This window comes from Molossus molossus, unplaced genomic scaffold, assembly GCF_014108415.1.
Source record: "Molossus molossus isolate mMolMol1 unplaced genomic scaffold, mMolMol1.p scaffold_m16_p_15, whole genome shotgun sequence".
NCBI lineage: Eukaryota > Metazoa > Chordata > Mammalia > Chiroptera > Molossidae > Molossus > Molossus molossus.
In genome coordinates, this window is record NW_023425350.1 from 80,759,538 (window position 1) to 80,831,626 (window position 72,089).

The following is a 72,089-nucleotide window of genomic DNA, read 5'->3' on the forward strand; positions in this document are numbered from 1 at the left end:
AATTCACTGATCCGGTCCTCAGCTTCCCCTACTCTGCTTTTTAAACCTTCCAATGTGTTTTTCATTTCGGATATGTCATTTTTTATCTCTTCTTGTTGGTTTTTAATTTCCATTTGACTTATTTTCAGTGTCTCTATGTCCTTACTCATGCTGTTCAGCTTCCTCAAGATCATGGCTCTGAATTCTAGCTCTGTTAACATGCCTAATTGCTCCACATTGATCTCATCTTCGGTGGAGGTGTCTTGCTCTTTCATTTGGCTTCTGTTTCTGTGTTTCACCATTTTGGCTATCACTGTGGACTTTGGAGCCTGTCAAGTTCTCCCTGTGGGTGTTGGTGTTCTGCTGTTTGTGGCTCCCTCTCCTGTGTTTAGATGAGCGAGGGAGGACCCGCGTTGAACACCACTGTCAAGTCTTACTTTCCTGGTTAAAGTTGCCAGCCCAGGAAACGTACTGTTATCCTCTAGCTTTTTGCCTGGAGGCTAGCAGTCTAGGTTAATTGATGAGTTTTGGGTTGTCAGTTGATTGAAAAACTCCCTCTGGTGCTCAGCCAAGGGGCTTTCACGAGGGTGGGGCAGATGCTGGTTGTTGGTGAGCCTCAATTAGCACTTCAATGGCCCACAGGGTGGGGTTGGATCTCCGAGGGAGGGGCTGCTGCCTCTCCCCAGAGCCCTGGGAAGGAGCAATGTGGCCACCGTCCTGAGTGGCTGCATTCAGCCAAAGCTCTGAGCGCCCTCCAAACCCCGAGTGTCCCGACACCGTTCCAGTCTAGTCCGCCCTCCCTCTGCCGGAGCCCAAGGTGAGTGGCTGTGGCTGTTTCAGCCTCTGTCCCGGCTGCACTGTGGAGCCGCCTGGGAGTGTGACCCGAGGGCGCCGCTCCCAGCTGAGGCCGCTGCCGAGCTGCCGACCGTGGGCTCCCAGCCCCGTCTCGCGCCTTCGCAAGCCTACCGGGATGGAGTCAGTGTCCCTCATTGTATGGTCCTCGCAAGCTGCTTTTCTGTTGGTTTTTCCTGTCGATTTGTCTGTGTTATAGTTGTAATTCCAGTTTGGCTCTGGGAGACGGTCTGTGTAGCTCCGTTCACTCCGCTGCCATTTTTTTCTATCACAAGGTGATTTTTTAAATTTGGTAAATAGGCTATCACCAAACCTACATGTCGACCCATGTGCTGATTTGCTTAACTGAATTAGGGCATTCCAGTTGTCATTGCCTGGACAGGTAGCGGTGGGGACTCTTTTATATATGATCTCATCTCTCCACGAGATTGAAAAATATTATTTTCCCATTGTTGATTCAATGTATAAAATCCTTATGTAGTATTGGAACAATAATTTTTAAAACTACAAAAATAACATAGCTCCCCAGTGACTATATTGGGATCGTGCCCCCTGTCCACCATGTGTAGTCCTCTGTACGGCAGAAATTCCTCTCTCAGTCTTCCTTGTAACAGTGAAGAGGGTGATGCTACTCTCCTCTCTATGGTGTTGAATTAAACTAATTCTACATGGAGCAAATGGCAGAAACTTGAGAGTTGCATTTAAAAATCCAAAATAATTGATAGCATCACTCAGCTGATTGGTCTCCAAGCTGCCAGGCCAGGGTTGGGGGAGAGAGGGGCGTGGCTGGTGAGGCGTCCAGTGTCATCGCTGTGAATCGGAACTAGACCTGCTAGCTTCCTGATTCCTGTTTCCGTGTATCCAAAAGCAGGTCTCATGGAAGTTATTGTCATCATGGAAGGACTTTAACAGTGCTGTCCAGGTATGGTGTTGCGATCTGTGCCAACCACAGCACACTAATCAGTCACAGATGCGGCTGTCTTGAGCTCATCCAGCTGCCAGTTTACAGAGATGTAAACTGTTGACTTAACAATAGAATAGGACACTCCCCAACATATGTTGCCCACACCCTATATTTCGGCTGTCAAAGCCTTCACTCAATGTCTGTAAAATTATTTGTATAACATCTTTTCTTTTTTTAGGCTGTATAACCTCTGTGAGAACAGACCTTGTCTGCCACAGCTATATTTACTAGGGCCTAGCACAGTGCCTAACATAACATTTGATGAATAAATAAGAAATAGATGGATGGATGGAGTTGAATATATTCAACTATGGTCTTGCATTCATTTTCCAAAGAAAACACATTAGCAGTAGCATATTAACTCAGTTTGGAATGATAGAGAAATTGCCCTCCCTCTAATTTAGTTTTAAGACATCTCTTAAATGTTGACAAGTGCCCTTTATTCAGTGAACTTTTTAAAAAATATTTTTCTCCAATTTTTATTAATTTATTTTTGTTACAGGTGCTTCTTCTCCCCCCAAGACCCACCCCCCCACACACACACACCATTAGCATTGTTGTCTATGTCCATTGGTTATGCATACATACATATAAGTTCTTTGGTTCATCTCATCCATCTGCCCTGCCCCCCTACTCTGAGGTTTGTCAGTCTGAACAATACTCCTTTCTTTGTCTCTGGGTCTAATTCATTCATCAGCCCACCTTGTTCATTATATTCCACAAATAAGTGAAATCATATGGTATTTGTCTTTCTCTGATTGGCTTATTTCCCTCAGCATAATACTCTCGAGGTCCCTCCAAGTTGTCTCAAAGGATAAGAGATCTTTGTCTTTCACAGCTGCATAGTACTCCATTGTATATATGTACCACAGCTTTTTTATTCACTCATCTACTGATGGACACTTGGGCTGCTTCCAGATCTTAGCAATTGTAAATAGTACTGCTATGAACATAGGGGTACATATATTCTTTCTATTCAGTGAACTTTCATTTCTGACATTTTCTTCTGCCTTCCTTCATACTAGGTTTTATTCATTGTTTTATTGTTTGTTGTTTTTATCAATATAATATTTCAGAATCTGTGTGGCAATGGTCTGTTTATAAATTTTACCTGAAGAAACTCCACCATTGTCCGTACTTATTCAAAAGATACCATTGAGACACAACAAATAGAATTCTAAAACATTATAAACTCTTAAGCTTTGGCTCTCCTTGTATTATCATGTGTGGAGATATGCAGTTGACTTTCAAGCTATATGGGTTTCAACTGTGTGGATCTGCTTATATAAATTTTTTTTTTCAATTAACCTGCTCAGTTCAATTGACCTGTGCAATTCAAACCTAGTTATTCAAGGGTCAACTGGTGATTGGAAATCCATGTATTTGAAGGGCCAGCTTAAGTTACACATGGATTTTCAACTTCATGGGCAGTGGGTTTTGAAATAAAAGTTACACCCCATACAAATAACCTCGCTGCAAAAGAAACTTTATTCCTATGCTCAGAAATAAATGTCTTACTAAAATCATTGCTCTGTTATCTGTCCTGTCACAGTGGAGATGTCATTGCCTTTGAAAAATCTACTAATTATGACAGCTTTATCCAACAAGAGGAAACAGTGAATATTGAATTAAATAGATTTATTGTAATAAACCCAGAAATATTCAGTAATTGCTTAATTAGATGCATCTATTTTTCTGTGTGTAATGTTCTTATTATGTGTAGCTTTAACCACTCACACTTTCAACCAGGATTGTTGGGTGTCCACCATGTGCTGCAAATTATCTTGGGACAGATGAGGTTCCTGTTTTCAAGGAGTATACTCTGTGGCTGCCCATCAGCTGTTTAATGTGTTTCTTTCACTATAATTGAAAAGGATGTATATTTTGTGAACAATAAATTTGTGTTGAAGTGTCTCTACATTACAGTTACAGCTTTTTAAATTAGGGCACCAGAACTATTAATAGCTATAACATCATGAGCTGAGTTTTATTTTAGTTGGCCAAAACAGCATGATAGCTCTTTGATGCTATCTTGTTGACAAGTGTCATTGAATGGACTTCCTTTTAAAAAAACCTGTTTAGTGACTAGCAATCTTGAAGGCTGAATGAGATATGAAAGAAAACTAAAAACACACAAAAAACTATACTCCCTATTTTTTTAATATAACACAGTTTTGGATATTTCCAGTCAAGATGGCAGCATAGGTAAATGCAGAACTTAAATTCCGCCATATCAAAATTACAACTAAACCACAGAACAACCACCAGAACCACCTGAAATCTCGCTGAATGTAAGTCCCACAAATTTGAATTTAAAGAAGCCACACTGAGACTGCATCAGCTCTTGCACAGGAAAGCTCCTCCACAGCAGTTGCAGCTGGTCCTCACAGATGATTGGCCTAGGAGTCCATTTCTTTGAGTGATACCAACAGCAATCAAGGCTCAACTACAACAGGACAGCGCACATAGCCCACACAGGGGCACATCTGGAGTGCCCAGCTCAGGTCACTGTGGAGGCTGAGCCATTAGGCCCTACAGGACACCTATTACACAAGCCAGTTTACCAAATCTGGGAGAGACATAGAAGCTTTACCTAATACATAGAAACAAATACAGGGAAGCAGCCAAAATTCAGACACAAAGAAACATGTGGCACATGAAAGAACAGGAGAAATATCCAGAAAAAGAACTAAATGAAATGAAAGCAAGCAAACTATCAGATACAGAGTTCAAAACAACAGTTATAAAGATGTTCAAGGAACTTAGTGAAAACTTCAACAGAATAATAATAATAATAATAATAATAAACCATAGAAATCATGAAAAAGAACCAGTAAGAAATGAAGGCTACACTAACTGAAATGAAGAATAATTTATAGAGAATCAACAGCAGAGTAGATGATGCCAAGGATCAAATCAATGATTTTGAATATAAGAAAAGCAAAAAACATCCAATCAGAACAATAAAAAGAAAAAAGAATTTTAAAAAAGGAATTTCGTATAAGGAGCCTCTTGGACAGCTTTAAATGTACCAGCATTCATATTGTGGGGTTGCCAGAAGGAAAAAAGAGAGAGCAAAAATTGAAAACCTATTTGAAAAAATAAGAAGAGAAAACTTCCTTTACCTGGTGAGATAAATAAACATACAAGTCCAGGAAGTGCAGAGTCCCAAACAAGGTGAATCCAAACAGGCCCACACCAAGACACATCATAATTAAAATGCAAAAGGTTAAAGACAAAGAGAGAATCTTAAAAGCAGAAAGAGAAAAGCAGTTACCTACAAGGGAGCTCCCATAAGACTGTCAGCTGATTTCTCAAGAGAAACTTTGCAGATCAGAAGGAAGTAGCCAGAAATATTCAAAGTGATTAAAAGCAGGCATTTACAAGCAAGATTGCTTTATATAGCAAAGCTATAATTTAGAATGAAAGACAGATAAAGAGTTTCCCACATACGAATAAACTAAAGGAGTTTATCACCACCAAACCAGTATTACAAAACATGTTAAAGGGTTTTCTTTAAGAAAAAGAAGAAAAAATATATAACAAAATATGAACAATAAAATGTCAATAAATACATATCTATCAACAACTGAATCTGAAAATCAAAATAAATGAACATATAGAACAGAAACAGACTCACAGATACAGAGAACATTTTGATGGTTGCCAGATGTAAGGGAGTTTGGGGGATGGATGAAAAAGGTGAAGGGATTAAGAAGCTCAAATTGGTTGTTACAGAATAGTCATGAGGATAAAGTACAGCATAGGGAGTATAGTTGATAATATTATAATAACTATGTATGGTGTAGGATGGGCGTGAGATCTATTGGGATGATCACTAAGTAAGTTATATAATGTCTAATCATTGGGGTATACATCTGAAACTAATATAATATTGTATGGAAACTGCAATTGAAAAATAAAAATTTTAATAAAAGTATACGGTATTATAGTTGAGGAGCTGAGATATATAGGAAACAACTGTGTTCTGTTTAGTGAGCAGTGCAGGCCATCAGTGGTGTGGGAGCTCCAAAGTAGGAGAGACAAATACAGATTGTGGTAGGCTCTCTCAGAAAAGGTAGCCTGTGTTCATTTCCTATTGCTGCTGTAATAAATTAGCACAAATTTGGTGGCTTAAAACAACATAACATGGGTTTGAGTCCTGGTCAAGGGCTTGTACCTGGGTTGCAGGTTCAATCTCCGGCCCTGGTCAGGGTCATGTGGGAGGCAACCAATCAATGTGTCTTCTCAAATTGACATTTTCCTTTCTCTCTCCCCTCTGCCTTCCACTTTATCTAAAAAGTTAATGGAAAATATCCTTAGATGAGGATTAACACACACACACACACACACACACACACACACACACACACACACAAACTTATTATCTTCAATTCTATAGGTCACAGGTCCAACACAGTTTTTCTTCTTTTTTAGGCTAAGATCAAAGGGTTGGCAGGGCTATGTTTTATTCTGGGGGGCTTGGGAGAGATTCCGCTCCTTGACTTTTCCAGCTTCTAAAGGCTGCCCTGTTCCTTGACTTGTGGCTCTTCCTCAGTCTTCAAAGCCAGCAAAGGCAGGCTAAGTATTTCTCCATGCTGCCATCTTTATGATTCTCTGCATCTGGGAAAGGTTCTTTGCTTTTAAGGACCCTTTTGATTATGTTGGGGGCCACCTGGGTGATCCAGGATAATCTCCTCATCTCAAGGTCCTTAGTTCTAATCACAACTGCAAAGTTCCTTTTCCCAGGGAGGGTTCCAGGGATTCGGATGTGGACATCTTTGGGGGGCTATTATTCTGCTTGCCACACTACTCTTGAGCTGGAAGGGTCACAAGGATCCTTCTTTAAGAGACATTCACCTTGAAGATGTAGCTGGCATTTGTGCTGGGAGGCGTATGGTCAGTGAGAAGCCGGAGGTGAGGATGTTGGGGAGCAGTAGACTCTGGGTGAGGTCCATATGGTGAATAGCTTGTCAGTGCTAGGCTGAGGAATTTAGATTTCACCAAAGAGACTGTAGGAAACCATTGAGGTAGGTTCCGAAGGAGAGTGACAGGATACATTTGCTTTGAGAATGATAATTCAGGGAATAGTATCTTCAAAGATGTGAGAAGAACAAAAGGCATTAAGGTATGGTACAGAACTCTACTCAACTTTGAATTCTTCAAGAGAAGACATTCAGTAAAGAATCAGAGGGATTCTTATTCTGGAGAAGACATTCATCAAAATAACAAGGAAAAATGTGACAAATTCTATTTAGATTTTACAGGTATAGCAAATGCAATTTGCGATTTTCAACAGATCTAAGAAATGTGATTAAAATTATTGTCATGCATTCATTCCACCAACCTTCAGTGCACACATACCATGTGACAACCCCTAGAGTGACAATGGGTGGGGGGCTTTCTATCATGACCCAGCCTCCGAGGCACCATCTGCTGCCCCTGAGTTACTCTATGAGTTTCATTGATCTTTTGAATTATTTTTTTAGTCTCTATGTCGTTTATTTCTGCTCTGACCTTTACTATTTATTTTCTTCTACTTGCTCTGGTTTTTTCTTTTTGTTTTCTTTCTAGTTCTTTAAGTTGTAGGGTTAGAAAGTCAATTAGACATTTTTCTTGTTTTTTGAGGTAGGCCTATAGTGTTATGAACTTCCCTTTCAGGACTGCTTTTGCGGCATCCCATAGATTTTTTGTTATTGTATGTTTGTTTTCATTAGTTTCCAGGGAGTTTTTCATTTCTTCCTTGATATCCCTGGTAACCCATTCATTGTTCAATAACATGCTATTTAGCCTCTAAGTGTTTGAATGTTTTTGTGGTCATTCATTTTTAGTTTCATGCCATTGTGATCTGAGAAGATGCTTGATATGACTTCAATCTTTTTGAATTTGTAGAGATGTACTTTGTGTCCTAACATGTGGTTTAATATTGAGAATGCCCCGTGTGCACTTGAGAAGAATGTGTATTCTGCAGCTTTGGGGTGAAATGTTCTGTAAATATCAATTAAGTCCAACTGATCTAGTTCATCCTATAAGGACTCTGTGTCCTTGTTAATTTTTTGTCTAGAAGATTTATCCAGTGGTTTCAGTGGGGTGTCAAATTCACCCACTATTATTGTATTGCTAGTGATCTCTCCATTAAAGTCCTCCAGAAGTTTTTAAATATATTTTGGTGCTTCTGTATTTGGTGCATATATGTTTACCAGCATTATGCCCTCTTGTCGGATTTATTCTTTTAGTATTATGTGGTGACCTTCTTGTCTCTTATTATGGCCCTCGTATTGAAGTGTATCTTATCAGATATGAGTATTCCTACACCAGCTTTTCTTTTTCACTTCCATTTGCTTGGAAAATTTTTTTCCATCCATTCACTTTCATCTGTGTGTGTCTTTTATTGTGAGGTGGGTCTCTTGTAGACAGCATATATATAGGTTTTGTTTTCTTGTTTAATCAGCTACCCTATGTCTTTTGATTGGAACATTTAAGCCATTTACATTTAAGATTATTATTGATACTTATTAGTTGCCATTTTATTTTATGCCTGTTGTTCTCTCTCTCTCTCTCTCTCTCTCTCTCTCTCTCTTTCTCTCTCTCTTTCTCTCTGTTTCTTCTTCTTCTTCCAATAGTCCCTTCAACATTTCTTGCAGTGCTGGTTTTGTGGTGGTAAATTCCTTTAGCTTGTTTGTTTGTTTGTTTGTTTTTTCCTCTGTTAAGCTCTTTATTTCTTCTTCAATTTTGAATGATAGCCTTGCTGGATAGAGTAGTCTTGGATTCAGACCCTTGCCTTTCATTACTTTCCCTTCCGGCCTGCAGTGTTTCTATTGAGAAATCACCTGACAATCTAATGGGAGCTCCCTTGTAGGTAACTTTCTCTCTCGCTCTTGATTCTTTTAAGATTTTTTCTTTGTCTTTTATGTTTGCCATTTTTATTATGATGCATCTAGCTGTGGGGCTTTGGGGGTTCATCTTGCTTGAGACTGTCTTTTTCTTGGACTTGTGTGACTTTTCCTTCACCAGTTTAGGGAAGTTTTCTGTTATTATTTTTTCAAACAGGTTCTCTATTCCTTTGCTTTTTCTCCTTCTGGTACCCCTATGTGAATGTTGTTAGGTTTTGTATTGTCCCAATGCTCCCTTAAACTTCTTCCTGCTTTTTAATTTTTTTTCCCTATTTGTTGCTCTATTTGGGTGGTTATTTCTACCTTGTCTTCTAAGTTGCTGATTTGGTCTTCAGCTTCTTCTAATCTACTATTGAATCCTTCTAAGGTATTTTTCATAACAGCTATGTCATTCTTTATTTCCTCTTGATTTTTATTCATAGCTTCTACCCCCACCTTTTTAAAAGCCAAAGTAGTTCCCACTGAGCTCTTCATAATTCTTATTAAGTTTCTTTTTTTGTGGTGACCTTCTTGTCTCTTATTGAACAATTAATGGGTTACCAAGGAGATCAAGGAAGAAATGAAAAACTCCCTGGAAACTAATGAAAACAAACATAAAATAACAAAAAATCTATGGGATGCCGCAAAAGCAGTCCTGAGAGGGAAGTTCATAACACTATAGGCCTACCTCAAAAAACAAGAAAAATGTCTAATTGACTTTCTAACCCTACAACTTAAAGAACTAGAAAGAAAACAAAAAGAAAAAACCAGAGCAAGTAGAAGAAGATAAATAGTAAAGGTCAGAGCAGAAATAAACGACATAGAGACTAAAAAAATAATTCAAAAGATCAATGAAACAAAGAGCTGGTTCTCTGAAAAGATAAACAAGATTGGTCCAAAATGGCAGTGGAATGAATGGAAGCTACACAGATGATCTCCCACTACCAAAATGGGATTACAACTAAAATAAAGACAAATCATCAGGAAAAAGCAACATAAAAGCAGCTTGAGAGGACCATATAACCAGGGACATTGAATCAAGCCTAGTAGATCTGTGGAGGTGTGAGAGGGGGGCTGGGAGCCCACAGACAACAGTGGTTTTAGTTGTGAGCAGCTCCCTCAGGGTTAAAATCCCAAGCTGACTCCACAGCACAGAGGGCCAAGACAGCACTAAATTAGCTACAGCCACTTGTCTTGGGCTCTGGCAGAGGAAGGGCAGACTGGACTGGAACAGTGTAGGGACACTCTGGATTTGAAGGGTGCTGAGAGTTGTTGCTGAGTTGCAGTCATTCAGGATGGGGGTCATCTTGCTCCATCCTGGAGCTCTGGGGAGAAGCAGCAGCCCCTCTCTCAGAGATTCAACTCCACCCAGCAGGGCCAAAGAAATGCAAATTGAGGCTCAATAACAATCAGCATCTGTCCCACCTTCTGGAAATCCTCTTACTGAACACCTGAGGGAGGTTTTTTTTTTTTTTTTTTTCAACTGAGAACCCAAGGCTCTTCAAGTAACTGAGACTAATAGCTTCTAGGCAAAAAGCTAGAGGATAATTGAACATTTCCTGGGCTTGCAAATCTACCCAGAAAAGTATGACTTGTCAGTGTTGTTTAACATGGATCCTCCCACACTCATCCAAACCCAGTAGAGGGAGCCATAAACACCAACACCCACAGGGAAAATTTGGGAGGCTCCAAAACCCACTGAGATAGCCAAAATAGTGAAACAAAGAAACATATCCCAAATGAAAGAACAAGAGACCTCTACCAAAGATGAGATAAATAAAATACAGCTAAGCAGGTTATTAGAGGTAGAGTTCAGAGCCATGATCTTGAGGAAGTTCAACAGCATGAGTAAGAACATCAACACCATGAGTAAAGATATAGAAACATTGAAAATCAACCAACTGGAAATAAAAAACCACCAAGAAGAAATGAAGAATGACATAGCAAAAATAAAGAACACATTGGAAGGACTAATCAGCAGAGTAGAGGAAGCTGAGGACTGGATCAGTGAATTAGAAAATAGGGTATAAAAATCAACCAATCAGAAGACCAAAAGGAAATAACAATTAAAAAACAGGAAGACAGCTGAAGAGAACTGTGGCACAACTGGAAATGTAATAATATTCTCATCATGGGAGTTCCCAAAGAAGAAAATGAGCAAGGGTTAGAAAATATACTTGAAGAAATAGTGACAGTAAACTTCCCTAATTTGGTGAAGGTAGAAAGCATTCAAGTTCAAGAAGCACAGAGAGCCCCAAGTAAGAAGAACCCAAACAGGCCCACAACAAGACACATAGTAAGTAAAATGCCAAAAATTAAAGACAAAGAGAGAATCCTAAAGGCAGCAAGAGATAGGCAACAGGTTACCTACAAAGGAACCCCATTAGGCTATCAACTGACTTCTTAACAGAAACACTACATGCCAGAAGAGAATGGCATGAAGTAATCAAGGTCATGAAAAACAAGGATCTGAATCCAAGACTACTCTCTATCCAGCAAGGCTATCATTCAAAATAGAAAGTGGGAAAAAGAGCTTCCCAGACAAATAAAAAAAAAGACTAAGGGAATATATTAGCACCAAACCACCACTGCAAGAAATGTTAAAAGGACTGATGTAATTAGTAGAAGAAATGGGAAGAAAAATGTAACCACACTAAACAAAAATGGCAATAAAAAAGTACATATCAATAATCACCTTAAATGTAAATGGATTGAATGCTCTAATAAAAAGACACAGAATAGCTGATTGGACAAGAAAGCATGGCTCACATACATGTTGTTTACAAGAGACCTACCTCACAACAAAAGACTCACATAGGTTGAAAGTAAAAGAATGGGAAAAAATCTTCCAAGCAAATGGAAAGGAAAAAATAGCTGGGGTAGCAATACTCATATCTGATAAAGTAGATTTCAAAATAAAGGCCATAACTAGAGACAAAGAAGGCCACTACATAATATTGAAAGGATTTATCCAACAGGAAGATATAACCTTGGTAAATATATGTGCACCCAATATAGGAGCACCAAAATATTTTTAAAGTCTTCTGGAGGACTTCAAAGGAGAAATTGACAGCAATGCAATCATAGCAGGGGATTTCAACATCCCACTGACATCACTGGATAAATTCTCTAGACAAAAAATTAACAAGGAAACAGAGACTCTAAATGAAGCACTAGATCAAATGGATTCAATAGATATTTACAGAGAATTATACCTCAAGACTTCAGAATTCACATTTTTCTCAAGTGCACTTGGGACATTCTTAAAGACAGACCATATGTTAGGGCAAAAATTAAGTCTCTACAAGTTCAAGAAGATTGAAATCATATCAAGCATCTTCTCAGATTACAATGGCATGAAACTAGAAATCAATTGCAACAAGAACATGCAAAGACATTTGAACACATAGAGGCTAAATGGCATGTTACTTAACAATGAATGGGTTACTGAGAAAATTAAGGAAGAAATTAAAACTTTCCTGGAAACCAATGAAAATGAACACGAAACAACACAAAATCTATAGGACACAGTGAAAGCAGTCCCAAGAGGGAGGTTCATAGCACTACAGGCCTACATCATATGCAGCAGAATTTTTACTGATACAATGTCCAAGGCAAGAGAAACAAAGGAAAAAATGAACACATGACATTACATCAAACTAAAAAACTTCTGCACAACAACAACAAAAAACCATCAAAATGGAAAAGGAACGTACTATATAGAAGAGCATAATTGCCAACAATACATTAGATAAGGGGTTAATTTCCAAAATACATCGAGTACTCATACCACTCAATAAAGGGAAGACAAAGAACCCAATTAAAAAATGGGTAGAGGACCTCAAGAGACACCTCTCTAAACAGGACATACAAATGGCCAAGAGACATATAAAAAAATGCTCAACATCACTAAGCATCAGAGAGATGCAAATTAAAACAACAATAAGGTATCACCTCACATCTGCCACAATGGCTGCCATCAACAAATCATCAAACAACAAGTGCTGGCAAGGGTGTGGAGAAAAGGAGACTCTTGAACACTGCTGGTGGGAATGCAGACTGTGCAGCCACTATGGAAAACACTATGGTGTTACCTCAAAAAGTTAAAAATTGGCCCTGGCCAGTTTGGCTCAGCGGTTAGAGCGTCGGCCTGTGGTCTGGAGAGACCCAGGTTCGGTTCCCGCTAAGGGCACGTACTTCGGTTGCAGTTTGTCCGTGGCCCTGGTTGGTCGTGCGGGTGGCAGCCACTCGATGTGTCCCTTCACATCGATGTTTCTCTCTCTCTCTCCCTTCCTCTCTCTCCCTCTCACTCTATCTGTACAAAAAAATGGAAAAATCCTCGGGTGAGGATTAAAAAAAAAAAAAAAAAGTTAAAAATTGAACTGCCATTTGACCCAGTGATTTCACTTCTAGGAATATACAGTACCCTAGGAAGCCTGAAACATCAATCAGAAAGAATATATGTATCCCTATGTTCATAGCAGCACTATTTACAATCACTAAGATCTGAAAACAGCCCAAGTGTCCATCAGTAGATGAGTGTATAAAAAAGCCATGGTACATATACACAATGGAATACCATGCAGCTGTAATAAAGAAAGATATCTTTTGGAGAGTATTATCCTAATCAAAACAAGCCAATCAGAAAAAGACAAATATCACATGATCTCACTTATTTGTGGAATATTGTGAACAAAACAAACTGATGAACAAAATAGACCCACAGACATAGAAATAAGGTACAGTCTGACAAACCTTAGAAGAGGGGTTGGGGGGGAGAGAGGAGATAAACCACAGAACTTATATGCATGTATGTGTAACCAATGGACATAGACAACAATGCTGGGGATGGGGTGGGGGGGTTTGGGAGGAGGGTATCAATGAGTGAATAAATAGAAACATCTGCAACAAAAATAAATTAATGAAATAAATTAAAATATTTTTAAAATGTATCTGTGACACAAAATTATTTATAGATATTATTTTGATTATACATTAGTATACAACACTTGTAATACCTGACCACACAAATGATATATTTGGGTAATATATTAAGTTCTAACTCTTTCCTCATGACCATAATTCATAGCACTGTAAAGGAAGGTTAGTATCTTTTTAAATGAAATGAGGGGAATAGTTGCTTGGATCAATAATGTATGTAGAGGTATGGATAAAATATTACATAGAACATTAATCTATACAACTGATGTGATTATTACATGATATACATGTGAGAAAATACATTTTATTTTAAAGAAATAATCTATTGTGTAAATGGTTTCCCAGTGTGAAAGTCATTCACTAATAACAGACCCAGTTGAATTGTCTTTGTCTGAATTCAGGAGATGTTCATTCTGGGAGGAAGAACTGGCAAAGAAGTATTCTTACAAAAGGGTAGGTTTGCATGCCAGGAGGAGACTAACTTTTTGTGCCTTTGATACCTTGGGCAGTTAAGTGTCTTCTTATTTGCCTATTAAGATTGTTGTCCCAGATGGAGTAATAGTTGCCTTCTCCAAGACCCATCAGGACCAACATTTAATCCTGGATTTGGTGGTGGTCAGGAAATTCAGTCTTCCCCTCTCATCCTATAAAAAGGTTGCACCTGGGACCATTCTGTCATTTTCTAGAGTGAGTACCTCCCATTATGAAGAAGGTAAGAGATATGTAAATTTTCTAGAAACTGGGAGTAGGGAATATGGAGGCAGTTAGAGAGAAAGATGTCAATGGTAGATGACCTTTATAAAAGTTGGTACAGGCCCTGGAGTTGTGACATCAAAATTGAAGCTACCGAAACTACCTCAATTTGAAGCTGATAAAGTATGCATTTTTCCTTCCCATTGACAACCTCCTTCCTGCTCCTACCCCCCCCCCCCCCACCAGCACTTGTTATTTGATGATTTGTTGATGGCAGCCATTCTGGCAGGTGTGAGGTGATACCTCATAGTCTCTTTTTTTTTTTAAGTCTTTTTTTCTTTATTGATTTTAGACAGAGAGGAAGAGAGAGGGAGCAAGAGATAGGAACATTGATGAGAGAGACCATCAATTGGCTGCCTCCTGCATGCCCTGCGCTGGGGATCGGACCCAAACCCTGGGCATGTGCCCTGACCAGAAATCAAACCGGCAACCTCTTGGTGCATGGGTTGATGCTGAACCAGTGAACCACACTGGCCGGGCTCATAGTCATTTTAATTTGCATCTGTCTGATGATCAGAGATGTTGAGCACTTTTTCATGTGTCTCTTGGTCATTCGTATGTCCTCTTTAGAGAGTGTCTATTCAGGGCCCCTACCCATTTTTAATTGGATTGTTTGCCTTCCTTTTGTTAAGTTGTCTGAGTATTTCATATATTTTAAAAATTAACCCTTTATCCGATGTATCATTGGCAAATATGTTCTCCCATACAGTGGGTTCCCTTTTCATTTTGATGCTGGTTTCTTTTGCTGTGCAGAAGCTTTTTAGTTTGAAGTATTCCCATTTATTAACTTTTTTCTCTGTTTCTCTTGCCTTAGGAAATGTATCAGTGAAAATTCTGCTGTGTGTGATGTCTGAGATTTTGCTGCCTACATATTTTTTTAAGAATTTTTAAAATTTCACAAGTTTCATGTAAGTCTTTTATCCATTTTGAGTATATTCTTGTGTATGGTATAAGTTGGTGGTCTAGTTTTATTTATTTATTTTTTTGCATGTACCTGCCCAATGTCCCAACACCATTTACTGAAGAGACTGTCTTTACTCCATTGTATGCTCTTGCATCCTTTGTAAAATATTAATTGATAATAAGGGAAAGGGTTGATTTTGGGGCTCTCTTTTCTGTTCTGTTCCATTGATATACATGCCTATTCTTGTGCCAGAACCAGGCTGATTTGATTACAGTGGGTTTGTAGTATAACCTGATATCCAGTGTGTGATCCCTTCCACTTTGTTCTTCTTTTTCAAGATTGCTGTGATGGCTATTCAGGGTCTTTTTTTTTTTTTTTTTTTTTTGGTTCCATATAAACTTTTGGAGTATTTGTTCTAGATCTGTGAGATACACCATTGCTATTTTTATAAGGATTGTATTGACTTTATATATTTCTTTAGGTAGTATGGACATTTTAATGATGGTGATTCTTCCAAACCATGAGCATGGTATATGCTTCCATTTTTTTATATCTTCCTTTATATCTCTTTTTAATGTCTTGTAGGTTTCTGCGAATAGGTCTTTTACCTCCTTTGTTAAGTATTCTTAGATATCTTAAATTTTTTTGTTGCAATGGTAAATGGGATTTTTTTTAGTTTCTCTTTCTGAGTATTCATTATTGGTGTATAAAAATGCCATCAATTTCTGGATGTTAATTTTATATCCTGCTAATTTGCTGAATTCATTTATTAAACCTAGAAGTTTTGTGGTGGAGTTTTTAGGGTTTTTTATGTCTAATATAATGTCATCTGTGAATAATGACAGTTTCACTTTCCCCTTTGCAATTTAGATGTCTTTTATTTTTTCTTCTTGTTTCATCACCGGGGCTAAGAATATTTTGACAAACTGTAGTGAGGGCAGACATTCCTGTCTTTTTCCTGTTCTTAAGGGAAATGCTTTTAGTTTTTGCCCATTGAGTATGATGTTGGCTATAGGTTTGTCCTATATGTCTTTATTATGTTGAGGAATGATTCCACTATTCTCACTTTGCTGACTTCTTATCAAAAAGTGGTTCTGGATTTGGCAAATACTTTTTCAGCATATCTATTGATATGATCATATAATTTTTTCTTAAATCCTCACCCGAGGGTATTTTCTTCCCTCTTATTTCAAAGAGAGTGTGCTTGAGGGAGAGAGAGAGAGAGAAAGAGAAACGTTGATGTGAAAGAGGTACATTGACTGGTTGCCTCATACACAGCCAGGGCCAGGGACCAGACTACAACCGAGGTATATGCTCTTGATTGGAATTGAACTCATGACTCTGGTCTGCAGGCCATTGCTCTAACCACTGAGTCAAACTGTCCAGGGTTGATTACATAATTTTTCTCTTTCATTTTGTGTATATGGTATATCACAGTTATTGATTTATGAGTATAGTACCAGCCTTGTGTCACTAAGGTAAGTCCCACTTGGTCATGATGAATAATTTTTATTTTATATTTCTGGATCTAATTTGCTAATATTTTGTTGAGGATTTTTGCATCTATGCCCATCAGAAATCATGGCCTGTAATTTTCTTTCTTTGCAGTGTTTTTATCTGGTTTTGAAATTAGGATAATGCCGACCCCATAAAAAGAGCCTGAAAGTTACCCTAGCGGGTGTGCTCAGCAGTTAGACCACTGGCCTGTAGACCAAAGGTCTTGGGTTTGATTCCCAGTCAGGGACATGTACTGGGTTGGAGGTTAGATCCCTGGCCCTGGTCAGAGTCATGCAGGAAGCAAACAATCAATGTGTGTCTCTCTCATTGATTGTCTCCCTCCCTCTCTTTCTTTCTCTCTCTCCCTCCCTCCCTTCCACTGTATCTAAAAATAAATAGAAAAATATCCTTGAGTGATGATTAACAACAACAAAAAAAAGAGCTTAGAAATCTCCTTCCTCTTGAATTTTTTGGAATAGTTTGAGGAGAACAGGTGTTTGTTCTTTTTTGAATATTTGGTAAAACTCCCTTGTGAAGCCAACTGGACCAGGGCTTTTGTTTGCTGGGAGTTTGTTGATTACTCTTTCTATTTTCTTAGTTGCTACTGGTTTGTTCAGGTTTTCTGACTTTTCTCAGTTGAGTTTTGGAAGACTGCATGATTCTAAGAAATTGTCTGTTTTGCCTAGGTTGTCCAATTTGTTGGCATATAACTGCTTATAGTATTTTCTTAAAATCCTTTGTATTTCTGTGGTGTCAGTTGTTACTTCGCATCTTCTGTTTCTGGTTTTATTAATTTGAGTCCTCTTTCTTTGTTTCTTGATGAGTCTGGCTAAAGGTTGGTCAGTGTTGTTTATTTTTTTCCAATGAACCATCTCTTGGTTTCATTGATCTTTTTATTGTTTTTCTGTGGTTTTTATTTTTTTTATTTTTTTAGTATCCATGCCGTTTATTTCCACTCTGATTTTTATTATTTTCTTTCTTCTACTTACTCTGGATTTTTCCATCTTTTTCTCTTTTTAATTCTTTAAGTTGTAGGATCAGATAGTTTATTAGAAATTTTTCTGGTTTCTTGAGGTAGGCTTGTAATGCCAAAAGCTTGCTTCTTAGGACTGCTTTTGCTGTGTCCCACAGAATTTGTTTTGCGTATTCATTTTTATTAGTTTCCAGAAAGTTTTTTATTTCTTTCTTGATCTCTAGGCAACCCATTCATTGTTTAATACCATGCTATTTAGCCTGCATGCATTTGAATAGACATATTAGTGGTCTATCTTTGGGAATATCCTGTGTGTACTTGAGAAGAATGTATATTCTGCAGCTTTGGGATGAAACATTCTGTAGATATCAATTAAATGCCTCTAATCTAGTGCATCATTTTGGGTCTCTGTTTTCTTGCTAATTTTTTGTCCAGATCTATCCATTGGTGTCAGAGGGGTGTTACAGTCCCTTGCTATAATTGTAGTGCTGTTTATCTCTCCCTTCAAGTCCTATAGAAGTTTTAAAATATATTTTGGTGCTCTTATATTGAGTGTATACATGTTTACCAGACGTATATCCTCTTGTTGGAATAATTCTTTTAATATTATATAATGACCTTTTTTTGTCTCTTACTATGACCTTCACTTTTAAGTATATTTTATCAGATATGAGTATTGTTACCTTTACTTTTTGTTTTGTTTTGTTTCCATTTGCCTGGAAAAATTTTTTCCATTCCTTCACTGTCATCCTGTGTGAGTCTTTTGTTCTGAGGTGGGTCTCTTGTAGACAGCATATATATGGGTTATGTTTTCTTATCCATTCAGCTACCCTATATCTTTTAATTGAAGCATTTAAGCCATTTACATTTAAGTTTATTATTAAGTTTATTATTATTATTATTATTATTATTTTAATCCTCACCCGAGGATATTTTTTCCATTTTTTTGTACAGATAGAGTGGGAGGGAGAGAGAGGAAGGGAGAGAGAGAGAGAAACATCGACGTGAAGGGACACATCGAGTGGCTGCCACCCGCACGACCAACCAGGGCCGGGGACAAACTGCAACCGAAGTACGTGCCCTTAGCGGGAACCGAACCCGGGTCTCTCCAGACCGCAGGCCGACGCTCTAACCGCTGAGCCAAACTGGCCAGGGCTAAGTTTATTATTGATAAATACTTATTTGTTGCCATTTTTATTCTTTATGCCTGTGTTCCCCTCTCTCTCTCTCTCCCTCTTTCTTCTTTTTCTCCTCATCCTCCCCCTTCTCTTCCTCCAACTCCTCCTCCTCCTCCTCCTTCTTTTTCTTGCAGCAGTCCCTTTAGCATTTCTTACAGTGCTAGTTTGGTGGTAATAAATTTCTTTAGCCTTTTTTTTTTTTTTTTTTGCATTTGCTGCTCTAATTGGGTGTTTCTTTCTACCTTGTCTTCTAACTCACTGATTTGGTCTTCAGTTTCTTCTGATCTACTACTAAATCCTTCCTGTGTATTTTTATTTCAGTCATGTCATTCTTCATTTCCACTTGATTTTTAATCATAGCTTCTACCTCTTTTGTTTCATGCTGATGTAATTTCCACTGAGTTCTTTACCATTCTCATTGAGTTCCTTGTAATTTTCACTAAGTTGTTTGAACACCCTTATAATCATTACTTTGAATTGTTTATCTGATAAAGTGCTTGCCTCCATTTCATGTAGTTCCTTTCTGGTGATTCCTTCTTTTCTTTCATTTGCAGGATGTTTCTTTTTCTCACCATTTTATTGGTCCACTGGTCTGGGGCCAGATGGGGCAGGCTGGATCATGGGAGTAGGTCAGTGCATCCAGGGGCATCAGGTTATGGCAATTCCTGTGCACTGGATCTTTGATCTGGTCCAGTCATCTGGGGGTGCTAGTGGCTCTCTGCAGCAACTGCAGGGCCAGTGGCTCTTTGCTCCAGTGGGGCTAGTAAGATGGTGGCTCTCTGCTGTGGGGGGGAACTGTGGTGCTGGCAGCTCTCTGCTGCTGGTGGGTCCCATGGGGGTGGGGGTGGAGCCCTCTGTCACTGGCAGTCCCAGGGAGTGGCAGGCTCTTCTGCAGCTTGCAGTTCCATGTAGAGCAGTTAATTATTCAGTAGCCTGAAGAAGGAAATCATTTTTCATCTCCTTTCTAGATGGTCTTTCTTGATAATGAATACTGCAACTATTGTCAAGGCATTTTACAGAGTGTGAGAAACCAAGAACTCAAGAGAGTAGGATTGTAACTATAAAATACAAGCATTTATGACTCATTATTAACCATATCACTTGAAAAGACCCCTCAAGGTATGTCTACTGGCAATTCACTGCACTAAAAAGCTTAGAATTCAGCTGTTTTATAATTAATGAGTTTTTGAGGGTGATATTTTTATTCAGTTTAAACATTTGGGAATTTTCCAAGTTACTAATATATCTAAATTTATGCTTTATTTATAATTTACACCCTGGTCAGGTAGCTCACTTGATTAGAATGTTGTCCTGATACACCAAGTTTGTGAGTTCAGTCCCTGGTCAGGGCACATACAAGAAGCAACCAATGAATGCAGAAATAAGTAGAACAACAAATCATCTCTCTCTCTCTCTCTCTCTCTCCCCCTCTCCCTCTCTCTCTTTCCCCCTTCTTCTCTAAAATCAATCAATCAATAAATGTAATTCAACTACATTTTAGATACTAATTTCAGCTGATTTAGAATAAAGTATTGGTAATATTATTTACCCTGAAATTTTAAATAATGCTAAAGAGTCTTTTTATTTATACATTCTAACTGAAAAAGAAGCAAGATTTTGAAGAAGGGTAATTTGACATGGATATTGTGATAATTGAATTGTGGAAAACGTGAAATATTTTAACCATTCTCAGTTTTATCTTTTGCATTGGAAAATGGAAATCTAGGCAAACAAGTATATATTTAAATAAAACCTTTTCCAGTACTTTAGTGTTCTAAGTACTTCCACTTTGAATGATAATTTTTATTCAGCATAAGTACACTTAGTTCTTACTCAATGTAAAGCATGATAGTGAGGTAGAGATTAAGATGTCTTCAGAATGGCCCCTGTTTTATTAATGCAGTGTTTAAAATATCCATCCATGTGGGTATCTATTTTTCCTTTTCTTTATTCACTCATTAATATTAAATTAATTACTACCCTGTGGCCAGTACCATTTCTGGAACTAAGATATTCTCCATAAGGCTTGATAAGCTGATATCCTGGTACTAACAGGATCAACATAAGTCAATAAACATCATAAAATGTTGCAATTCTAAATAGTGGTAAGATTAGACTTTTCTGGAAGAGTAACAGAGATGGCTAGAGAGTACTCCCAAGAGGAGGCCATGTGGCTGGACTCTAGTGGAAAAGCTGAGGTCCAACAGACTAGAATGGAGTAGGAAAGGGATTCCAGGCAGAAGAGGCAAAGGCAGGAAGGTCTACAGGAACATGACAAAAAGGGTCATTATCTCTAAAGCTAGAGGGGAGATGGGAAAGTAGGCTGGTGCTGGAGTAGGCCTTGTGTGCCCTGTGAAGAATTCTGGTGTATTGAGAAGACAGTGTGGGAGCAGCAACACAGATTGCCCTGTTGGAGCATAGGGGGGTTAAGAGGTTTTGTCATAGGTAGGGTAAGCAGTGAGGAGGGTCATCAGATCTGGAGCAGTGACAATGACATCAGAGAGAAATATTTCTGAAGCAGACGCAGCAAGATTTGATTACTTTGGACATGGGTGGTGATGGAATTAGGAGAGATGGGCCCATGGCTGCTGTCTTATTCAAACCCACCAACCCTGAAAGGTCATGCTTCCAACTTACCAACCTGAGAGGAAAAGGATTAATATATCCCACTTGTCCTACTATTGTAGTTTTTGTTGAATGTCTTTTAGTATCTTTGGAAATGTCTTCTCTAGAAGTCATGTACCTGATGACAGGTTCATCATCAGGGAACTCAGGAGTTGGCCCTAACTTTCTTGACAGGCCTCACAGGGGGATAGAGGACCTTGCCTGGAGTCACTGGCAGTTTCACGTCAGGGTTGCGATCCCCAATAATCCAGTGTCTTTATTAACTTGCAACTCAGATTGGCCACCTGGTTCAATCATGGGATCTGAAAAGTCAACATGGGAAGAAATAAAGAAAAATAAGTAAGCTTCCATTTTGTTCCTCAAAAAAATTTGTTCACATCAGTCTTTAAAGAAGGCTCCTGTGTAGAATGACTCCAGGCCCCTTTTGCTTACACAATCTTTAGGTAAGTTCTAACTAGATGTCAAGGATAAAGCCTCTCTAACTATATACGGTTACCCTTCTTTCAGAGCTGACAAGTAATTGAGGGTCAGTCAGTCAATGTACATTTATTCAAAACTCTGGTCTGTGCCCTCTGATCATTTCTTCATCCTATTATAATCAACAGGGGCCCTTGTGGTTAAAACATCTTTCCTTCCATTAAACTTCTTCATGAAAATATGTTCCTTGTTATTTTATCCAACTGGAAAGGCTAATAAGTTAAGCTTGACATGAATTGGAATGAGATTCATCCAGTTATCACTTAGGGCTAGTTAAGTATATATGGAGTATTAGTCTCCCCAGGCACAAAATGAGTTTTCAGAGATACGTTTCATTCCTCGCCTAAGGTAGGGGACTTGTTTGCTTCCTTCTGGAAATCTCTGCAACAAGATACAGCCTTGTTTATGTCATTGCCTGAAATGCGCCAGCTCTTGAAATGCTATGACATACAGATGTACAAGGTAGAAAGACATTTGCTTAGTTGCTGGTTTGTACCTTTCCAGAAGTTGACCCAAATGCTGGGATAGAACCAGAGCCCTTTTCTTCAGTGTCCTTGGACTTCAGGCCTCTGACGAGTAAACAGTGGGGTTAATGGATCACAAGCTGTGCTCTTTCCCTAAAACTTGGCTTTTCTTTTTTACTTCAGTGAGCATCTGAGTTACCTCATGTAGAGAAAAAGCCAATACATATAGTAACATATGGTTTCAGTGACCAGGGAACTAAAAAATGGGTCAAAATTCTTTCTCTGGTAATTTCAACAAAAGAAGTCATTTTTAAATGAGTAATTGGAATAATTGCTTTGAAATATATATAACTGCCAGGGGGGGTTGGTTTGTTTTTAAACTCTGTCTTGAGAGTGATTATTATTATGTGAGGGTCAGTTATATCTTCACTAAAGTTTCTGTGGTAAAAATGTGTTGTTGTTGTTGTTTATTCTTCACCTGAAGATATTTATTCTACTTATTATTAAATAGAGTGTAAGGGAGGGAGAGAGAGAGACAGAGAAAAACATTGATGTTATAGAGCCACCTAGACTGGTTGCCTCCTGCATGACCTGACCAGGGCCAGGGACGAACCGCAACTGAAGTACATGCCCTTGACTGAAATCAAACCTGTGACTCATTGGTCCACAGGTCGACACTCTAACTATTGAGCCAAAATGGCCAGGGTGGTTGTTGTTTTTTTAAGTTACTCATGAACCTTTACATTTTAAAAATTTTTCACTCAAGTTTATGTTTTGATTGATTTTTAGAGAGAGTGGGAGAGAGAGAGAGAGAGAGACAGAAAAACATTGATGTGAGAGAAAAACATCTATTGGTAGCCTCCCCATGTGCCCTGACTAGGGATCAAACCGATAACCTGAATATGTGCCCTGACTGGGAATCAAACCCATGACCTTTTGGTGCATGAGATGATGCTGCAATCAACTGAGCTACCTGGCCAGTGTTACTTTTTATGTTTTTATAAAACAATCTTATGTTTCTAAGTTTTAAACACAAAGGATGAAAACCAGGTCTTGAGTTCAACCATTAAAATATTTTGGACTTTGGACACAGCAAGAAGCAGCCATCTGCAAGCCAAGAAGAGAGATTTCAACAGACTCTTACTAACAGACTTCCAGCCTCCAGAACTCTTCTGAACTCAAGGTTGTTTGCTTCTTCAAAGCCTGCAACAGAAAAAAAAGCAGGTATCTATAGTTTCCAATCTCTGAGCTCAGCAAATGCAAAAAAAAATGTGCCAGGAATAAACTTCCTTAAAAAGTAAGATACACTGAAGCTTTTATAACTATCAAAAAGTTTTCACTACTCATAGTTAACAAGTCTAAGGACTGAACCCACACACACATGGACAACAGCAATCAAATCCCAAATTCAACAGGAGATCCCACATGACCCACACAAGGGTCTATCCTAGAGCACCCATCTCGGAAGATAAAGAAGACTACTCTATCGAGTCCCACAAGAAGGCCACCACACCAAGACCAGGAGCCATAGCAGTCTTATCTGATATACACCAACCTGCCCACATGGCCCAACACACCTTACCTGACCATGAGCTACCAGACTAATAAAATGGTAAGACAAAGAAACAACCCCTAAATGAGAGAAAAGGAGGAATCACCAGAAAAGGAACTACATGAAATGGAGGCAAGCAATATGTCAGATAAAGAATTCAAAGCAATGATTTTAAGAGTGCTCAAACAACTTAGAACTACAAGAAACTTAATGAGAATTATAAAGAGCTACACCAGCATAAAAAAGAGGTAAAACTAGAAAGAAAAATAAAGTGAAAATGAAGAATGACATAGCTGATAAAAAAATAAAAAAAAAAATACCTTTGAAGGATTCAGTAGTATATTAGAAGAAGCTGAAGACCAAATCAGTGAGTTAAAAAACAAGGTAGAAAGAAACACCCAATTAGAACAGCAAATGCAAAAAAAAAAAAAAAAAAAAATTTTATAAACAGGAGGAGAGTTTAAGGGAGCTTTGGGAAAACACAAAATGTAACCACACTTATATCACAGAGGTACCAGAAGGAGAAGAATCAAGAAAGGAATAGAGAACCAGTTTGAAGAACTATTAACAAAAAACTTTCCCAACCTGGTGAAAGAAAAAGTCACAGAAGTCCAGGAAACACACTAAGTCACAACCAAGATGTACCCCAAAAGACCCACACCGAGACAAATCATAATTAAAATGGCAAGTGTTAAAGCCAATAAAAGAATCTTAAAGGCAGCAAGAAAGAGACAGAAAGTTACCTACAAGGGAGTTCCCATTAGATAGTCAGCTGATTTTTCAATAGAAACACTACAGGCCAGAAGGGAGAGGAATGAAGTATAAAAAGTAATTAAAAGCAAAAATCTGAATCCATGACTATTATATCTAGCAAAGCTATAATTCAAAATTGAAGGTGAAATAAAGAGCTTCATGGACAAAAAAGCTGAAGGAATTTACTACAACCAAACCAGCACTTCAAGAAATGGTAAAGGGACTGTTGCAAGAAGAAAAATAAATAGCGAGAGAAGGACACAGGCATAAAGAATAAAAATGGCAACAAATAAGTACCTATCAATAATAACTTTAAATGTAAATGGCTTAAATGTTCCAGTTAAAACACATAGGGTAGCTGAGTGGATAAGAAAACATTACCCATATATATGCTATATACAAGAGACCCACCTCAGAACAAAAGACTCACACAGGATGACAGGGAAGGGATGGGAAAATTTTTTCCAGCAAATGGAAACAAACAAAAAAGCTCAGTGTTCTGTTGTAATACTCATGTCTAGCAAGTGAACAGCAAAACGAGGGTCATAATAAGAGGCAAAGAAGATCACTAAATAATATTAAAATGATCAATCCAACAAGAGGATCTAACTCTAGTAAACATATATGTAGCAAATATAGGAGCATATAAATATTAAAAAACTTCTGAGGACTTCAAGGGAGAGATCAACAGCAATACAATCATAGCAGGGTAATTTAACACCCATTTGACACTACTGGATAAATCTTCTAGATAAAAATTAATAAGGAAACAGAGACCCTAAACAATGCACTAGATAAGCTGGATTTAATTGACATTTACAGAACATTTTACCCCAAAGCTGCAGAATATGCACTCTTCTCAAGTGCACATGGGTCATTCTCAAAGATAGACCACATGTTAGAACACAAACTAAGTCTACAACTTTAAGAATATTGATGTCATATCAAACATCTCCTCGGATCACAATGGTGTGAAACTAGAAATCAATTACATTAAAAACACTCAAAAGCATTCAAACATAGGGAGGTTAAATAGCATGTTATTAAACAATGTATGGTCACCAATAAGATCAAGAAAGAAATAAAAACTTCCTGGAATTAATGAAAATGAACACACAACCACACAAAATCTATAGGACAAGGCAAAAGCAATCCTGAGAGGGAATTTTATAGCAATACAGGCCTACCTCAAGAGACAAAAAAAATTTTCTAATAAACTCTCTAACCCTACCACTTAAATATTTGGAAAGAGAACAAAAAGAAAAACCCAGAGTTAGTAGAAGGAAGGAAATATTAAAGATCAGAGCAGAAGTAAATGACATAAAGACTAAAAAACAACAACAACAAAAAAAAAAAAGATCAATAAAACCAAGAGTTTGTTCTTCAGAAAGATAAACAAGATTGACCAACGTTTAGCCAGACTCACCAAGAAACAAAGAGAGAGGACCAAAATTAATGAAATCAGAAACAAAAGAAGTGAAATAACAACCAACACCATAGAAATACAAAGGATTGTAAGAAAATACTGTGAACAATTATATGCCAACAAATTGGGATACCAAGGTGAAATGGACAACTTCCTAGAATCATGCAGTCTTCCAAAACTCAACTGGGAAGAGTAGAAAATCTCAACTGACCAATAACAACTAAGGAAATAAAAGCAGTAATTAATAAACTCCCACCAAACAAAAGCCCTGGTCCAGAGGGATTCACAGGGAAGTTTTACGAAACATTTGAAGAACTAACACTTGTTTTCCTCAATCTATTCCATAAAAATTATAGAAGAAGGATGATTTCCAAGCTCCTTTTATGACATGAGCATAATACTAATACCAAAACCAGATAAAGACACTCTAAAAAAAAAGAAAGAAAATTACAGACCAATATTTTTACTGAACATAGATGCAAAAATCCTCAACAAAATTTTAGCAAATAGAATCCAGCAATATATTTTTAAAAATTATACACCACAACCAAGTGGAATTTATCCCAGGGATACAAGGTTGATATAATATTCACAATCAATAAATGTGAACAGCACATAAACAAAATGAAAGATAAAAATCATATGATCATATCAATAGATGCCTAAAAAGCATATGACAAAATCCAGCACCATTTTTAATAAAAATTCTCAACAAAATGGGAACAGAAGGCTCATACTTCAGCCTAATTAAGGCCCTATATGACAAACATACATCCAACATCATATTCAATGGGCGAAAACTAAAAGAATTTCCCTTAAGAACAGGAACAAGACAGGCTCCTTCTTGCCACTCTTATTTAACATAATACTGGAAGTCTTAGCCACAGCAATCAGACAAGAGGAAAAAATAAAAGGTATCCAAATTTGAAAGGAGGAAGTGAAACTGTCATTATTTGCAGATAACATAATATTGTACATAGAAAACCCTAAAGATTCCATCAAAAATCTACTTGACTTAATAAATGAATTTGGCAAAGTAGCAGGATGCAAAATCAATATCCAGATTGTTGGCATTTTTATACACCAATAATGAACACACAGAAAAAAAAACTTAAAACAAAATCCCATTTATCATTGAAACCAAAAAAAATTAACATACCTGGGAATAAACTTAACCAAAGAAGTAAAGGACTTGTTCACATAAAACTACAGGACATTGAAAAAAATAATAGAGGAAAATATAAAAAAGTGGAAGCACATACCTAGTTCATGGATTGGAAGAATTAACATCATTAAAGTGTCCATACCACCCAAAACAATCTACAGATTTAATGCAATCCCCATTAAAATACCAATGACATATTTCACAGAACTAGAACAAATACTCCAAAAGCTTATATGGAACCAAAAAAGTCCCCGAATAGCCACAGCAATCTTGAAAAAGACGAACAAAGTAGGAGGGATCAAAATACTAAATATCAGGTTATACTACTAAGTCACTGTAATCAAAACAGCCTGATACTGGCATAAGAACAGGCATATAGATCAATGGAACAAAACCAAGAACCCAGAAACGAACCCAAGACGTTATGCTCTACTATTATTTGCAAAGGTGGAAGAGAATACAATGGAGTAAAAACAGTCTCTTTAATAAGTGGTGTTGGGAAAATCGGACAGCTACATGCAAAAAGAGAAAGAAAGAAACTAGACCACCAACTTATACCATACACAAGAATAAACTCAAAATGGATAAAAGACTTAAATGTCACTCATGAAACCATAAAAATCCTAGAAGAAAATGTAGGCAGCAAAATCTCAGATATCATATGCAGGATTTTTTTTAATCCTCACCCAAGGATATTATTCCATTTCTTGTTCAGATAGAGTGGGAGAGAGAGAGAGAGAGAGAGAGAGAGAGAGAGAGAGAGAGAGAGAGAGAGAGAGACATCGAAATGAAAGGGACATATTGAGTGGCCGCCACCCACAAAACCCAACCAGGGCTGGGAACAAACTGCAACCAAGGCACACGCCCTTAGCGGGAACTGAACCCGGGTCTCCCTGGACTGCAGGCTGATGCTCCAACCACTGAGCCGAACTGGCCAGGGCTCACATGCAGAATTTTTACTGATACATTACCTAGGGCAAGAGAAACAAAGGAAAATATAATAAACGGGACTATTTCAAACTAAAATCTTCTGCAAAGCAAACAAAACAAGCATCAAAATGGAAAGGAACCCACTGTATGGGAGACCATAATTGTCAGTGATATATCAGATAAGGGATTAATTTCCAAAATATATAGAGTACTTATACAACTCAACAAAAGAAAGACAAACAATCCAATTAAAAAATGGGCAGAGGACCTAAATAGGCCTCTCCAGAAAGGACATACAGATGGCCAAGAGACGTAAAAAAAAAAAGCTCAACTTCACTAATTATCAGAGAGATACAAATTAAAACAACTATGAGGTATCACCTCACACCTATCAGAATGGCCACCACCAACAAATCATCAAACAACAAGTATTGGCAAGGGTGTGGAGAAAAGGGGACTCTAGTACACTGCTGGTGGGAATGCAGACTGGTGCAGCCACTGTGGAAAACAATATGGAATTTTCTAAAAAATTAAAAATTGAACTTCCATTTGACCCAGTGATCCCACTTCTATGAATATATCCTAAGAAGCCTGAAACACCAATCAAAAAGAGTATATGGACCCCTATGTTCATAGCAGCACTATTTGCAATAGCTAAGATCTGGAAACAGCCCAAGTGTCCATCAGTAGATGAGCAGATATAAAAGCTGTGGTACATATACACAATGGAGTACTATGCAGCTGTAAGAAAGAAAGATCTCTTATCCTTTGAGATGACATGTAGAGTACTAAGTGAAATAAGCCAATCAGAGAAAGACAAACATCACATGATCTCACTTATTTGTGAAATATAATGAACAAAATAAGCTGATGAAGAAAATAGACCCAGAGACATGGAAGTAGGAATCACACTGACAAATCTCTAAAGAAGAGGGCAGGGGAGGGTGGGAAGAGATAAACCAAGGAACGTACATGCATATATGCATAACCAGTGGACATAGACAACAATACTGTGAAGTGGGGATTGGGAGGAAGGTGTCAATGGTGGAAAAGGAGAAACATTTGTAACAAAAATAAATTAATGAATTACCAAATATATGTTTTGGGCTTTGGTTTTTCTTAAAATATCTAAGTAACCAATATCTGGCCTCAGAGCCCCATACTTCTCTCTAAGTGGCCCCAGGCCTGGGACTAGCAGCACCTAGCCTTGGTTCACAGCTTGGCTCTACCTGGGCACCTTCAAGCTTAGCACAATAAGTAGCCATCTGAAGATAGCTTTGTAGCTTATGCCTGGTGGCTTTGGGGTAGGAAACAGGCAGAGGCTGACTTTTGCCTGCACCTCCCAGGAGGCCCTGGAACCAACACACCCTGTTGACAGTTTCAGACCACATCAAAGCACCATCACACCTCCACAAGCAACTCACTCATGGAGTGGATTCAGTGGGTACCAGAGCCCTGCCGAAGTGTTGCTCTGTGTGGTGGGTCCCTGCACAGGTGATCCTCCAGGGTGGTCAGAGTTTGGTGGTCTGTGGTCACAGCCAGTCCTTGCAGTTTATCAACCTGAGTAAATCCCTCCCACTGATGTGCCAACAGCAATCAAGATTCAATTACAACAGAAGGGTGTACAGTCCAAATGGGGGCTGCACCTTGAGTGCACAGCTGAAATGATCAGGGAGGCTGTGCCACTGGACCCTACAGGACACCTACTACAAAAGGTCACCCTACAAAGCCTAGGAGACATAGCAACTCTACCTAACACATAGAAATAAACACAGGGAGGCAGCCAAAATGAGGAGACAAAGAAACATGTCCCAAATGAAAGAACAGAGCAAAACTCCAGGGAAAGAACTAAGCAAAATGGAGATAAGCAATCTAACAAACGCAGAATTCAAAACACTGCTTATAAGCATTCTCAAGAAACTTACTGAGTATTTCAAGAGCATAAAAAAGACGAGTCATAAATGAAGGATGCATAGTCAGAAATGAAGGAGGCACTAACTGAAATAAAGACTGATTTGCAGGGCATCAATAGTAGAGTAGGTGAAGCCAAGAAGCAAACCATCGATTTGGAATATAGGGAAGAAAAAAACACCCAATCCAAACAGCAAAAAGAAAAAAGAATTCCAAAAAAATGAAGATAGTGTAAGGAGCCTCTGGGACAACTTCAAGTGTACCAACATTCTCATTATGAGAGTACTGAAAGGAGAAGAGAGAGAGCAAGAAATAGAAAACCTATTTGAAAAAATAATGACAGAAAACTTCCTTACCTTGGAAAGGGAGTCCAGGAAGCACTCAGAGTCCCAAACAAGATGAACCCAAAGAGGCCCACATCAAGACACATTATCATCAAAATGCAAAAGGTTAAAGGCAAAGAGAGACTCTTAAAAGCAGCAAGAGAAAAGCAGTTAGTTACCTACAAGGGAGTTCCCATAAGACTGTCAGCTGATTTCTCAACAGAAACTTTGCAGGCCAGAAGGAAGTGGCAAAATATTCAAAGTGATGAAAAGCAAGGACCTACAATCAAGATTACTGTACCCTGAAAAGCTATCATTTAGAATCAATGGATATATAAAGGGCTTCCCAGACAAGAAAAAGCTAAAGGAGTTAATTACCACCAAACTGGTATTATATGAAATGTTGAAGAGTCTTCTTAAAGAAGATCAAAAATATGAACAATAAAATGGCAATAAATACATATCTATCAACAACTGAATCTACAAGTAAAATGAACAAGCAGAACAGAAACACACTTACAGATACAAAGAACTTTTGTTGGTTGCCAGATGGGAAGCAGGTTGAGGGGATGAGTGAAATGCGACAGGGTTAAGAAGTACACACGGGTTGTTAGACTGACAAACCTCAGAGGGAAGGGGGGTGGGAGGGCTGGGAAGAGATAAACAAAAAATAGATATGCATATGTGCATAACCAATGGACATAGACAATAGTGTGAGGAAGGCAGGAGGGGGGCAGGAGTGGGGAGAATTGGGGGTCAGTGGGGGACAAAATGGGGACATCTATAATGCGTTCATTGGTAAAGATAAATTTAAAAAAGAAAAAATATTTTGGTTTGACACACCTAGTATTGGCCAAGATGTATGTTTGTTTGTTTGTTTTAATTTGAATCAGTTATCAATATTTTAAGCTCTGAAGAAAATCAAATTCTGTTCCTGAACAGTGAGCTTTGGGAAGGGCTGCATGGTGGCTGCCCCCTCAGACCAAGCAGGGCCTTCTCTCTGAGTTTATGGATATGTGACCTTGGCTGCTAGGAACTAGAGGACACCTGCACTGGCCATAATCACACTCTCTGCACTTCTGCTGTAGAGAATTGAGGATGTCCTCCTTAATGATTTTCTGGAAAATATTTCTCTTTAGTATCTCAAATCTGTCCGGTTATTTAGTAAGAAACTTAAGCTATAGCTACTTAATGCTTGGAGGGTTTTCCAGCCCTCGTACAGATCTTAAAGGTAGGTTTCAGTGGTAGAAATAAATAGATTCTGTGAGAGTAGATTCAGAATCTGACTTTCAGCTGGCCATCTATCTGCTCAAGGCTAACAGTACACACCTGCTGTGCGGACACTGTGCTTATGGTCCTACAGCCATTTTCTCCCTCCTGCTTTTGTGCAGTTTTTCCATCATTGCCTGAAGCTCTCAGGGACCCCTCCCCACTCGGTCCTTTTCCTCTTGGTCCAGCTCAGGGCCAGTCCAGTCACCAAGCCCTGTCCAGTTATCTCCCTGCCCTTCTGTGAGCCTCTGCTCACTGTCTGCTGTCTCCTCAGAGGCCCACAGAGCAGGACCATGTCGAATCCTCACCCACCACCTCTGTACCCTGATGTGCTCGATACTCACCCTGGGAACCTTGATCCCAGTTTGACCTGCTTGGAAATGTTCACATGGCCAGGTGGGGCCCAGGTGTCCGTGTGGTTGTCAGGCAAGAAGGCGGCAGGGTGGGGCAGTTCAGAGCGAGCGAGGTCTTGCTGTGAAAGGGGAACAGAGCCCACTTCAGTTTCCTGGGGCCACGGCCACCTGCCCGAACTCACCCTGTTTCTCTGTCCTCCCTCTAGCCCCCTTCCACAGGATCCTAGTTAGTTGATCATTCTGCTCCCAACCTCAGTCACACTCCACTCCAGTCCCAGTGATTATTTTAAAACAGCGATTTGATCAATTAAAAACCTTCCATGGACCCCGCTGCCTGGTGGCCCACTCTTCATTCACTGTGCAAAGTCCTCCACTGCTTGGTCTCCAGTCCCCAGTCCCCAAGGGACCCCTACTGGTGCTCCCCAGCATACCAGACTGCGCTCCCAAAAGGCCTTCCCTGCCACTCTCCACGTATGACAAAACTGCCCCCCCTCCCGAGTCCCCTGGCTGGCTCCAGCTCACACGTCCAAGCGCAAACTGGGTGCCCCCTCTAAGGAGATTCGCCTCTGACACCGTCTTCCAGACAGGCCTGTCTCTCCCCTGAGCCCCACTGTCTCCCTTCTCTGCCCTCCCGGCCCAGAGCACTCGCCTTGTGGTTGGGAAGTCACTGGCACGTCCGGTGACCCGTCCTCAGGGGACGGGAGCTGCCCTCCTTCCAGCCAGCAGCCAGCAGCCAGCACACGTCTGTGGGGCGGACGCTGTGAAAGCTACCAGAATAAATATGTGCAAGAGGACAGCACCCCCTCTCTGTGCTTTCTCTTTTCACCCTTTCCTGTGCTCGTTTTCTGTGCCGATCACTGTAGAAATGAGAAGGTTCGGGGACTCAGGGTTTCTAGGCAAACGTCCTCATTTCCATTAAGCATGCATGGCAGTTGCTGGGAATACATACTTTTTCTGGGGTGAATGGGAGTATTTTAGTCAAATTGCCCCTGCTGGAATCTGCTGGACCTTTGGGAAGAGCAGGCTGCGTGCAGGCGCCCGGGGAAGGCCGTCCAGCACGGCCGGCTGCCCCACTGCCCCAGGCCGTGCTGTGGTGTCAGCAATGGCTGTGTGTACTGTTCATCACAGAAGTTGCCCTGTTTGTCAAAAGACTGAGAAGAAAGACATACCTTTCCAACAGGGCCAAGGCAGGTTTCTGCCAACCAGACAGGAGGGGGCAGAGCAATTTTTTGAAGTGAAAGCTGATTGCTGCAAGCTGTCCTCAGAGCAGGGAGCCTGCTCTCTATGCCCAGAGGGCAGATGGGAGGACATTTCTGGCCACTGGCTGGGCAGGGGTGGCGGGCCCCAGACGTTCAGGCAGAAGCCCACCCTCCCTTCCCCTCCTCAGGAGAGCCCCAGTCACCAGCTTTCTCCCTTCTGGGGAGAAAGCAGAGTGAGCAGGTCACCACTCTAAAGTTTCAGAGGGAGACCGCACAGAGGGGTCAACCAGGGCAGCCAGTGTCAGAGGTGAAAGGGCACCATAGCAGAGCCTAGGACAGACAGACAGACAGAGCCCTTCCCTTGCATGTGACCCATGGTCATGCTGTGTCCCTGCTGCCAGGCACCTGGGCTCGGCCTTCTTCCTGGGTGGGCCATGTCCCTTCAGCATTGGAGGAAGGCTGTGAGGCTGGGTGTGGGCCACTTGGGAATCTGCTCTGAGGTCCTGTGGGCACCAGATCGGGACAGGGTCAAGGACTGTCACCCTGTTCCCAACCAGTCCCAGCTCAGGGGGAGCTCAGCTGGGCCTTCCGTTGAACTGTGTCCACTCTTGACTGGGTCAGCTGATGTGGTCCTGCAGCAATGCCTTCATCCCAGCCAAACCCAGGTGGCCAGCTCATCCATGTTATACTCAGCATTGCAAGTGCCCTTGCGTTTCTCCTCTGCACAATGCAGGTGGCTCTGGGGTGTGAGGACAACCTGCAGGCCCCAACGATGTGGGCCTGGATTGTCCCCATTGGACAGTTGAGAAAATCAGCTCCCAGGGGCTACATTCATTGTCCAAGCCTCCCAAGGGGAGAGGACAGAGCTCCTGCAGCCAGGCTCTGGACCTGTCAGCGTGGCTGCGTCTCTAGAGCCCCCACTTTCCCTGCAGACCCTCCATCGCCCACTCCTCCGGAGAGCGGTAGGCTCCTGGAGTGGAGGGGGGTGCGCTGTGGGGTCCTGAGCCTGAAGCATCTGTTTGCAGGGGCTCGCCCCGGCGGCCTCTCAGAAGGGCAGCCCAGAAGGTATGGACGACATTTTAACTGCCCCTGAGGAGTCCATCGCAGTGGGTGATGCCCAAATCCACTTTCCTTTCTTCTCAACAACAAAAACATCTTCTAATTTGGAGGGGGGATTAGGCCCAAATAAAATGACAAGACGTAATGAAATTTTGCTTCCCCATTGTACTAAGACTATGAGAACAGTCCTGGAAAATCACAGGAGAGCCAGCATCCTGCAGCCGGACCTGCCAGTCATCACAAAGGCCCTAAGCAAGCCCTGCCCAGTCACAGCACCAGTGACCTGGAGGGCACAGACACCAAATGCAACCGTCCTTCTTCCGCTTCCTTCCTTCTTCCTTCTTCACCGGAGGGCGTGGTGTACGTTTGGGGCTGGCATAGCCTGCACTGACTTAGGAATTCCTGAGCGGAGGTAGAACACAATTTACTCTTTGGTGTTGGAATTCATCTGCTCCTGCAGGGGGCAAGGAATGTCCAGAGGAGCTCTTCCAGGGCCTCCAGTGTGGGCCAGCACCGCCGAGGAGAGTGCAGCTCAACAACACTTACTCCGGAAAGCGCTGGAGCATCACTTTTGGGGGGAAAGTCTGAATAAATCTTGTACGTGCACTGAGTCAGAAGTGTTTCTACTCTCCTGTCAGGGTTGGAAGGGGTCATGTCTTTGCCACCACTGCTTAGCACCAGCCCGCACTGCCGTAGCTGTGGAACAATCGTGCCTTCGCTGTATCTCACTGCTTAGCAAACTGTCTGATAATTGCAATGATTTTTCAACAATGACTGGATTCTTCCACAGAAAGCTCCGCAAGCTGGCTTACAGTGTTGTTGCAACCCTGGAGGAGAAAGGACTGAGAAGGGCTCTCTTCTGGGGGAGATGGGGAACCTGAGAGCTGTTTCCAAAGGAGCTGCAGAACTTTAATGTCCTTCCCCCCGACGCCAGGCCAAACTCTGGGCCTTCGTATAAGGGTTGCTGAGAGGGGGACTCTGCTCCCATTCCTGCCCTTTCCTGATATGCCTGCCAAATGCCCAGGAGGGCCTAGCAGCTTCTGCCCTGTGGGTCAACCTTGACCTGGCACACTCAGCTGCACATACACTGCCACCCAGAACCTCTGAGCTCCTGCAGGTCTCAGCACTGTCCACCGACAGTGCCGGCACATGGTAGCACGTCAGTATTTCATGAGCTGATGGACACAGGGACCCAGCACAGCATACAAGCACTCAATCTGTCCTGTCCCCTTTCTTTGACTTTGAAATAGGGCTGACCTTGGCAAGAGTGTGCCAGTTATTGAAATACTAAAATAGGTCCATTCTTGCTGGTGAGCAGCTATGCTCCCCTGTTCCCCTCCCACCCCTGCTCCTGTCCCTTGATTATCTCCCTTGCTTCTGTCACTATCCCAAATCCCAGACCCTCCCCTAGACATTCCCCTGTGGACCAAACCAGCAAGTAAAGGTGAACACCTAAGCCAGCAAGTTTCAAAGCGACAGAGGGCAATGCTGATTGGTAAGGACCATAGCCCCCCCCCCCCAAGAAGTCCCAGGTCGTTGCCTAAACCCTGTTCTCCCCCAGCCCCAGCCCAGAGTGCCCAGGAAGGCATGAGGCCTCTGTCCCAGTGCCCTTCAGCCTGCCCAGGGCTCCCGTGTGCCTGTTGGCACCCCTGGGTATCCTTCCAAGAGGGAGCCTGGCTGCGGGTGGCCATGCTGACACGTGCAGGCAAACGCTGCAGGTGCACCTGGAAGACCTGTCCCATGAGCCCTGACCAAGTCTCAGCCAGGGCCAAGGTGACTGCTGGGTTTTCTAAACTCTGCTTGGCCCCCAGTGACACCCAGAAAGGCAGGAAGACCAAGGGCTGGCTCGCCACTCTCGGCGCTGCAGGTGGAGGACAGATGCTCAGCCTCCGCTTCATGTCTGGACTGAGTCCATAACCCCGGCAGGGCACTGGCCGTCCCTCAGCGGCTTTGATGCTCACCATCCGTGAAAGGACAGTAAGATGCTGCTCCTTTAATGAAACTGAAGCGGGTAGACGAGGTCATGTCTGTATCATGCAGTGAGCTCATCTGAAGCCAGGTCTGTGTAATTAATTACAAGGTGTAATTATTATTTCAAAATATTTCTTTCCAATTCAACAAGTGGCAAAGGCAGCTCCTTGGAGGCAAGGCCGTATGACTCTGAGCTGTATGGCCACAGAGGTGACAAGTCCGGGCTCAGAGTGCGTCCTTGTGTTCAGAATGAGTGTGAAGCCGCAGGGAGCGCTGCCCTGGTGACCTCGTACACAAACACCTGCAGCAACGTTCTGCTGTGCTGGCATGTTTTTCTTTTTACAGTAGAACAAAAAGGCTCTATTGGTTGCAACGGGCAGGGGAAAGGTGTGGATACGACAGCTCCCAGTCTGGGGCAGCTTTGCAGTGATCCTTTTGTTTGTTTCGTTTCTTTATAAAGTTAAGCAGTTTATTTACTGGGGACATCAACAGACCTCAGTGTATTCCTGAACTGTCTGTCTTCAAATCTCCAAATGTTTGTCTTCCGGGTACAAAACCATATTTTTTTAAAGGGAAGAAGTGGGTGTCGATCATTCTAGCTACATGATGCCACCAAGTGCCCATGACCTGGCAGAAAGAAAAAGGGTTTTCTCTGGCCAGAAACGTGTCGAGGCTGGTGTGCGTGCTCAGGGCGGAGCAGTGGTGTCTCACTGCTGTAACAGGAGCCCGAGGCTGGTACGCCAGGCAGGCGAGTGTGTGTGTGGGTGACCGTGGGTGCATGTGTGTGCTCCCAGTGAGTGTAGAGGAGGAGGAGAGGTTTTCTCTGTTAGAGGAGAACAGTACTTGCCTGTGTATTTTTCAGAAACATCCCAGTAAAATGTCAGGTTTGATTTTACCAAAAGAGATGAATGGCTGTTGAATGTGGGTGGATTTGGTCCTTCTGGGTGACGTGCTATTTGGGAGTCACTTCAACAGGGTCCTTCAGCCCAGTCATCACCACCATCCACTCCAGCAGTCACACGCTCAGAGCTGGAAATGCCCACAGAGAAAGCACAGCACCTGACCCAGTGGGCCTGTGGAGGGTGGTGGGCGGAGAGCTGAGGCTTTGCATTAAAACATGGACCAAAACCAGGCAGCCAGGGGCCTCCCCCACCCCTTGCGATGCTGTCCTCTGCATGCTGAGGCAGGTGCGGAAGGCCTTAATGAAGGAGGTGCGTTTACACTGGACAAGAAGGGCAGATAGGATCAAAATAAGATAGAAAGACATTCACAGGAGAGCCACATGGGCACCTGAATGCAGGACCTGTTTCGGGAGAAGAACAAGGCATCTCTGGGGCAGAGCGAGCACTCAAAGGTGTGGCACTGGGAACTGGACTTTGGGGCTTTCTCCTTTAAGCCTAGGTCACACTTCTTTCTCCCTCCTTGCGTCCCCACCGGCCTTGTCTGCGTCCCTGTCCTCCCAGTTCAGGAGAAAGGGCAAAAGGAATAACTGGGTTCTTTCACAAAGACTGCAGGGGCTCTGGGGTCACAAACCCCACTGAGAGGAGCCAGGAAGCTCTACAGGAAGGAGCCCACAGGCTGGTTCCAGCTCGGGGCAGGTGTCTGTGCCCATGCTCTGCTTCCTGAAAGTCGGCAGTGCAGACTCTGAGTGGCGCTTATTCTCCTTGTCAGTCTCGGCAAAGCTTCTGTATAGCAGTGGCGACATGTCCAGAGTTGCTTTGCTGCCGAGACCTTTGTTCACTGGATAGGTCGTCACTGATCAGACCTTTCAGTCCCCGCGCTCAGCCACAAACTTTCACCAAACCGAGCCCCCTGAAACTCTTCAGAGCAACCCCCCTCGAAGCAGCCAACAGGCCCATGCTCCGTTTAAACCATGTAACACGTGTGCCTCCCAAGTCTCTGCCATCATGCATTCAGTTCTCACAAGTGAGGCAGGTTAGAGAAATGGTGTTTGCACTGCATGCCTTTGAAGGGCTTGCTTTCGTAAACCAGCTTGGCTGATTAAAAAAAAGACCACTGTCAGTAACGTATTCATTGGTTAAAATGTGAGCCTTTGGGCTGTCAGAGATGCCCGATGGCTTCAGTCACTCACGCCTGGCAGCAGGCTGATGTGCTCCCTTCTCCTTTGTCCGGCATCGGGCCCCAGAGCAGCTGAGTGTGGGTCCCTGAGGTGCCCCACTGACGGTGAGCCGAGGGGCTCAGTGCTTGTGGTTTGTGTCCACACATTTGTGCAGACAGTGCCAGCCACCCCGAGCTGCTTCTCTCGGTGCATTTGGAAAGTGCCCTGGCGCCTGTTGGACCCCACGGCTCCTGCCAGGGGCCCCGTTTCAGGTGGTCAGAAGTCATGCGGAGAGGCTGCTCTTACTGAAGGAAGCCCACACGCTCCCAAAGCCCAGGACAACCCTTCCGTACATGCAGGCGCTCTCGGGGGCAGAAGGGAAGAGGACAGGTGGGAGAGGGCATGCCTTCATGTCTAGCCAATCTCTTCGTCTCTTTTTCAGAGACTTGGGTTGAGCCAGTGGGCGGACCACCCGCAGATGATGAGACTGGGGAAGGCCTCGGGGTCATTCATACCGACAGGAGCAGGTGGAATCAGCACGACTCCATTGCTTGTAAATCATTTAAAGTGCGGCCCAAGGCTACTCTCAGGCCACATGGAGAGTTTTGCTAGACGCACAGGTGGGACGTTCCAGTCCTCAGACAATGTCTGTGTTGTGGGGTCCAGCTCTGTGTTGTGGGGTCCAGCTCTGTGTTGTGGGGTCCAGCTCTGTGTTTTCCGACATCAGCATCATGTTTCTGTGCTTAGAGGATCCTATACCACTTTCTCACAATATCAGACTTGGCGAAGATAAAGTGTCCACTGACCGTCTTGATAGCAACTGCCAAGTGAACTTTGGTGAAGCTGGCCCTGAAGCGTTTTCATGACCTCGTTTTGAAACTTGGGCACACATTTCTGAAAAAGAGAAGGTCCAGTTTTCCACCTCCTTCCTTCTGCTCAGCAGCTTCACAGGGGCTGCCCTGGAATCATCTCTGGGGGAGGTGGATCAAGACCAGAAAGGGCTGGCAGGAGACTGCCTTCTCCTCACCTGGTCATTTCTTCTTCCTCTTCTCATTTGACCACTTGAAAATGTCTGTGCCTGATAGGTGTCTGCATTGGAAAATGTGCTCTTCTTCATTTTGTCATAAAACCCAGAATTCTTTTTCTCACAAAAATGTAACAGCCAAGAGGAGTTCATCGACTGGCAGCCAGCGGCCAGCTATGGTCTGTCAGCAAAGCCGCAGCCCTCTGCCTTAGGGACAGCTTGTAAGCCAGAGAACACGAACATTCATCTTCTACCATTAAGGGTTTTTCATATTGCTATGTAGAACCCTGTCATCTACTTCTAGCCTTTTAACGTAAAATACAACATAGACACAGAAAACCGTACAAAACTATGACAACATTTTAATGACAGCACAAGAGGCCATCAGACAGTTAGACTGCACCCCTCTCTCCCACTCAGCAGGGCTGGTGTGCAGGAAACATCCCCTTGTTGGTGTGCTGTGTGCTTTGGGACATTTTGAGAAAAGCACCAAGAGAGACGAGTGAGATGGAGAATAAAATGAGTTCTTGGGGGCAACCATATTTAACTTTCAGGAATTACAGTTGATAAAGTCACCAATGTATGCAGATGGTAGAAAGAGTGAAGTAGTATACATTTTGCAAAGTTTCTGGTCAAGTAAGGTCTTTCTCTGTCACCTCCATGGCTCAGGTGCAGTATGTCAGAGCTGTAGGATGGGGAGTTCCCCACAGAGCCCTCCAACCCTATGGAAAGGATAAGTGATCTCAACAGAAACTTATTGTGTCGATTCCAAAATGGTGGTGGAGTGAATGGAAGATACACAGACCATCTCCCAGGACCAAACTGGAATTAACTTAAAAAAAGACAAATCATCTGGAAAAAGCAACAAAAAATCAGCTGGAGAGGACACACATAACCAGGGACAGGAATAAAGGACACTGAATTGAGCCTGGTAGGTTTGCGGAGGTGTGAGGGTGGGCTGGGAGCCCACGGACAGCAGCTGTTTTAGCTGTGAGAAGCTCCCTCAGGGTTAAAATCCCAAGCTGGCTCCATAGCACAGAGGGCCAGGACAGAGCATTAAATTAGCTACAGCCACTCACCTTGGGCTCCAGCAGAGGGAGGGCAGACTTGCCTGTATGAGGATACTGTTGATTTGGAGGGCTCTGAGAGTTTTTGCTGAGTTAAACCCTCACAGGACAGTGGCCTCTTGCTCAGGGAGCCACTTCCTGGAGCCCTGGGGAGAAGCTGCAGCCACTCCTTTGAAGATTTTAACCCCACCCAGCTGGGCCACAGAAATGCAATCTGAGGCTCATTAACAACTAGCATCTGCCCCACCTTCTGGAAATCCTCTTACACTGAATACCTGAGGGAGTTTTTCACTAAGATGAGAGCCACAACCCAAGGCTCATCAAGTAACTGAGACTAATAGCCTGCAGGCAAAAACTAGAGGAAATCTGAACCTTTCCTGGGCTTGCGAATCTACCCAGGAAAGTAAGACTTAACTGTGTTGTTTAACATGGATCCTCCCACACTCATCCAAACCCAGTAGAGGGAGCCACAAACAGCAGGACACCAAAAACCACAGGGAAAATTTGGCAGGCTCCAAAACCCACTGAGATAGCCAAAATGGGGAAACAAAGAAACTAATCCCAAATGAAAGAACAAGAGAATTCTACTGAATGAGATAAATGAAATGCAATTAAGCCAGTTATCAGAGGTAGAGTTCAGAGCCATGATCTTGAGGAAGCTCAACACCATGAGTAATGATATAGAAACACTGAGAAGTGGACACGAAGAATGACAGCACAGAAATAAAGAACGCATCTGAAGGATTAAGCAACAGAATAGAGAAACCTGAGGACCAGATCAGTGAATTAGAACAGGGTAGAAAAAACTAACCAATCAGAAAAACAAAAGGAAAAAACAGTTAAAAACAGGAAGACAGCACAAAAGCACTGTGGGACAGTTTCCCAAACCTGAACCAGGAAGAGATAGAAAACTTGACCAGACCAATAACAACTAAGGAAATTGAAGATGTAATCAAGAATCTCCCAGCACACAAAAGCCCAGGCCCAGATTGCTTCATGGCAGAGTTTTACCAAACATTCAAAGAACTAACACCCATTCTGCTCAAACGATTCCAAAAAATTCAAGAAGAATAAAGACTTCCAAAGTCATTTTATGAGGCCAGCATAATTTTAATTCTAAAATGAGATAAAGACACTACAAAGTAAGAAAACTACAGACCAATATCCCTCATGAACATAGATGTCAAAATCCTTAACAAAATATTAGCAAATGGGATCCAGCAATAAATCAAGAAAATTATTCACCATGACCAAGTGAAATTCATCCCAGGGATGCAAGGCTGGTACAGCATTCGCAAATCAATAAATGTGATACACCACATAAACAAAATAAAAGATAAAAACCATATGATCATATCAATTGATGCTGAAAAAGCATTTGATAAAATCCAGCACCCATTTCTGAAGAAAAAAAAAAAACACTCAGCAATGTGAGAGAAGAATCATATCTTGGTATAATAAAGACCATATATGAAAAACCTACAGCCAACATTATACTCAATGGGCAAAAACTAAAAGCATTTCCCTTAAGAACAGGAACAAGACAGGGATGCCCACTTTTGCCACTCTCATTTAACATACTACTGGAAGTTTTAGCCACAGCAATCAGACATGAAGAAAATATAAAAGAGATCTAAATTGGAAAGGAGAAAGTGAAATTGTCATTGTTTCCAGATGACATGATATTGTACATAGAAAACCCTAAAGACTCCATCAAAAATCTGCTAGATTTAATAAAGAAATCTGGCAAGGTAGTAGGATACAAAATTAACATCAAGAAATTGATGGCATTCTTATACACCAATAATGAACTCACAGAAAGCAAAATTAAAAACACAATCCCATTTATCACTGCAGCAAAAAAATTAAGATACTTAGGAATAAATTTAACCAAAGAAGTCGAGGACCTATTTGCAGAAAACTACAGGACACTGAAAAAACAAATAGAGGAAGATATGAAAAAGTGGAAGCACATACCCTGTTCATGGATTGGAAGAATTAACATCATTAAAATGTCCATACTACCCAAAGCAATCTATAGATTCAATGTAATCCCCATAAAAATATCAACGACATATTTCACAGAACTAGAACAAATACTTCAAAAGTTCATATGGAACCAAAAAAGACCCCAAATAGCCACAGCAATCTTGAAAAAGAAGAACATAGTAGGTGGGTTCATAATACTGGATATCAGGTTATACTATAAAGCCACCATAATCAAAACAGCCTAGTACTGGCACAAGTACAGGCAGACAGATCAATTGAGCAGAACAAAGAACCCAGAAATCAGCCCAAGACATTATGCTGAATTAATATTTGACAATGTTGGCAAAAGCATACAATGGAGTAAAGACCCCCTTTTTAATAAGTGATGTTGAGAAAATTGGACAGCCACATGCAAAAAAAAAAAAAGAAAAAAAAGTGAAACTAGACCATCAACTTACACCATACGCAAGATTAGACTCAAAATGAATAAAAGACTTAAATGTTAGTCATGAATCCATAAAAATCCTAGAAGAAAATGTAGACAACAAAACTTCAGACATCATATGCAGCAGAATTTTCACTGATGTATCACCCAAGACAACAGAAACAAAGGAAAAAATGAACACATGGACTACTTTAAACTAAAAACTGTGCACAGCAAAAAAAAAACGAAACAACCCTCAAAATGAAAAGGGAACCCACTATATGAGAGACCAAAATTGCCAATGATACATCAGATAAGGGGTTAATTTTTAAAATATATAGAGTATTCATACAATTCAACAAAAGAAAGACAAAGAACCCAATTAAAAAATGGGCAGAGGAACTAAATAGACACCTCTCCAAAAAGAACATACAGATGACCAAGAGACACATGAAAAAATGCTCAACATCACTAATCATCAGAGAAATGCAAATTAAAACAAAAATGAGGTATCACCTCACACCTGTCAGAATGGCTGCCATCAACAAATCATCAAACAACAAGTGCTGGTTAGGGTGTGGAGAAAAGGGGACGCTAGTACATTGCTGGTGGGAATGCAGATTGGTGCAGCCCCTATGGAAAACAATATGGTGTTTCCTCAAAAAAATTAAAAATTGAACTGCCATTTGACCCAGTGATACCATTTCTAGGAATATACCCTAAGACGCCTAAAACACCAATCAGAAAGAATGTATGTACTCCTATGTTCATAGCAGCACTATTTACAATCGTTAAGATCTGGAAATGTCCCAAGTGTCCATCAATAGATGAGTGGATGAAAAAAAAGAAAACCCCTGTCCTGGTCGGTTTGGCTCAGCGGTTAGAGCATTGGCCTGTGGTCCAGAGAGACCCTGGTTTGGTTTCCACTAAGGGCACGTACCTCAGTTGCAGTTTGTCCCCGGCCCCGGTTGGATCGTGCAGGTGGCAACCACTCGATGTGTCCCTTTCACATTGATGTTTCTCTCTCTTTCTCTCCCTCCCACTCTATCTGAACAAAATATGGAAAAATGTCCTCGGGTGAGGATAAAAAACAAAACAAAAAAAATAAAACTGTGGCACATATACACAATGGAGTACTATGCAGCTGTAAAAGACAAAGATCTCTTATCCTTTGAGACAACTTGGAGGGACCTCGAGAGTATTATGCTGAGGGAAATAAGCCAATCAGAAAGACAAATACCACATGATCTCACTTATTTTTGGAATATAATGAACAAGGTGGGCTGAAGAACAAATTAGACCCAGAGACATAGAAAGGAGTATGGTTCAGACTGACAATCTTCAGAGGACAGGGGTGGGGGTTATGGATGAGATGAACCAAAGAACTTATATGCATATATGCATAACCAATGGACATAGACAACAATGCTGGGGGGCTTGGGGGCGGGATGGGGAAAAGGGTTTCTAAGTGGGTAAATGGAGAAACATCTGTAACAAAAATTTTTAAAAATTAAGTAAAAAAATTTTTTTAAATAAATAAATAACAGAACCTACCAGGGACCTCTTTTTCCTGAAGAAGCCCTCTTTCCAAGTCCTCTAGAGTACAGAGAACCTGTACAAGTTGTTATTAAACACTCCTCTAAAAGGACACCGTGCTGAACAAAAATAATATGACCAGGAGCAAAGGAAGTGCATCTCTCAGGTTTATGAATTCTCTGTCTGCATTTGGTCTTACTCTGAAGTTGCTAATTCATGTATCCAGATGCCTTCAGTGACCTTGTGCAGTAGATTCAGACATGTGTCTGTAAATAAGAAACTCACCTCTTCTGTGAGTGTGTGTGTGAAGCAGACATGACTGATGAGGCCTGAAATAGTGAAATGCTGGTCCCCAAACCAGGGACCTAATGGCAGAAGGATGGGGTGGGAGAAGCCGGGCCGCCTTAGAGGAGGGACAGCTGGGGGCAGTCAAAGCACCACTCACCAGCTGGTGTTGCAGAGCTCTTGGCAGAGAGAAGGCCCAGTTAGATCTGAAGAAGGGACTAGTTGGCTGGACTGTGCCCAGGAGGATGTTTCTCCCTGCTCGCTGACCCACTGGAGAATATACCCATCCTGGCAACAGCGCTCTGCAAGGGCTGGCCAGTGGGAGGCGCAGCTGAGTACACTGAAACATCTGTCAGCCCCAATCAACAAGCATTTGTGCTGGGCGTTCGGCTCCCACAGCGCATGTCTCTGCTCACTGGCTGGAGTACAAGCTAGGGCGATAGACGATGTGACATGCCCTCAGTTCCCAAGGTAACTGGTAAAAACTGTTCAGCCACAGTGGGAAGTGAGTGGAGAGCAGACACTGGTGGGCTCCCTGTGCTGGGCATTTAAATACATCATTTCAGGAACCCAACAAGATGGTGTTACCATGGCTCCCATTGCACAGATAGCACACCCGAAGCTCCTGGGTGTTGAGTGACGTTCCCACGCTCACCTCGATAATAATGGGTGGAGCACGAACTCGAACCTCTATAAATCTCCTTCTGAGATTCTCCTTTACTTGCACCTTCTCTCTCCCAAAGTGCACTATCATGCGTTTTAATTCCAAAATCAGTGAGTTGGGAGTAAATAAAAAATGTATTCCAGTCTGATGATTTGGGGAAATAAGTGGGCAGTTCTGGTACATAACTTCCAGTGTTTAAACTCCACATACTCAGCTGAGAACCTCTGGAAAGTTGCTTCTCTATCTGGTCCTCAGTCTCCTTATCTACAAAACAGTAATATCTAATTCCATAGGGCCATTATGTGGTTTAAATAAGTTAATCATTATCCTTAGAACATTACATTCGTAGAGCATAGTAAGTATTCATAACCACTAGTCATTGTTATGATTTCTCCAATGAAGCCTCCTAATCAGAACACCTTTCCATAATACTCTCTACCCAATTCCCTAGCAATTCCTCAGTCTGTTGTAATGGGGTTTGACCTACAGTCATGTGCCACAGAATGACATTCTGGTTAACGATGGACCCCATATATAATGGTGGTTCCATGAGGTTATAACAGAGCAGAAAAGTTACCACCACCTAGTAACATCAGGACTGTGTGGTGATGCCCGCCAGCGATATAAAAGCATAGCACATACATTATGTACAGTACATAATATTTGATGATGATAATAAATGCTTATAACTGGTTTATGTTATCATACTATATATATATATCTTTATCATTATTTTAAAGCGTACTCTTTCTACTTATAAACACGTCTACTGTAAAATGGCACGCATGTCACACAGGTTGCAGCCCCTCTCGATGGCATTGTTTTCTCTTGTACGTGACTGAATCCCGTGTTGCTTTGTACAGTGACCTGCTGTCAGCCTGTAGCCCAGGAGCCACATGCTGTCCCACACAACCCTGTTGTGTAGCAGAATGTACCATGTCGGTTTGTGTACGTGCACTTTATGAGGTTCACATAATGACAAAATTGCCTAAAGACAAATTTCTCACAATGTATCCCCATAGTTAAGAGTTGCATAACTGTATATTTAATTGCTGGAAACAATAGAGAAGATATTAAATACTTAATTGAATGGCACAATCAAGCATTACAAGCATGACTGTTCAGATAATCCAAGGTAATATGCATTAAAGATTAATTAAACCTGCTTCTGTTGGTGAATGCCTGCTGAATTAGCAATAACGACTTAATCTAATGCCAAAAAGTTATGCTCATTTAATTTTCATTGCATTCATTATTCAGCATTGCACTCATCATCAACAAAAAAGCACACCCCCTGCGCCCCATCTGCACTCATCTGCCCAAGTTAGCGCCTCCTCCAGCTGCACATCTGTGTCAGCCTCACTTTGAACAATTAGCGCTGCCCTGCACCTGTGGTAAGGACCCCCGTCAGCATTCCAATTGCCATAGCCATCTGCCACTCCCCATATTCCAAGGTGCTTTAAGAACAAAGTAACATTTTACGCTGCCATTAAGTAAAGAATATTCTACACACTTCTTACTTTAGGCCACGTAACTCAAGAATTAAAGCAAAAGTACTTTTTTTTTTAAATAGTGACTTTTCAGCTATAGGATGAAGGTGAAGACAATTTTTTTTTAGAAAAGAAAACCATCTTTGCATTGGGTGATCATGATTATTATCAAATTTATAGAGAAAGGGTGAGAAATATACTTTCACAAACCTTGCACTCGAGGTTATTTTGTGCACATTTTTGCCAAAATATTTTAGGTGGTTGGGGGCTTATTGATGCGATCAGACCAAGAAAATACATCTTTGTTGTCTTTTTACAGCAATCATGTGCAAGGATTTGCCAGTCTTCCCGCGGAGCTAGGGAAAGACAGCACATTATCCTGTTCCTCTCACAGGAAGACTGGCTCGGGCAAGTCCAAAGGCTTATCTGGGACCTGGCTCCTTCATTCATATCAGAATCTGTGAACCTCTCGAATCTATTACCACACAGTTGATGTCAATTTAATCAATGATTGTTTTCACAGATCTGTCCCTCCTTATCTACCGGATGGTGGGGGGAGGGTCTGTGTAAGAAGTTGACCTAATTATATCAGCCCAGAACTGAGGAGAACGCAGGATTGGTATCTACCTGGAGGGCAGCCAAAGTGACTGCACCACAGCCACACCAAAGCCCACGGATGTTTCACAGGCTCCCCCTTGATTTTCACAACCGAGCGGCGCTCCCCACATCTTTACTGGGAGAGTGTGTTTCACAAACAATGCAGGTGGGGCACCATTTCTTTCCCAAAGAGTCACTGCTCCCACTCCCCAGATGTCCTCACCAGACTCAGCGTTCCCCCGAGAAATTAGAATCTCCTGTAGTAGAAGTAAATCCATAAGCTTCCCAAGGCAGGGGCAAGGGTGTGGCGGAAGAATTCAAATGGTGGGTCTGGCAGCAGGAAGTAGTGTAACTTATTCTTTTTATCTTTGCTTTTAAACATTCCCCTCTCCCAGCTCGTTCAGGTATAGTGGGAAGATAAGGCCATGAAAAGCACCTTCAAACTCAGCCTCCCTGTGGGACAAGAGGCTCTGATCACCCTGAAAGATGGTCAAAAGTTTGTGACTCACATATCAGATGTACACCAAAGCTCTGAAAATATTAATTTCAGGAAAAGCAGTGCTAATAATTAAGATTATTTATTTAAATAGGACATGAGAAAACAGATTTTTATTCTTAAAAATATATTAAAAGCTAAAACTTTTGTTTTAATAAGAAAAAATATTTTATGTACATAACAAATGTAGCATTGTCTTTTATGTCTATGTGTATTTCAAGGAGTTTGGGTGTTTTTGCAATTTTTATTAATTTATTTTTGTCACAGATGTTTCTTCTTTTTCGCCTCTAGACAATCTCCTCCCAATCCTACCCCCACCTCCCAGTATTGTTGTCTGTGTCCATTGGTTACACATACATGCATATAAGTTCTTTGGTTTATGTCATCCCTCCCCTCTGCACTCCTCCTCTGAGGTTTGTCAGTCTGAATCATACTCCTTTCTTTGACTCCAGTTCTATTTTGTCCATAAGCTTATTTTGTTCATTATATTGCACAAATAAGTGAGATTATATGGTATTTGTCTTTCTCTGATTGGCTTATTTCACTTAGGATAATACTCTCCAGGTCCCTCCAGGTTGTCTCAAAGGACAAGAGATCTCTCTTTCTTATAGCTGCATAGTACTCCATTGTCTATATGTACCACAGCTTTTTGATCCACTCATCTACTGATGAACACTTGGGCCATTTCCAGATCTTAGCGATTGTAAATAGTGCTGCTATGAACATAGGAGTCCATATATTCTTTCTGATTGGTGTTTCAGGCTTCTTGGGGTATATTCCTAGAATTGTGAACACTGGATCAAATGGCAGTTCAATTTTTAACTTTTGAGGTAACACCATATTGTTTTCCATAGTGGCTGCACCAGTCTGCATTCCCACCGGCAGTGTACTAGAGTCCCCTTTTCTCCACACCATTACCAGCACTTGTTTGATGATTTGTTGATGGCAGCCATTCTGGCAGTTGTGAGGTGATACCTCATTATTGTTTTAATTTGCTTCTCTCTGATAATTAGTGACCTTGAGCATTTTTTCATATGTTTCTTGGCCATTTGTATGTCCATTTGGAGAGGTGTCTCTTAGGGTCTTCTGCCCATTTTTTAATTGGGTTGTTTGTCTTTCTTTTGTTGAGTTGTATGAGTACTCTATATATTTTGGAAATTAACCCCTTATCTAATATATTGTTAGCAATTATGACCTCCCATATAGTGGGTTCCCTTTCCATTTTGATGATTGTTTCTTTTGCTGTGCAGAAGCTTTTTTGTTTGATGTAGTCCAATGTATTATTTTTTTCCTTTGTTTCTGTTGCCTTAGGTGAGGTATCAGTGAAAATTTTGCTACATGTGATTAAGTTGGTGGTCTAGTTTCTTTCTTTCTTTCTTTCTTTCTTTCTTTCTTTCTTTCTTTCTTTCTTTCTTTCTTTCTTTCTTTCTTTCTTTCTTTTTTGCATGTAGCTGTCCAATGTTCCTAACACCATTTATTAAATAGGCTGTCTTTACTCCACTGTATGCTCTTGCCACCTTGATCAAATATTAGTTGAGCATAATGTCTTGGGTCAATTTCTGGGTTCTTTGTTCTGTTCCATTGATCTATATGCCTGTTCTTGTGCCAGTACCAAGCTGTTTTGATTACTATGGCTTTGTGGTATAACTGATACCCACTATTGTGGTCCCTCCTACTTTGTTCTTCTTTTTCAAGATTGCTATGGCTATTTGGAATCTTTTTTGGTTCTATATAAACTTTTGGAGTATTTGTTCTAGTTCTGTGAAATATGTTGTTGGTATTTTGATGGGGATTGCATTGAATCTGTAGATTGTATTGGGTAGTAAGGACATTTTAATAATGTTAATTCTTCTAATCCATGAACAAGGTATATGCTTCTACTTTTTTATATCTTCCTCTATTTCTTTTTTCAATGTCCTGTAGTTTTCTGTGGAGAGGTCCTTTACATCTTTGGTTAAATTTATTTCTAGGTATCTTAATTTATTTTGCTGCAACAGTAAATGGAATTCTTTTTTAGTTTCTCTTTCTATGAGTTCATTATTGGTGTATAAGAATGCCATCAATTTCTTGATGTTTAATTTTGTATCCTGCTATCTTGCCAAATTCCTTTATTAAATCTAGCGGATTTTTTATGGAGTCTTTAGGGTTTTCTATGTACAATATCATGTCATCTGCAAATAATAACAGTTTTACTTCTTCCTTTCCCATTTAAATTGCTTCTTTTTTTAAAAAAATTATCTTTATTGTTGAATATATTACAAATGTTTCTCAATTTTTTCTCTATTGACTCCATCCTCCTCACTCGCGCCCTGCTCCTGCCTTTCCCCACACTGTTGTCTGTGTCCATTGGTTATGCATATATACATATAAGTTCTTTGGTTTATCTCTTCCCACCTCTCCCCCCCCTTCCCTTTGAGGTTTGTCAGTTTAACACCCTATTTGTACTCTTAATCTCTTCACCTTTTCACTCATTCCCCCAACCACCCTCCCATCTGGCAACCAACAAAATGTTCTCTGTATTTATGAGAATGCTTCTGTTTTGCCTATTCATTTTGTTTGTAGATTCAATTGTCGATAGATATGTATTTATTGCCATTTTTTTTGTTCATATTTTTTATCTTTTCTTCAAGAAGACCCTTCAACATTTCATATAATAATGGTTTGATGGTGATGAACTCCTTTAGTTTTTTTCTTGTCTGGGAAACTCTTTATATGGCCATAGATTCTAAATGACAGGAGAGAGTAATCTTGGTTGTAGGTTTTTGCTTTTCATTACTCTGAATATTTCTTGCCACTCCCTTTTGGCCTGCAAAGATTCTTTTGAGAAATAAGTTGACAGTCTGATGGGAACTCCCTTGTAGGTAACTAACTGCTTTTCTCTTGCTGCTTTTAAGATTCTCTCTTTGTCTTGAACCTTTTGCATTTTGATTACGATGTGTCTTGGGGTTCATCTTGTTTGGGACTCTCTGTGCTTCCTGGACTTGTATATCTGTTTCCTTCACCAAGTTAGGGAAGATTTTTGTCATTATTGTTTCAAATAGGTTTTTAATTTCTTATTCTCTCTCTTCTCCTTCTGGCACTCCCAAGTTGCAAATGTTGATATGCTTGAAGTTGTCCCAGAGACTCCTTACACTATCCTCATTTTCTTGGATTCTTTTTTCTTTTTGCTGTTCTGATTGGGTGTTTTTTTGCTTCTTTATATTCCAAATTGATGATTTGCTTCTTGGCTTTACCTACTATTGAATCTGTGTAAATTATTTTTTATTTCAGTTAGTACCTCCTTCATTTCTGACTGTGCATCCTTCATTTCTGACTGGTCCTTTTTTATGCTCTTGAGGCCCTCACTAAGTTCACTGAGGTTCTCACTAAGTTCACTGAGCATCCTTATAAGCAGTGTTTTGAACTCTGCATCTGTTAGGTTGCTTATCTCCATTTCACTTAGTTCTTTTTCTGCAGTTTTGTTCTGGTCTTTCATTTGGAACCTGTTTCTTTTTCTCCTCATTTTGGCTGCCTCCCTGTTTTTGTTTCTATGTATTACTTAACAAGAGGTATGGGGCTAGCTGAGACCAGATGCTGCTTGTTTGAAAGAATTTTGAAAAACCTGAAAGAGGATTTAAGACAGGCCAATTCCATGGTAAAGCAACTGGCAATGGCTTGAGTGGGCCTGAAAGTTGGGTGGGGCAGGGCCTCAGGGAATCACCAGGGCAGGGCTACCAGTGTGAGCCAGCTTGCTGGAGACCCAGATATGGTGCCTGTCTGCCGCCCCAGGGAAGGGCTCACCAAAGGAACAAAGGCCTCTGATAGCATGTCTGTCCTGGAGAAAGGCCCCTCTCCAGCCCTCGCTCCAATGCCAAACAACTCAGTTCCTCCCCGTATGTCTCTGGTGCCTTTCAAGCTGCCTCCCCCATGCTGGAGCCTGGAGGATGCGAGTCTGAGTAAGTGCGTGCACAGGCCCTTTAAAAGGAACTGCCTGTGACTCCAGCCACCTCAGCCTCCCTCAGCCTCAGTTCCCACTGTTTTTTCCAGCTAGAAGAACGGGGACTTCTCTTCCTAGCACTGGAACCCTGAGCTGGGCACCTAATGTGGGACAGGGACCCCTCAGTCCTCAGGGAGGACCTTCCCAGTCGAGGTATTCTTCTAAATTTTTTCGCCACATGTGGGTGTGGGACCAGCCCATCGCACCTCTGCCCCTCCTACCAGTCTTGATGTGGCTACTTCTTTAATTGCATAGTTGTAGGACTCCCATTCAGCTTGATTTCAGGTGGTTTTGAATGATGGTTGTTCTTTAGTTTAGTTGTAACTTTGATGTGGTTGTGGGAGGACACAATATCACATTGACCTACACCACCATCTTGACCTGAAGTTCCTTTTTTTTCTTCATGTCTGATTGCTGTGGCTAAGACTTCCAGTACTATGTTAAATAAGAGTGGAAGAAGTGGGCATCCTGTCTTCTCCCTGTTCTTAAGAGAAATGCTTGTAGTTTTTACCCATTGAGTATGATGTTGGCTGTAGGTTTTTCATATATGGCCTTTATTATGTAGTAATATGATCCCTCTATTCTCACATTGCTGAACATTTGGTGCTAGATTTGGTCAAATGCTTTTTCAGCATCTATTGATATGATCATAAGGTTTTTGTCTTTCATTTAGTTTTGTGGTGAATTGCATTTATTGATTGGCAAACATTGTACCAGCCTTGAAAACCTAGGATAAATCCCACATAGTTATGGTAAATTACTTTTTAAGGTTTTTCTGGATCCCATTTGCTACTATTTTGTTACGGATTTTGACATCTGTGTTCTTAAGAAATATTGGACTGTAGTTTTCTTTCTTTGTAGTGTCTTTATCTGGTTTTGGAATTAGAATTATACCGGCCTCATAAAATGAGTTTGGAAGTCTTCCTTCTTTTTGGTTTTTTTGGAATAGTTTGAGGACAATGACTGTTAATTCTTCCTTCAATGTTCGGGAAAACTCCCCCATGAAGCCTTCCAAGCCAGGGCTTTTGTTTACTGGGAGAGTCTTGATTATATCTTCAATTTCCTTTGTTGCTTTTGGTCTGTTCAAGTTTTCTATCTCTTCCCAGTTCACTTTTGGGAGACAACGTGTTTCTAGAAATGTGTCCATTTCTCCTAGATTTTCCAATTTGTTGGCACATAATTGTTCATAATATTTGTTAAAGATCCTTTGTATTTCTGTAATGTCAGTTGTTACTTCTTTTCTTTCGTTTCTGATTTTGTGTATTTCGGTTCTCCCTCTTTGTTTCTTGGCGAGTCTAGCTAAGGGTCCATCAAACTTGTTTATCTTTTCAAAAAACCAGCTCTTTGTTTCATTGATTCTTTGAATTGCTTTTTGGACTCTATGTCATTTATTTCTGCTCTAATCTTTGCTATTTCCTTCCTTCTACTTGCTCTGGGGTTTTCTTTTGTTTGCTTTCTAGTTCTTTAGGTTTTGAGGTTAGATAGTCTATTAGAGATTTTTCTTGTTTCTTGAGGTAGGCCTGTAGTGCTATGAACTTCCCTCTCAGAACTGCTTTCACTGCATCCCATAGATTTTGTGTTGTTGTGTGTTCATTTTCATTGGTTTCCTGGAAGTTTTTAATTTCTTTCTTGATCTCCTCGGTAACCCATTCATTGTTTAATAACATGCTATTTAGCCTCCATGTGTTGAAATGTCTTTGCATGTTCTTGTTGCAATTGATTTCTAGTTTCATGCCATTGTGATCTGAGAAGATGCTTGATATGATTTGAATCTTTTTGAACTTGTAGAGACTTAGTTTGTGTCCTAACATGTGGTCTATCTTTGAGAATGTCCCATGTGCACTTGAGAAGAATGTGAATTCTGTAGTTTTGGGGTGTAATTCTCTGTAGATATCTATTAAATGCATTTGGTCTAGTGCTTCTTTTAGAGTCTCTGATTCCTTGCTAATTTTTTGTCTAGAGGATCTGTCCAGTGATGTAAGCGGGGTGTTGAAGTTCCCTGCTATGTTTGTATTGCTATGGATTTCTCCTTTGAAGTCTTCCAGAATATTTTTAATATATTTTGGTGCTCCTATATTGGGTGCATATATGTTTACCAAGGTTATATCTTCCTATTGGATAGATCTTTTCAATATTATGTAGTGACCTTCCTTGTCTATGGTTATGGCCTTCATTTTGAAATTAGTTTGATCAGATATGAATATTGCTATGTCAGCTTTTTTTTTTCCCTTTCCATTTGCTTGGAAGATTTTTTTTCCATCCCTTCACTTTCAAACTGTGTGAGTCTTTTGTTGTGAGGTGGGTTTCTTGTAAACAACATATAGATAAGTCGTGCTTTCTTATCCAATCAGCTACTCTGGGTCTTTTTGTTGGAGCATTCAATCCATTTACATTTAAGGCGACTATTGATATGTACTTATTTATTGCCATTTTTGTTTAGTGTGGTTATATTTTTCTTTGTATTTCTCCTGGTAATTATAGCAGTCCTTTAAACTTTTCCTGCAGTGCTGGTTTGGTGCTAATGTATACCCTTAGCCTTTTTTTTTTTTTTAATCTGGGAAGCTCTTTATTTGACCTTCTATTTTGAATGATACCCTTGCTGGTTAGAGTAGTCTTGGATTCAGATCCTTGTTTTTTATGACCTTCATTACCTCATGCCATTCCCTTCTAGCCTGTAGTGTTTCTGTTGAGAAGTCATCTGAGAGCTTTATGGGAGTTTCTTTGTAGGTAACCTGTTGCTTATCTCTTGCTGCCATTAGGATTATCTCTTTGTCTTTAATTTTTGGCATTTTGATTACTATGTGTCTTGGTGTGGGCCTGTTGCGTTCTTCTTACTTTGGGCTCTCTGTGCTTCTTGAACTTGAATGCCTTCTTTGTTCACCCAATTAGGGAAGTTTTCTGTCACTATTTCTTCAAATATATTCTCTAACCCTTGCTCATTTTTTTTCTTCTTCGGGGACTCCTATGATGTGAATATTATTACATTTCCAGTTTTCCCACAGTTCTCTTATGCTGTCTTCCTGTTTTTAAATTGTTTTTTTTTCCTTTAGGCTTCCTAATTGGTTGATTTTTTCTACCCTGTCTTTTAATTTACTGATCCGATCCGCAGCTTCCTCCACTCTGCTGTGGAGACCTTCCAATGTGTTCTTTATTTCTGATATGTCATTCTTCATTTCTTTTTGGTGGTTTTTAATTTCCAATTGGTTGATTTTCAACATTTCTATGTCTTTACTCATGGTGCTCATGTCCTTACACATGCTTTTGAGCTTCCTCAAGATCATGGCTCTGAATTCTAGTTCTGTTCACTTGCTTAACTGCACCTCATTTATCTCATCTTTGGTAGAGGTCTCTTTTTCTTTCATTTGGTTTTGTTTCTGTGTTTCACCATTTTGGCTATCTCTGGTCTTTGGAGCCTGCCAAATTTTCCCTGTGGGCGTTGGTTTTCTGTTGTTTGTGGCTCCCTCTCCTGTGTTTGTATGAAGGAGGGAGGACCCACATTAAACACCACTGTCAAGTCTTACTTTCCTGGTTAGAGTTGGTAGCCCAGGAATGGTTCAGTTATTCTTTAGCTTTTTGCCTAGAGGCTATTTGTCGTAGTTACTTGAAGAGCCTTGGCTTCTCAGTTGAATAAAAATCTCCCTCAGGTGTTCAGGGTAAGGGCATTTCCTGAGGGTGGGGCAGATGCTGGTTGTTAATGGGCCTCAATTTGCATTTCAATGGCCCACAGGGTGGGGTTGAACCTCTAAGGGAGGGGCCGCCACCTCTCCCAGAGCCCTGGGAAGGAGTAAGATGGCCACCGTTCTGTGTGGCCACAACTCAACAAAAGCTCTTACCACCTTCCCAATCCCAAGTGTCCCCACACAGTTCCAGTCTAGTCTGCCCTCCCTGTCGCAGAGCCCAAGGTGAGTGGCTGTGGCTATTTTAGTGTCTGTCCTGGCTCTGTGCTGTGGAGCTGCTTGAGAGTTTAACCCCAAGTATGCTTCTCACAGCAAAGATTCCTGCTGTCCGTGAGCTCCCAGCTCCCTCTCGCACCTCAGCAATCCTACCAGGATCGAGTCCGTGTCCCTGGTTATATGGTCTTCCAAGCTTCTTTTCTGTTGCTTTTTCTTAATGATTTGTCTTTATTTTAGTTGTAATTACAATTTGGTCCTGGGAGATGGTCTGTGTAGCTTCCATTCACTCCGCCACCATTTTGGAATAATCAAGGATTGCTTTCTGCTTGCACCATCTATCAGTTCACGTTTGTGGCACTACACACTAATCCTTAATGATCTAAGACAGCCACCATTAATTTATTATTCCTCACCAGCCCACAGGTTGTTCAGATGGTTCTAGTGATCTAGACTGGACTTGGCAAACTTCAACTGGATTTTCTCAGGTATCTGCTGCCCCTGACAGGCTTGTTGGGAGCTGCATGGTCTAAGATGGCCTCCACTGGAATGACTTGGCTCTTCCTTGTGTGACTCCCACATCCCTCCAGCTGCCTAGCCCATGCATATTTCTGTGGTAGAGGTGGGGCCCAAGACAGCAAAAATGGAAACACATAAGCATGTTTTCATGCTTCTGCTTGTGACAGTGTGTTCCCATCCAAGTGGTCAGAGGAGAACAGAGAGGGTGTGAACACAGTAAGTGGTATGGACACGGGGAAGTGTCAAATAATCAAGTTCAACTCAGTATGATGTCTAAATCATTATCCCAAATGTCCCATTAGAGAGACAGTCTTCCAGTGGACATGACCTGCCTAAGGCCATCTGGGCAGCATCAGTATAGACTCCACAGTCACCACCATAGCACCATCCACTGTGACATTGTTTCAGCATTGGCCATCCATGCAACCTAACTTGAGACAAAACATGAACATTTGATCCTCAATTATGCAGAAAAGCAATAGTGTTTTCTGAAAGAGTAACTTGAAATAGAAATAATAATGACTTTGTAAAAACAGAAATCTCCCCAGAGCACATTACTATTGTCAATGTAGTTCTAACAAAAAAAGAAGCACCTCAAATTTTCTTTACCATAATAACAGCTACACCCACATAGATCTTGGAACATAAATTTTTACTCATGATGCTGTTAATGGAAGTGCATTGACATTCTGGCAGCAAACATATTTTCCAAAAACAAATGTTTATTCTAAACTGTATAGCAATGTGTTCCGAATTTATTTGTTATGTAGTTATTCTTTCACTGGGTAGCCTTGAAGTATCAAGGATCACCAATGAATAAATGTGCAAATCCATGCCTTTAGGAAGTTTATATTCCAATAGAAGTCTGACACTGAACTAATCAACAAATAAAAGCCTGATATCTTAGGTGGTGATAGTAAGATTAACATATAATGAAGGATATGAAAAGTGATGGGGATGCCAGGTTTTAAACAAGGTCTCTCTCACAAGACATAATTTGAAAAGACATCTGAAAAAACTAAGAGAAAAGAAAGGTATGAGAGTTTCCTGAAGATTGGGAGAACAAATCAGACAAGAGAAGCAGCACTACCCAGCAGCCCCATGCCTACATGATGTTAATGGCCATGACTTAAGTAATTAAGGGATTTAAAATCACTGGTTTCCAAAAATATGGCAAGCTGATTTATTTGAACTAATTCATCTGGTGAAAATAATTATACATGTTGGAAAAACATTCAGCATTTTCAAAACACCAAAAAGCTAACAAGATAGCCTGCTGCTATTGCTCAGTGAATTGAGCATGGTCCCATGGCTTGAGAGGCCCCAGCTAGATTCCAAGTCAGGCCATATGCCCAGGTTTTGGGATCCATCTCCATTTGGGGACATGCAGGAGGCAGCCAATCAATGTTTCTCTGTCACATCAATGTGTCTATCTCTCTTCTTTCCTCTCTTTCTAAAAAAGAAAAATCAATAAAAACACATTTTTGAAAAGCTGACAAGATAGAAAAATCTCCAGGTCAAAATTTAATATGGCAAGTAAACTAAGTACCAAGGCTCCTCTTCTCGATCCGCAGTTTCGAGCTTCAGGCTTGATGGCCTCTTAATGCGAAAAGAGCAATAGTCAAACACCAGACCCATCCAGGGTGGGGAGTCTAATAGCAGGCCTCACAAGCTGGAACACCCAAAGGGCTGAACATTTCGGGTGAGAGTGAGTCAGAAGCAAGGTGCCCTGCCCTTCCCGCACCCCAGGAATAACAAAGTTGCTGAGCATATCAGGGTGGGGGAACAGCTGTCATTCTGTGTACTCCTCTTCTCCCAGCCCCCAGCACCTACTTCTTTTACTGACAGATGATATTCTATTGTATAGACATACTACATTTCATTTATCCATCCTCTGATGGACCTTTGGATTGGTTTTACATATTGAAAACATGAATAGTGTCATTTCCACCTGAGTGATGCCTATATAGTCATTTATGGACAAGGTTTGATGTAGATGTATGTTTTCAGTTCTCTTTGGTATATACACCTAGGAGTGAAATTGTTGGTTTATATGGTAACTCTATGTTTAACCTTTTCAAAAATTGCAAAACTGTTTTTCAAAGTGGCTGCACCATTTTGTATTCCCCTCAGAAATGTGTGAAGGTTCCACATTTTCACCAATTTGTATCACCTGCCTTTTTGATTATAGGCTTCTTAGTAAGTGTTATGTGGTATCACATTATGGTTTGGATTTTGCATTTACCAAATGACTAATTATGTTGAATATCTTTTCATCTGCATATCTTCTCTGGAAAAATGTCTACCCAAGTCCCTTATACTATTTTAATTGGGTTATTTTCTTGTTACTGAATTGTAAATGTTCTTTGGATATTCCAGAAACAAGTCCCTTTTCAGATATATGATTTGCTAAAATTGTAAAGGTAAATACTTCAATATGTCTCTGTAACAGAATTATTTTTCTAACCAAAATTTCTTCATCATACCCAATTAAAGTATCAACACTCTTAGCCCATATACAGCTTTCTTTACTTACCTCAGTAATAGCTTTTAACAACTGGTCTATACATTGCATTTTATCTTATGTCTCCTAAATATTTGCATCTCTATAACCATATACCCCTAATTTTTAATACCATTTACATGTTGAAGAAATAGTTTGTTGTGCTACGGAATGTATCACATTCTAAATCATATAACTTTCCCATTGTATTCTGTATTTCTGTAAACTAGAAGTTAAAGCTAAAAGCTTGGGTAGATTCAGGCTAAATTATTTTGTATGTAATACTTTTTTTTCTTTGTAAAAACTTTTTTGGAGATACTTCCTATCACATTCAACTACATCATATTAGGAAATACCTAATGTCCTTATAAGGAGCTTAATGTATTTTCTCAAAATCCATATATTGAAGCCTTAGGCCCCAGGTATTTTGATGTGGGGTTTCTGGGGGGGAATTAGTATTAGAGGAGATTATGAGAATAAAACTCTAATCATTGAATTATTGCCCTTATAAAATCAGAGAAAGACAAAAGCTATATGAGAACACAGTAAGGTGGCCATCTACAAACCAAAAAGAGAACTCTCACCAGACATCAAACTTTCCATCCCCTTGACCATAAACATCCAACCTCCAGAACCAGGAGAGATAAATGTCTTTTGTTTACACCATCCAGTCTACAGCATTTTGTTATGGCAGCCCAAGGAGACTACGATAGTCTTTGGTTCCACTTTTGGTGAAATTAAAAATTGAGATCGATCAGTGGGCTCAGGTGTTGCTAAGCTGATCCATCTATTACAAGACTCCACATCAATATTTTATGTAGTATTTTTATGTACTTATTGTTGTTTCCTATATTGATTATTTCATTAATAGTTGCAAAATAATAATTTTTCTAGGTACATTAGCTGAAATTCTTCATCAAAGAATTTAGCAAATCCTTTCCTCATCAAAGATTTTGTTACCCTGACATATAGTTGGTAGAGGAAAAACAGAATAAATGCTTGAGTTACTTTTGCTTAAAATATAAATAAATTTTCAGTCCAGTCAAGATGGTGGTATAGCCTGTAAACCTGGTACTTGCCTCCTCCTACAACCACATCAGAATTATAACTAAATTACAGAACAATCATTATTCAGAAATCTAGCTGAATGGAAGTCACACACCTAAGGCATTAAAGAAGAAGCCACATGGAGTCTGGTAGAAGGGACAGATACAGACAAGTTGGTCCCACACCCATGTGTAGCAGATAAAAACCAGGAGTGATATCTCACCTGTAGAGGTCTCCCCCCCAAGAAGTGAGGGTTCCCAGTTCCACAGCAGTCCCCTGGCCTAGAGTTCCAGTACGAGGAAGAGAAATCCCCGTAACTTCCGGTTGTAAAAACCATTGGGGTTTGAGGCTAAGTAAGATGGAGGCCTCTGGAGTCCCAGGCAGTTCATCTTAAAGGGCCCACACATGGACTTATTCATACTCACTCCCTCTGAGCTCCAGAATTGGGTCAGCAGCTCAAAAGGCACCAGGGACATAAAAGGAGGAACTGAATTGTCTGGCTTCAGAAAAAGAGCTGGAGAGGCAGATTTCTCCCAGACAGAAGTGTTGGCAGAGGCCATTGTTCCTTTGCTGAGCCCTCCCCTACAGAGCTGGCAGGTGAGCACCATAGTTGAGTCTTCATCAACCTGGCTCTGGTGATTCCCTGAGGTCCAGCCCCACCCAACGTTCAAGTCCATCCAAGTTGTTTCCAGTGGCTTTTCCATATAAATGGCCTGTCTTGTCTCATGTTTTAGACTCCTAAATCTCTCAGAAAAGCAGCATCTGGCCTCAGTGTGCCTCATACCTCTCACTAAGAGCCATGAGCAGCATCTGGCCTTCATTCTCAGCTTGGCCACATATGGGCACCTCCAAGCCCAACACAAGTAACAGCTATCTACAGATTGCTTTGTAGCTCATGCCAGGTGGCCCAAGGCAGAACACAAGCAGTGGCTGATCTTGGCTTGTATCTCCCAGGAGGCTCCAGACCAGTGCGCCTGGTAGACAGCTTCAAGTCATGAAAAACACCATCCAATCACCTCCACATGTAACACAACCAAGGATCTAACTCAGGTACCAGAGCCCTGATGAAGTAAGTCCTGTTCTGTGGGGTAGGCCCCTGTACAGCTGATTTTTGTGGAGGTTGGTGGTTGCAGCCAGACCTTACAGCTGATTGGCTTAGGGGTAAATCCCTCCCATTGCCATGCTAACAATAATCAAGACTCAACTACAAGAGACCGAAAAATGGCGGCGGAGTGAACGGAGCTACACAGACCGTCTCCCAGAACCAAACTGGAATTACAACTATAACACAGACAAATCGACAGGAAAAAGCAACAGAAAAGCAGCTTGCGAGGACCATACAACGAGGGACACTGACTCCATCCCGGTAGGCTTGCGAAGGCGCGAGACGGGGCTGGGAGCCCACGGTCGGCAGCTCGGCAGCGGCCTCAGCTGGGAGCAGCGCCCTCGGGTCACACTCCCAGGCGGCCCCGCAGCGCAGCCGGGACAGAGGCTGAAACAGCCACAGCCACTCACCTTGGGCTCCGGCGGAGGGAGGGTGGACTGGACTGGAACTGTGTCGGGACACTCGGGGTTTGGAGGGCGCTCAGAGCTTTGGCTGAGTGCAGCCACTCAGGACGGTGGCCATATTGCTCCTTCCCAGGGCTCTGGGGAGGCAGCAGCCCCTCCCTCAGAGATCCAACCCCACCCTGTGGGCCATTGAAGTGCTAATTGAGGCTCACTAACAACCAGCATCTGCCCCACCCTCCTGAAAGCCCCTTGGCTGAGCACCAGAGGGAGTTTTTCAAGCAACTGACAACCCAAAACTGATCAATTAACCTAGACTGCTAGCCTCCAGGCAAAAAGCTAGAGGATAACAGTACGTTTCCTGGGCTGGCAACTTTAACCAGGAAAGTAAGACTTGACAGTGGTGTTCAACGCGGGTCCTCCCTCGCTCATCTAAACACAGGAGAGGAAGCCACAAACAGCAGAACACCAACACCCACAGGGAGAACTTGACAGGCTCCAAAGCCCACAGTGATAGCTAAAATGGTGAAACACAGAAACAGAAGCCAAATGAAAGAGCAAGACACCTCCACCGAAGATGAGATCAATGTGGAGCAATTAGGCATGTTAACAGAGCTAGAATTCAGAGCCATGATCTTGAGGAAGCTGAACAGCATGAGTAAGGACATAGAGACACTGAAAATAAGCCAAATGGAAATTAAAAACCAACAAGAAGAGATAAAAAATGACATATCTGAAATGAAAAACACATTGGAAGGTTTAAAAAGCAGAGTAGGGGAAGCTGAGGACCGGATCAGTGAATTAGAAGACAGGGTAGAAAAAATCAACCAATCAGAAAAACAAAAGGAAAAAACTATTCAAAAACAGGAAGACAGCTTAAGAGAACTATGGGACAACTGGAAACGTAATAATATTCGCATCATAGGAGTCCCCGAAGAAGAAGAAAAGGAGCAAGGGATAGAGAATATATTCAAAAAAATAGTGAGAGAAAACTTCCCTAATTTGGTGAAGGAAGAAGGCATTCAAGTTCAAGAAGCACAGAGAGTCCCAAGTAAGAAGAACCCAAACAGGCCCACACCAAGACACATAGTAATTAAAATGCCACAAATTAAAGACAAAGAGAGAATCCTAAAAGCAGCAAGAGATAAGCAACAGGTTACCTACAAAGGGAACCCCGTAAGGCTCTCAGCTGACTTCTCACAAGAAACACTACAGGCCAGAAGAGAATGGCATGAAGTAATCAAAGTCATGAAAAACAAGAATCTGAATCCAAGACTACTCTACCCAGCAAGGCTATCATTCAAAATAGAAGATCAAATAAAGAGCTTCCCAGACAAAAAAAAGCTAAGGGAATACATTAGCACCAAACCAGCACTGCAAGAAATGTTAAAAGGACTGCTGTAATTAGCAGTAGAAATGGGAAGAAAAATAGAACCACACTAAACAAAAATGGCAATAAATAAGTACATATCAATAATCACCTTAAACGTAAATGGATTGAATGCTCCCATAAAGAGACACAGAGTAGCTGATTGGATAAGAAAGCATGACTCATCTATATGTTGTTTACAAGAGACCCACCTCTCAACAAAAGACTCACATAGGTTGAAAGTGAAGGGATGGAAAAAAATTTTCCAAGCAAATGGAAAGCAAAAAAAAGCTGGGGTAGCAATTCTCATATCTGATAAAATAGATTTCAAAATGAAGACCATAACTAGAGACAAAGACGGCCACTACATAATATTGAAAGGATCTATCCAACAGGAAGATATAACCTTGATAAACATATATGCACCCAATATAGGAGCACCAAAATATATTAAAAATCTTCTGGAGGACTTCCAAGGAGAAATCGACAACAATACAATCATAGCAGGGGACTTCAACACCCCGTTGACAGCACTGGATAGATCCTCTAGGCAAAAAACTAGCAAAGAAACAGAGACTCTAAATGAAGCACTAGACCAAATGGATTTAATAGATATCTACAGAGAATTACACCCCAAAACTACAGAATACACATTCTTCTCAAGTGCACATGGAACATTCTCAAAGATAGACCACATGATAGGACACAAACTAAATCTCTACAAGTTCAAGAAGATTGAAATCATATCAAGCATCTTCTCAGATCACAATGGCATGAAACTAGAAATCAATTGCAACAAGAACATGCAAAAACATTTCAACACATGGAGGCTAAATAGCATGTTATTAAACAATGAATGGGTCACCGAGGAGATCAAGGAAGAAATTAAAAACTTCCTGGAAACCAATGAAAATGAACACACAACAACACAAAATCTATGGGATGCAGCGAAAGCAGTTCTGAGAGGGAAGTTCATAGCACTACAGGCCTACCTCAAAAAACAAGAAAAATTTCTAATTGACTGTCTAACCTCACAGCTTAAAGAATTAGAAAGCAAACAAAAAGAAAACCCCAGAGCAAGTAGAAGGAAGGAAATAGTAAAGATCAGAGCAGAAATAAATGACATAGAGACCAAAAAAACAATTCAAAGGATCAATGAAACAAAGAGCTGGTTTTTCGAAAAGATAAGCAAGATTGATGGACCCTTAGCTAGACTCACCAAGAAACAAAGAGAGAGAACCCAAATACACAAAATCAGAAATGAAAGAGGAGAAGTAACAACCAACACCACGGAAATACAAAAGATCGTTAACAACTACTATGAACAACTATATGGCAACAAATTCGACAATCTCAGCGAAATGGACAAATTTCAAGAAACACACAGTCTCCCAAAACTATTCCCGGAAGAGATAGAAAACTTGAACAGACCAATAACAACTAAGGAAATTGAAGAGGTAATCAAGACTCTCCCAGCAAACAAAAGCCCAGGCCCAGATGGTTTCACAGGGGAGTTTTACCGAACATTCAAAAAAGAACTAACACCCATTCTCCTCAAACTATTTCAAAAAATTCAAGAAGAAGGAAGACTTCCAAACACATTCTATGAGGCCAGCATAATTCTAATTCCAAAACCAGAAAAAGACACTACGAAGAAAGAAAACTACAGGCCAATATCCCTGATGAACATAGACGCCAAAATCCTGAACAAAATACTAGCAAATCGGATCCAGAAATACATCAAAAAAATTATTCACCACGACCAAGTGGGATTCATTCCAGGAATGCAAGGCTGGTACAATATTCGCAAATCAATAAACGTGATACACCACATCAACAAAATGAAGAATAAAAACCACATGATCATATCAATAGATGCTGAAAAAGCATTCGACAAAATCCAGCATCCATTTCTGATAAAAACGCTCAGCAATGTAGGAATAGAGGGATCATATCTCAACATAATAAAGGCCATATATGAAAGACCTACAGCCAACATCATACTCAATGGACAGAAACTAAAAACATTTCCATTAAGAACAGGAACAAGACAGGGATGTCCACTTTCGCCACTCTTATTTAACATTGTACTGGAAGTCTTAGCCACAGCAATCAGACATGAAGAAAAAATAAAAGGGATCCAAATTGGAAAGGAGGAAGTGAAACTGTCATTATTTGCAGATGACATGATATTATACATAGAAAACCCTAAAGAATCCATCAAAAATCTATTAGACTTAATAAATGAATTTGGCAAAGTAGCAGGATACAAAATTAACGTCAAGAAATCGACGGCATTCTTGTACATCAATGATGAACTCACAGAAAGAGAAACTGAAAAAACAATCCCATTTACCATCGCTCCAAAAAAATTACGATACCTAGGAATAAACTTAACCAAAGAAGTAAAGGACCTATTTGCAGAAAACTACAGGTCATTGAAAAAAGAAATAGAGGAAGATATAAAAAAGTGGAAGCACATACCCTGTTCATGGATTGGAAGAATTAACATAATTAAAATGTCCATACTACCCAAAGCAATCTATAGATTCAATGCAATCCCCATCAAAATACCAACGACATATTTCATAGAACTAGAACAAATACTTCAAAAGTTCATATGGAACCAAAAAAGACCCCGAATAGCCACAGCAATCTTGAAAAAGAACAACAAAGTTGGAGGGATCACAATACCAGATATCAGGTTATACTACAAAGCGACTGTAACCAAAACAGCCTGGTACTGGCACAAGAACAGGCATATAGACCAGTGGAACAGAACTGAAAACCCAGAAATGGACCCAAGGCAATATGCTCAATTAATATTTGACAAAGGTGGCAAGAGCATACAGTGGAGTAAAGACAGCCTCTTTAATAAATGGTGTTGGGAAAATTGGACAGCTACATGCAAAAAAATGAAACTAGACCATCAACTTACACCATACACAAAAATAAACTCAAAATGGATAAAAGACTTAAATGTGACCCATGAATCCATGAAAATTCTAGAAGAAAAGGTAGGCAACAAAATTTCGGACATCATACGGAGCAGAATTTTCACTGATACATCACCTAAGGCAACAGAAATAAAGGAGAAAATGAACACATGGGACTACATCAAACTAAAAAGCTTCTGCACAGCAAAAGAAACAATCATCAAAATGGAAAGGCAACCCACTGTATGGGAGAACATCATTGCCAATGATGTATCAGATAAGGGGTTAATTTCCAATATATACAGAGTGCTCATACAACTCCACAAAAGGAAGACAAAGAACCCAATTAAAAAATGGGCAGAGGAGCTGAATAGACACCTCTCCAAACAGGACATACAAATGGCCAAGAGACATATGAAGAAATGCTCAACATCACTAATCATCAGAGAGATGCAAATTAAAACAACAATGAGGTATCACCTCACACCTGTCAGAATGGCCGCCATCAACAAATCATCAAACAACAAGTGTTGGCGAGGGTGTGGAGAAAAGGGGACTCTAATACACTGCTGGTGGGAATGCAGACTGGTGCAGCCGCTATGGAAAACAATATGGTGCTACCTCAAAAAATTAAATATTGAACTTCCATTTGACCCAGTGATCCCACTGCTGGGAATATACCCTAGGAAGCCTGAAACACCAATCAGGAAGAATATATGTACCCCCATGTTCATAGCAGCACTATTTACAATAGCTAAGATCTGGAAACAGCCCAAGTGTCCACCAGTAGACGAATGGATCAAAAAGCTATGGTACATATACACAATGGAATACTATGCAGCGGTAAGAAAGAAAAATCTCTTATCCTTTGAGACAACATGGAGGGACCTGGAAAGTATTATCCTAAGTGAAAGAAGCCAAGCAGAGAAGGACAAATACCACATGATCTCACTTATATACGGAATATAATGAACATAACAGTCTGAGGAATACAGTAGACCCAGACACATGGAAGTGGGGCACAGACTGACATCCCTCAGAAGAGGGGATGGGGGGTGGGGGGGTGGGAAGAGATAAACCACAGAACTTATATGCATGTATGCATGACCAATGGACATGGACAACTAAGCTGGGGACAGGGTGGAGGGGGGGTGGGGTGGGGGGTGCCAATGGGGTAAAAAGGTAAAATATCTGTAACAAAAAAAATAAATAAATAAAAATTTCAAAACAAAACAAAAAAAAAAAAAAAAAAAAAAAAAGACTCAACTACAAGAGGAGGATGTACACAGCCCACACTGGGGATGTACCTTGAGTGCCCAGCTTGGGTGATTGAGAAGGTTGTGCCTCTGGACCCTACCAAAAATCCGCTACCAAGCCCAGGAGACATAACAGATCTACCTAATACATAGAAACAAATATAGGGAAGCAGTCAACATTTGGAGACAAAGAAAACAGATCTCAAATAAAAGACAAGGTGAAATCTTTGAAAAAGAACTAAATTGAATGGAGGCAAGCAAACTACAAGAAACAGAGTTCAAAACATCAGTTATAAGCAGGCTCAATAAATGTAGTGAGGACCACAACAGCAGTTTCAGTTAGCTGAAATAAAGAATAATTTATAGGGAATCAACAGTAGAGTAGATGACACCAAGAATCAAGTCAGCAACTTGGAATATAGGGAAGCAAAAAACACCCAATCAGAATAACAAAAAGGAGCTCTAGGAAAATGGTGGCGAAGTGAATGGAGCGACACAGACCATCTCCCAAGACCAAACTGGATTTACAACGAAAATAAAGGCAAATCATCAGGAAGGGGCAGCCAAAAGACATCTTGGAGGACCACTTAACCAGAAACACCCACTCAATCCTGGTAGGCTTGCGAGGACGCGAGAGGGGACCGAGAGCCCAGGGTCCGCAGCGACCTGGGCAGGGGCCAGGGAACTCGGCTGGAAGTTAATCCTACCGCCTCCCTTGCCACCCTGCATGGGCCCTGGGAACTCTGTAGCCTGCTAAGCTCTCGGCTGAGGCCCACAGACTCGCGGGCACCAGGGGACTCGGCGGGACCAGGGAACTTGGTGGGAAGTTACTCCTACCGCCTCCCTTGCCACCCTACATGGGCCCTGGGAACGCTGTAGCCTGCTAAGCTCTCGGCAGGAGCCGCACAGACTCCCGGAGACCAGGGGACTCGGCGGGATTCTGCTACCAAGGCTGAGTCCTGCGAACTCTGCGTGCTAAGCCCTCGGTGGGTGCCGCGTGGACTCACGTGGACCAGGGGACTGTGCTGGCTAGACGCTACTGCCACCTCTGCAGTGTCCCGCTACCGCGGCTCAGTCCTGGGGCTTCTGCTGAGTGAAACCCCCTCAGCTGGTGCCACAGCCGCAGCCACCCTTGGCTGGAAGCAGCGTCCTCGGGTTAAAAGTCCCAGGTGTCTGCAGGATGCAGAGTCCAGACAGAGGCTAAATTGGCAGCAGCCACTCACCTTGGGCTCCAGCGGAGGGAAGGCAGACTGGACTGGAACTGTGTGGGGACACTCGGGTTTTGGAGGGTGCTAAGAGCTTTCGCTGAGTGCAGCCACGCAGGACTGTGGTCATTTTACTTTTTCTCAGGGCCCAGGGGAGAGGCGGTGGCCCCTCCTTCAGAGATTCAACCCCACCTGGTAGCCATTGAAATGTTAATTGAGGCCCATTAACAACGAACACCTGCCTCACTCTCAGGAAATCCTCATACACTGAGCACCTGAGAGAGTTTTCCAGGCAACTCACAAACCAAGGGTCTGCAGGTGACCTCTACTAATAGCCTCCAGGCAAAAAAAAAAGCTAGAGATTAACTACCATTCCCTGGGCGTGCAACACTAACCAGAAAGGCTAAGACTTGACGGTAGTGTTTAAAGTGGGTCCTCCCTGGTGCATCCAAACCCAGGAGAGAGAGCCACAAACAGCAGAACACCAACACCCACTGGGAAAACTTGGCAGACTCCAAAGCCCACTGTGATAACCAAAATGGTGAGAAACAGAAACAAAAGCCAAATGAAAGAACAAGAGATCTCTACAGAAGATGAAATAAATGAGGTGCAGTAAAGCAAGTTAACAGAACTAGAATTTAGAGCCATGATGTTGCAGAAGCTCAACAGCATGTGTAAGGGGATGAGCAACACGAGTAAAGACATAGAAATGTTGAAAATAAACCAGATGGAAATGAAAAACCAACAGGAAGAAATGAAGAATGACATATCAGAAATGAGAAACACACTGGAAGGTCTGAAAAGCAGAGTAGGGGAAGCTGAGGACCGGATCAGTGAATTAGAAGACAGGCGAGAAGAAATCAACCAATCAGAAAACCAAAAGGAAAAAACGATTAAAAAACAGGAAGAGAGCTTAAAAGAACTGTGGAACAACTGGAAACGGAATAATATTCGTATCATAGGAGTCACTGAAGAAGAAGAAAGTAAGCGAGGGCTAGAGAATATATTCAAAGAAATAGTAACAGAAAACTTCCCTAATTTGGTGAAGGAAGAAGGCATTCAAGTTCAAGAAGCTCAGAGAGCCCCAAGTAAGAAGAACTCAAACAGGCCCACACCAAGACACATAGTAATCAAACTGCCAAAAATTAAAGACAAAGAGAGAATCCTAAAAGCAGCAAGAGATAAGCAACAGGTTACATACAAAGGAAACCCCATAAGGCTCTCAGCTGACTTTTGACAAGAAACACTACAGGCTAGAAGGGAATGGCATGAAGTAATCCAGGTCATGAAAAACAAGGATCTGAATCCAAGACTACTCTACCCAGCAAGGCTATCATTCAAAATAGAAGGTCAAATAAAGAGCTTTTCAGACAAAAAAAGGCTAAGGGAATACATTAGCACCAAACCAGCACTGCAAGAAATGTTAAAAGGACTGCTGTAATTACCAGGAGAAATGGGAAGGAAAATAGAACCACACTAAACAAAAATGGCAATAAATAAGTACATATCAATAACCACCTTAAATGTAAATGGACTGAATGCTCCCATAAAAAGACACAGAGTCGCTGATTGCATAAGAAAGCATGACTCATCTATATGTTGTTTATAAGAGACCCACCTCACAAGAAAAGACTCACATAGATTGAAAGGGAAGGGATGGAAAAAAATCTTTCAAGCAAATGGAAAAGAAAAAAAAGCTGGGGTAGCAATACTTATATCTGATAAAATAGACTTCAGATTGAAGGCCATAACTAGAGACAAAGAAGGCCACTACGTAATATTGAAAGGATCTATCCAACAGGAAGATATAACCTTGATAAACATATATGCACCAATATAGGAGCACCAAAATATATTTAAAAACTATTGGAGGACTTCAAAGGAGAAATCGATAGCAATACAATCATAGCAGGGGACTTCAACACCCCGCTCACATCACTGGATAGATCCTCTAGACAAAAAATTAGCAAGGAGACAGAGACTCTAAATGAAGCACTAGACCAAATGGATTTAATAGATATCTACAGAGAACTACACCCCAAAACTACAGAATTCACATTCTTCTCAGGTGCACATGGAACATTCTCAAAGATAGACCACATGTTAGGGCACAAACTAAGTCTCCACAAGCTCACGAAGATTGAAATTATATCAAGCATCTTCTCAGACCACAATGGTATGAAACTAGAAATCAATTGCAAGAAGAACATACAAAGACTTTTGAACACATGGAAGCTAAGTAGAATGTTATTAAACAATGAATGGGTTACCGAGGAGATCAAGGAAGAAATCAAAAACTTCCTGGAAACCAATGAAAATGAAGACACAACAACACAAAATCTATGGGATGCAGCAAAAGCATTTCTGAGAGGGAAGTTCATAGCACTACAGGCCTACCTCAAAAAAGAAGAAAAATCTCTAATAGACTGCCTAACCTCACAACTTAAAGAACTAGAGAGCAAACAAAAAGAAAACCCCAGAGCAAGTAGAAGGAAGGAAATAGTAAGGATCAGAGCAGAAATAAAAGACATAGATACCAAAAAAACAATCCAGAGGATCAATAAAACAAAGAGGTGGTTTTTCGAAAAGATAATCAAGATTGATGGACCCTTAGCTAGACTCACCAAGAAACAAAGAGAGAGAACCCAAATACATAAAATCAGGAATGAAAGAGGAGAGATAACAACTGACACCACAGAAATACAAAAGATCGTTAACAACTACTATGAACAATTATACGGCAACAAATTCGAAAATCTAAGCGAAATGGACAAATTTCTAGAAACACATAGTCTCCCAAAACTGGATCAGGAAGAGATAGAAAACTTGAACAGAACAATAACAACAGAAGAAATTGAAGATGTAATCAAGACTCTCCCAGCAACCAAAAGCCCAGGCCCGGATGGCTTCACGGGGGAGTTTTACCGAACATTCAAAGAAGAACTAATACCCATTCTCCTCAAACTATTTCAAAAAATTCAAGGAAAAGGAAGACTTCCAAACTCGTTTTGTGAAGCCAGCATAATTCTAATTCCAAAACCAGAAAAAGACACAACAAAGAAAACTACAGGCCAATATCCCTGATGAACATAGATGCCAAAATCCTGAAAAAAATACTAGCAAATTGAATCCAGCAATACACCAGAAAAATTATCCACCATGACCAAGTGGGATTCATCCCAGGGATGCAAGGCTGGTACAATATTCGCAAATCCATAAATGTGATACACCACATAAATAAAATGAAGAATAAAAACCACATGATCATATCAATAGATGCTGAAAAAGTCTTTGACAAAATCCAGCATCCATTTCTGATAAAAACGCCCAGCAGTGTAGGAATAGAGGGATCATATCTAGACATAATAAAGGCCATATATGAAAGACCTACAGCCAACATCATACTCAATGGGCAAAAACTAAAAGCATTTCCCTTAAGAACAGGAACAAGGCAAGGATGCCCACTTTCGCCACTCCTATTTAACATAGTACTGGAAGTCTTAGCCACAGCAATCAGATAGGAAGAAAAAATAAAAGGGATCCAAATTGGAAAGGAGGAAGTGAAATTGTCATTATTTGCAGATGACATGATACTGTACATAGAAAACCCCAAAGACTCCACCAAAATTTTACTAGACTTAATAAATGAATTTGGCAAAGTAGCAGGATACAAAATTAACGTCAAGAAATCGATGGCATTCTTATACACCAATGATGAACTCACAGAAAGAGAAACTAAGCAAACAATCCCATTCACCATTGCGGCAAAAAATTTAAGATACCTAGGAATAAACTTAACCAAAGAAATAAAGGACCTATTTGCAGAAAACTACAGGTCTTTGAAAAAAGAAATAGAGCAAG

The 72,089-nt window shown here is 41.0% G+C and overlaps 1 protein-coding gene across 1 annotated transcript; it reads left to right on the plus strand.

Moving 5' to 3' along the window:
- Positions 1-13,941: 13,941 nt before the first annotated feature.
- Positions 13,942-48,097, plus strand: RFX8 (regulatory factor X8). The gene is given in 9 exon segments (XM_036262460.1): positions 13,942-14,061; positions 19,882-19,935; positions 22,364-22,477; positions 31,628-31,730; positions 31,733-31,780; positions 33,293-33,348; positions 34,593-34,671; positions 36,859-36,938; positions 47,873-48,097. Coding segments are annotated over 9 exon segments (879 nt in total).
- The last annotated feature ends 23,992 nt before the right edge of the window (positions 48,098-72,089 follow it).